At 34.5% G+C, this 72,089-nt stretch overlaps 1 long non-coding RNA gene and 3 pseudogenes across 1 annotated transcript; 2 read left to right on the forward strand and 2 right to left on the reverse strand.

Annotated features, from left to right (window-relative positions):
- The first annotated feature begins 12,565 nt into the window (after positions 1-12,565).
- LOC144369898 (52 kDa repressor of the inhibitor of the protein kinase pseudogene) lies at positions 12,566-14,765 on the forward strand (annotated as a pseudogene).
- A 5,892-nt stretch (positions 14,766-20,657) lies between these two features.
- Positions 20,658-21,167, forward strand: LOC144370157 (biogenesis of lysosome-related organelles complex 1 subunit 5-like; annotated as a pseudogene).
- Positions 21,168-32,596: 11,429 nt separating this feature from the next.
- On the reverse strand, positions 32,597-49,358 carry LOC144370158 (uncharacterized). The gene is made up of 2 exons (XR_013430086.1): positions 49,224-49,358; positions 32,597-34,505 (listed from the first exon to the last, which is right to left on the reverse strand). It is a non-coding gene; the product is annotated as an uncharacterized LOC144370158 (long non-coding RNA).
- Positions 49,359-55,186: 5,828 nt separating this feature from the next.
- LOC144370159 (glutathione S-transferase Mu 5 pseudogene) lies at positions 55,187-55,961 on the reverse strand (annotated as a pseudogene).
- Between the last annotated feature and the right edge of the window lie 16,128 nt (positions 55,962-72,089).

Raw genomic sequence — 72,089 nt, forward strand, 5'->3', positions numbered from 1 at the left:
CATAGATAAGACAAATATATATATATATATATATATATGTGTGTGTGTGTGTGTGTGTGTGTGTGTGTGTGTTACATGAGCCCATTAATTTTTGGCAATACCAGTCAATGTTAATTTTTGATATATTTTGTGTTTATTAAAATTATGATGTGCAATGCTGTATGAAAATTTATTTTCATGATTGTTTAGCATCACTCTCATCATAGGGCACCGGTCAATCTGAATTCCTACTGACATTTATCTATTCCAAGCACTCTCCTTCTTATCCACATTCAATTCAACCACAGGCAGGCCCCACAACTATCCTGTTTTATTCCTTAGTCACTTCACAATTATATACAAAATGGCAACCCTTAGTGGAATACTCTTAGACTCTATGCACATTTGTCAATAAATACATTCTTAAATTATCTTTATCTTTCAGGCAGTGACTTTGCCTGCAGCATGGACCTGAGTTTAGCAGTCTTCTTCAGCTAATCCAGAGACAAGGCCTTCCCAGGGTGCATTAGGAATCGAAATCCCATATGGCTTCCTTGGCAAGATGGTGTTCAAACCATACGGTACCACTCCACACACCCATGACAACCATAGTTGTTTTTCTTGATTGCTTTCTAGTATTATAGCTCTGCAGCAGCCAAGGGTACATCAAAACCATATATGCCTTCAAATGTTATATAGACTCATATTTTCTGGGTTCTTTGCCATTTATTGGGCTCTGTTTTCATCCCTTTTTAAACCCACATTAGAGTTCTTGGAAGTAGACACTGTGTTTTATGATAGAAGGCAAAATATTGATGGAGTGAGGGCTCAAATGAATTTTGTTATAAAGAGTAAGTTATTGGTATACAGAATTTAATTGCAAGTAAAAGACTATGTAAAGAGTTGCAACTTTTTCAAGATTATGTTTAAGATAACATTGAATATATATATGTACCATATATATCAACATAATATTGTATATTTAAGTTAAAAAAAACATGATTTTTAGAATCCTCTAAGTGGTTCATCTCAGGTTATTTATGGTATATTTGGATGAGACAGAAGTATAAGTAACTGCAATATGTTGCTTTTCTGGTATTTCTGTAATAAGTTATTCCCAGGGTGTAAGGAAATGGTAAATCATCTGATCATTTCAAGCTCAAATTGCAGTCAGTTTGCGCAGACCATTGAGCTTGTATGATTCTGATATTTGGGACATATTCCAACTCCTCTTGGTTTCAACTGACTTGGCATGTGATCAGGACTAATGTGCAGTGACAACAGGTGAAATAGGAAATATAAGTACTTAGAACACTCTTGCTCATGTCAAGGTATTCCATGTGGTTTTCAAAAAGACATTCCTTTTAACAGTGAATATTTCTAAACAGTCTATTCAATATCATTTTCAAGAGTGATAAGATTGTAGAGGACTTAAAATTTCATAAAGACAGGTTTTTATAAAACATTTATTCTGTTTTCATTCATTCACCAAAGGTCTCAGCTGTTTCCAAAATTCTTACCTTATACAACCTCTTTCTTAAATCTTTTATCCATCCTAATGTAGTTTGTAGATACACTATTACACTATAAGAATGAAACAAGTGTATATACATACACATGCATACATGTATGTCTATATATATGTATTATATATATATATATATATATATTTTATGACAAAGGATAGAATGGAATAAAATATATGAACCATATGCTGAATATATATGCATATATATATGTACATATATTATGACTTGTGTTTCTTTAGGAAAAACATGAGTGATAAATGTCCAGAAAAAATATATATATATAAACAATAAGCAGGACATATATTGACTAAATATTCATATGTGTATGAATATTTATATATTTACATATATATAAATGTCTATACATGTATATACATATAGATAGGTAGATAGATGTCGAAGCTATGTAGAGTATAGAAAACATTATATTCATGATATATTCTTTGTAGTTTCTAAATGATCTAAACACAGAGTATCTTTTTATGACTTAGAGACAAAGGAAAAAAATTAAGGGCAGAAATTGCCATGAAATGAGGATATTTTTTTAAAAAGGGTATGCATAAATAATAAAATGTTTCAGGTTTCTTGTTATAAAAACTAACAGACTATAACATACTCTCACTTCTATTTGTAGAGATTACTGTAGAAAAAAGAATGGTAACTGATAATGCATTTGAATGAAAAAATATTGTTTCAAGAGTTTTTCTTTATTACTTCATGTCTCTAAGAATAGAAATATGTGGTAGAAACCTACTTTTGGAGGATAAACACTTGAGTGTATATTTTGTTTTATATAGGAAGACACAAATTCTTGGATTATACTTGATGAGACACTTGACGAAATGGAGGTAGTTGTACATAAAGAATTGAAACAGGACAAAAACACATATCTCTCCTCTTTTTGAAAAATAAAAAACCGCAAATTGTATATGTGTGTATTTATATATGTATACAAACATATAAGTGTATATGTATATATAAGTATGTGTATATATGTGTGTGTGTATGTATTTTTTTCTGAAAGAACACATAAACTAAAGAAAACTGTCTCTGAAAAGGATCAAACGGAAGACCACAGCCACTTGGTGGCAGGCAGGCTTCACTAGTGATGTTGTGTCAATCTTGATTTCTGAATCAACAGAAAGTCCCATTCAGCACAAGGGGTTGCATTAGTGGTGTTGTGAGAAAGTATAGGCTGTGTCTGCACTTGGAATGAAGCTACAGGAGAGTAAATCAGCAATAAAGAGCTCAGTTTAAGATCAAAGTCCATAGGTAGGAAAGGGTGAGCCACATACAATACTTGAAAAATAGAGAAAAGACAAAAACCTTGAGAAGGTAAGAAGGTTCTCTACCATTATGAAGACATGGAAATCTGTTTGTTGTTGTTTACAGAGCTCTCTACAGCAGCATGGAATGGATTTTTAAATACAACCCTGTAAATTAGAAACATGAACTTTTGGGAACAATGGTCAGTGTTAGTGGTCTGATAAAAACGACCTTATTCCATGAGACACATTTCTTTTGATTGAGGTTTCAAAGGAAGATCAAAAGGATGTCTATTTTTTTCTTGGGGGATAAAAACAAAGAGAAAAACAGAGATCCATGTGCCTATAATATTATGATATTGTTAAATGGTTATTTCTTGAGACCGTGTCTGTTGTGGTGTTTGAGTCCCTATGGAGTTTCTATCGCAAGAAAACTTGTTCTAAGAGGTAGCTGGTGGTACCATTTAGGGCATTTTGTCAAGAACCAAACTTGTATACAATCTGTCTTTTCATTCACAAACTGTCAATCAAGATAGTCTAAGTAAACCTCCAAGCCCTGTCCCTTAAAAAAAAAAGTTACTTCCTTTGTTTCCTTAATACTTTTTATTATGGGTTGGACATAATCACCACATTAGTCATTCAGAGAGTTCCATGAAAAATATCCGAATTCTTATAAGCTGAAAAATTTAGAAACAGAATCCTCAGTTTCAAAAAGAAGAGAGGGTCCATGTGCATTTTCATGTGTGTGCATGCTGTGTGGGATTTTATTTATGCTATGGTTTCTTAATGGCACATTTAATTTCATCTCAGACAAAATTGGATGAAATGAGCCTCTTGGCCATGATTAACTGCAAACACAGGAGGAAAGTTGGTCAGCAACGAGAATGTTTATCGAGCAAATGTTTGTTGTTTTCAAGAAGCTTAATGCTGCAGAGCTGATGCTTTTCAAACACAAAGATGGTACTGGGTTCCTCTACTGTGAAAAAAAATATTCTCCTGATAAAAATATGCTTTGCTGCTTGAATCACAGGAATGGGAAAAAACACAAACATAGAGGTAATGAGAGAAATATTTGATTAGTAAGCAATATTTACATGATGAGCTATGCAACTAAGGCAGCAAGATAGAATGGACTTCAGATACTAGTGTGTGGCTAAACGTGATACATACCCAGAGAAGTTAAAAAACAGGTGGCATCCTACATCTGGCCACATGACTTTGTGCCCTTCTATTAGGATAGCAGATGGTATTTGAAAATAAATATTTTCAAAGACAGTCATGTTGTGATCCCCAATATCTCCAAGATGGAGTGGAATCTGGGGCCTGAATTTTAACTTTACCTCTCATCAGGGGAAAGATTACTATAACTTGGGGAATTGATTATGTGTTCATTTTAGTTGAGATTGAGTAAATAGCTACCTGAATTATGTCTATGAAATGCAGAGAGGGAGATTTATTTTCTTAATTGCTTTGCAGTTGAACAAAGTGGAACTAGATGTAGTAAATGGGGATATAACACTGTAGGGTCAAGTTCTATGTATATACCAGTGAAGGTAAGCAATGATATTTGGATGATGGGAGCGATAAACTATTGGTTTTTCTACAGTACCTTTCTCTTTTATTTCCATCATATAAGAATTTTCATCTAGGCAAATAGCCATCCAACCTAAATCACTTAGCCAGATAGTCATATGTAGTTAAATTCTGACCATTGGTATTAGTACAAGGAGGACTTCAATTTTACACCAGTAATGGCCCTCATCCAACTTTAGGTAACAATTACATTCAATAATTTAGTTGTGTGCAGAGAGAGCTATAACCATTTTAACTGTTGTATTCTGCACCTCACACTTTCCATGTCTCATCATGTTGCTGAATTCAGGAAAAGTGTGTTAACTGAGGAAGACCCTAATTGTGATATGGGCATCATAGAAACAGATGGGATCCAGAAACCTGAGAGAGATCCAGCAGTAATGCATTCCAGTATCTGAGAAGCAGCTGAAGTACTGTACATCACAGCTCATGCCCCTTAGTTACCAGATGCACCAGCTGTTCCAGTGCCTAGGTACCACCTGCAGTTACAGTAAGAAGGTAACAAAACATTTATTGACTAAGTGAATTTCCAAATGACTAAATGTATTTGGGAACCAAAGATCAAATGAGTTCTATAATATACAAACTTTGATTTTGTCTATAAATCTGATTTTTGGCCAGCGATTTTCATAACTTTCATTAATCAAATTAAAGTGCATGTGTAAGATGACCTTAGAAGGAACATCTCCTAAAATGGCAAATATCAAATACAAAAATACCATTGTTTGGATTATAGATGGAGTGTTGAATTAGCCAGGTAATACTCTACCTCAAATATCTTTGGGGGGTGATGTTTTATGAAGACCACAGAAGACAATTAATAAATCTTTCAATTTTTTTTTAAATTTAAATTTCATTATTTTTAATGTTTTAGATCTGTTACTTTATTGTTGGTTTTTCCTGAAAAATGACTTAATTAACAAATTTGTGTGTTAAATATACTAATCTTATTGCCATGTTTTGGTCTTAATATCTGTCATTTTGCTACTAAATTTAACTGTATGATTAGTTTTGAAAATCTTTTAAATTTTATTATCATTACAGTTTTTATTCCTGTGATTTAGATGTAGCTCGTACATTAATGGACTTTAATAGAAGACTTTCTATATTCCTATGCTAATATTTAATGTCATCTGTTATTGACATAACACTGATATGTTTTACATATGTGGTATGCATAGACTTTGAGTTTTGTGTTAATTTTGTATAATCAGAAATATTTAAAGTAACTTTTTAAAAAATAACACTTTTCATCTTAAGTATTCTATGTTCACTTCTAATATAAAGTGAAGAAATGTGAAGGGTTGAAGTGTGCATTAAACTATATGGTTTTAAAAAAGAACTGTAATTGCAGCTGACTAATAGATGATAGAAATAGACATGTACATCTGTATTCTATAAAAGTCATAACTCTACATACATTTTCAAAACAAAAATGTGTTATACAATGTCTTTTACTGTGATTTAAAAAGAGATATTTTAAAGGCCTTTAAAAAATGTTTTAGAATGTCACTTTTTTGGTAAGGGGAAGTGTGACATACATCTGAGTAAAGTGAATGAAAATTATTATGTTAGCTTCCCCATCCATTGTGTTGAAATTTTTTTTTGCTATTTTCCCTGTCATATCTATGAATATTTATTAAATACCTAGAATTTTGACTGCATTTTTTTTCATTGCAAGTACAATACCTTATCAGAGTGCAAAAACCATGAAATAGTTTCCACAATGATTATGACAAATCCAAACCCCAGCATAAAGCTTAAAAAACAATTTGATCACACAAGATTATTAGATAAATAACATTGGCAATACAATCTAATGATCCCAGGAATGGGATTGATCTCTTTGTTCATGTCACCCATATTTACTGAGCATTTAGGATCTCATTGAAAAAGAATATATAGTGTCAAGTACTTGGATCAGTGGATACATTAGAAGGTACAAAATGCATTCATCCTGTCTTCTCCCTGGTAGCTGGAGGTATGCTGCTCAAGAACTTTGGGTGCTCTGTGTGTGTATTCTTGGGTTTGTCAATAGCAATTATCTTCCCATCGTTTTGTAAAATAAGTTTTAAAGCTATGTCATAATGATTCTGAGGAATTTTCATACAGACATATTAGATGCATAGTAGGTAAGACTCCTCCCACCCTCCATCTGCATAGGTTAGTTAAAGGATGTGTGTTGTCCAGATAATGAATATGAACTTGGATGGAATCTAAGTTTGCAGCCAAGTGAAATGTAAATGGGGCTGAGAGCTGGGGGCTGCCTCAGCCATTGATTCACCATTTTCTTATTTATTTTAAAATATTTGAAAAATGCTGCCAATTCAATATCATTTTTCATTGTTAGAGTGATTCCTTCAGGATTTCTCTTCACTCTTTAGATATTCTTTTATTTTATGAACACCTACTGGAATGCTCTGTTCTATCCCCATGAAAACAAATGAAGTGCAAGTCTGTTTGTTCCTTTTTTTGTTTTGTTTTGTTTGTTGGTTTTTATATTTTAGATAAGAGGGAACCAAGGAACATTTAATTAAGCCACATTATTTTATCACCAGAAAGAGAAGGTGTATAATTTGGTACCGTGAAAATATGTGAAGTAGACTGTCTGAATTAGTGTTCAATGTTATTTATTTATAGTGCTTAAAAATAAAAAAGCATACTATAGGGATACAGCTACATCAATGTTCATAGCAGCACGATTCACAGTAGCTAGACTGTATAACCACCCTAGATGCCCTTCAATAGATGAATGGATAAAAAAAATGTGGCATTTATTCACAGTGGAATATTACTTGGCACTAAAAATAACAAAATCATGGCATTTGCAGGGAAATGGATGGCATTAGAGCAGATTATGCTAAGTGAAGTTAACCAATCCCTAAAAAACAAATGCCAAATGTATTCTATGATATTAGGAGGGCGACTCAAAAAACAGAAGAAAGGAAGAGCATGAGAAGAAGATTAACATTAAGCAGGCACAAGATGTGGGAGGGAATGGAAGAGAGAAGGGGAATTGCATGGAAATGGAAGGAGACCCTCATTGTTATACAAAATTACATTTAAGAGGATGTGAGGGGAAAGGGGAAAAAAAAGAGAGAGAAATGAATTACAGTACATGAGGCAGAGAGAGAAGATGAGAGGGGAGGGGAGGGGAGGCGGGATAGTAGGGGATAGAAAAAGCAGCAGAATACAACAGACACTAGTATGGCAGTATGTATAAATGTGAATGTGTAACCAAGGTGATCCTGCAATCTGTACACGTGGTAAAAATGGGAGTTCATAACCCACTTGATTAAAATGTATGAAATATGCTATGTAAAGAGCATTGTAATGTTTTGAGCAACCAATAAAAAATACATACATACATACATACATACATGATTCATCTTTTCATTAAGAACCTTCTTTTATGTCAAATTCTGCCTGCTGTGCAAACTATTGCTGTCTACCAAACTGTCTATCATTCAAAAAATTAGTGACTACATTTTTTTTTGTTAAATAATTTTAGCAATTGGATGGCCATATATATTAATGAATGCATCTTGAGGTATGGAATATGCATTTTTAATAGTTCTATAGACAATTATTCTTTATGGATTAAAGAACATTTGAAGTTATTGATAATGCATTTTCTAAAAGAAAAATAATTCTGAAGATTGACAAATATGTCCCACAAATCCTAGAAGTGGTATTTTATGTTTCCATAATTTTAGTAGTTACCCCTTAGTGATCTAATACTTAAATAACAATTTCCTGACTTGAGAGTGTTTCCAAGATGCATCGATATTTATTTATATAATTAAAAGTTATCAGTCAAGAAGAAGAATGCTGATGTTTACTTTTTTACTGATAGAGAATTTATATTCTCTGGTATGTTTCAAATCTCTTGTTCTCTCACATTATTACTTATCATCACAGAGAGTGCCTGTCTGCGTTTTCCAAAAGCTAACAGAGTGTGAGAAGTTTTTCCTAGGAGAAGAGCACATAATGAATTGATTTCACCTTCCTTGACTCACAACTGTGACTCAATATAATCTCCCGATGCAGATCATTATCTTTTGACCATCACACTTATGTTTGAAACTCTCTTAAACAAATTTTGCAAAGATTTTGAGAGAGGGGCAGCTTATTTATAAGATTCATGGCAATTGCTTGCTTGAAAGTACTCTGCAATCTAAAAATAAGTGTAAAAATAAAACTTAGAAGTTCTATATTTTTAAATGGGAATAATTTACATAGTTTTAAAAGATTATGTGTATTACAATAGATTTTTCATGTTCTAAATTTTTAAAACATATTCATGTTAAATCCCAAGAATCTTAAATATGAAAATAACTTATTTCTTAATGTTTTTTCATCTAAGAACTTCTATAAATTTATTTGCAATTTTTTTGCATTTGTTGTATAAAAAATTAACTGTTTTAATAATGTAAATTTTATACAGAAATCTCCCACAAGAAAACTTTATATAATTTTTAGTATAAAAATTTCATTTTTATATTTTTCCCAGCCATTGTTCCTAATTTTTAAAAGTTCTTATATATTTCATTTTCAAAAGATCCTGTAGCATTTAATTACATCTATTTGTTTATCTAATCACCTACCTACTTGTTGGGGTTTGAGTGTGCAGAGTTTAGCTCCCTCAGGCCTGACTTTTTGCAAGAGCTGTGGCTGTGATTTAGGTCAGCTGAGGCAAACCTCAGGTAGGAGGAGGAAAAGTTCTCTTCCCCTTATCGCAAGTCACAAGTTCTGCATGGTTTGGCCAAGAGGAAGAAGCTTCCTGCATACTGGACCTGGGAACAGTACATTCTAAAGAAGCAAATACATCCTCAGGGGATTAGATAATGTCTACAAAGAACTTTGGGAGGGTACTTATCAAAAAGAACAGGAACAATTTGAATTTATCTCTGTATACCTGCTGAGGCATGATATTTGGGCAATGTGGGTGAAGTGTTACTGAAGAATTGCTTGCTTTGTTAGAAGAAGAATATAAAAGGAACTTGCAAATAAACCTCAGCATGCAGTTGCAATTGCTGCCTTGGCTCTGCATCCCCTGTGTCCTGGTTATTTCGCGACCCTTACCCAGGGACCCAAATGCTCTAGGCGTTCACACCTACTTAGTGTATTTTCCCTTACACAAGTGGAATGAAACAGTATATATTGTCTCTAACATAGTTGTTCTAATCATTTTCTCTATTGTAAAACATAGACATACTTTATTCTTAATGGCTGAATAGTATTTTGCAGCTGAATGTGCAAAAAAATAACTACTCATCTATTGGTGAATATTTAGTTTTTTTATGTTTTAAATAATACTTCTGTTCATATTTGCACAAAACCATTTTGTTCATAAACTGGCATTTCCATAGAACACATTCACAAAAGAGAAAGGGAACATCAAATGGCATGACACTCCCCAAGCCTTAAAAGTGGCCAGCATTTTTTCAGATCAAAGGAGTTGAATTATATCCTCTTCCTCTGAAGTTTGATGACAATGTGTTTTCCTCATATTCTATATATTGAAGACATAACAGAATTTTTTAAAAAATTTAACTTACTCTTATGTTAGTTGATTTTAACCCCTGTAATATCATTGGCTATTTGTATTTTTCATGTGAATTCCCTGTTTATACAACTTGCCCTTTTAAAAAAAATGGGTGTTTGTCTTTCTCTCATTACTTGGAATATAGTTTTCATATACTCTTAACATTAATTTTATGCTATTCATATTACAAACATTTTCAAAATCCTGGTCCTTCTTATGGATTTTTTCTTCATGTATAAACAAATATATATTAAAACATGTAAAAAATTTTAAAAAAATGGTTCTTTATTAAATGTTTGACTTTTTTAATGTAGGTTTTTCTTTTGAAACTCAGTATTTGAATCTGTCAGGTTTTTGCTTCATGGTTTCTACTTTATGTTGTGTTTGTTGGAAAAAGCCTTTCCTTCAAATGCTTTTTTTTTCATTTTTACTTAAAAAGTGACTTTATTTTATGCTAAATTTATAAATGTATTATGCATAACTCCTTTTCTTGCCTTTGTTTGGTATTCTATTTGTTGATTATTGTCCCAATATAATCTAAATAATATTTGGTTATATATTTTTGCTCTATTTAAAGATAACATGTAAATATATAAATGTATGATATAAAATATTACCCTGGTTAATATACCAGAGAAAATGGCATGTGCCTGAGTCCTTGCTACTCTGGAGGCTGAAGCAGGAACACTATTTGAGAGTGGAGTTTGAGACAAATCTTGGCAACATAATGTAGTAAGACCTTATATGCAAAAACCAAAAAAATTAAGAGGGGGCTATATTTACATAAATCAAATGTGTTAATAATGGGTGGCTGATAGATTTATTAATAGTAAATATCTCATTTAACAGTAAATTTTGATAGAATGCAGATAAAACTTTTGTACTTTTGCTTCTAAATTCTACTTTAATGTGTTTAAAATGGCTACAAGAGAAAATTAGTGATAGGAGAAATGAAAAAATGATATGCTTTCTAGGTCTGTATTTATAAATATTATTTTATTAGTATAGCAATTTATTTTTCCAAATAATCAATTACCTGAGAATATTTGACCATATAATTGAAATTCTAGAACATTCTGATATTTGAAATGCGTCATTTGTTAAATATTTTTAGCAACAATTTGTATTTTATAAAATTTTATTCTATTTATTTGGTTTTACAATGAGTTTTAGTATTGTATATATATTTTTTAATTTTTACATACTTTAATATATATTTGTTTATACATGAAGAAAAAATCCATAACAAGATATACTAGAATTCTAACTAAAAGATAACAATAGAACAACTCTGAAGATTCTCTCCATGCACAATTTTGAACTTTTAATGAAACAAACTTTAAACATCTAAAGAGAAAAAAAATACACATTGAATAGTATCAGTGAAAGATAAGTGAGAAATTTTAATAAATGTCTGGATTTCTGCATTTTCTATCTTGTCTCCTCAAATAAGGAATGAGATTTAATGCTGTCAACAGGAACCAATTAAATGAAATTCAAGTGTCTTGTGTCCCTGGTGGTGTGGTGGATCCAGAGATGAGCTTGTCTCACACTGCTGGAGGGCAGAGGAGACATGCATGCAGCTGGCAATGAAAACCTCATCATGAAGTTAAAAGAAAGCTTCAGGTGAATACTGGAGGTCTGCTACCTCTCACCAAAATCAATCAGGAATAAGATGGCTGTTCAGTGAACTTGATGTTTGTTTAATTGTCATAGATAATAGAATGGTAATTCAGATAACTGAAATAAATCCATACCAATATTTTAATTAGTCTTGAGACTGAAGGATGGTAGTTTCGTATGTATAGACTACTTGTAAAAATTAGGGACTGAATCTCAATTATTCTATCTTGTAATTGTCATGTGAACTTGGGCACTTTACTTTAAAAAATGACAGCTCTTTATTTTACATATTTTTAAAATTAATGTCAGCCTCATTTTGATGATTGAAGAAAACAAATGCAATATCACGGACAACCTTCCTACCCACAGCCCCGCTTCTTGAGGGGTCTTTACATTTTCCTTCTCTTTTCTTTTCACCTTGTGTTTTGAGTTCCTGTCTGACATTCCAGATGTAGGAATCTGAGATTACATTTTGTTTTGTAGCTGGAAATTTTCTTAATGATTACTGACTTTATTTTAATGATTCCTGTTGTTGTCTCATAGTTTAGCTCATTTAAATCCTTTCAAGTTGTTGTTTTGCTTTTTTATCTGATGGATGACTATTATTGCTCTCTGTTGTCCAAGTGGGATTGTCCTAAAGAAACATTTTTCCTCCTCCTGTTTTGCAGTTTTCTGGTTGCTTTGACATGTTTGGGTGGGAATCTCACCTCTGTACAAATACAATCTAATTCTTTTGAAGAGATCCCTTGAAAAGCAATGCGACTGATAGAGGAAAAGCTAATAGAGGAAAAGCTGTGGATATTGTACTCCACATAGAAGAGAAAGGTTAGAGAGTTGTCTGATGAATTTAGTATGTCATGACCCTTCAGAGTAACAAACATGTTATGATGGGATGTGAAACAGATGTCTACCAAAAATCTCAGGTGTCAATGCAGAAATGTTCAGAGGTGAAATGATTACATTATGAGAGCTCTGACTTCATCTGTAGATTAATCCACTTGATGGATTGGTAAATTGATTGTTATCAACAATATTTGATCTTACTAGTCATTTGAACAATCCACATAGTAGACACAGAAAACGAATAAAAGAATTGAGTGAAGATGAAATCAGGACACTGAAACAGAAAAAAATTGATGAAACTTCCGAACAGGAACAAAAACATAAAGAAATAAACAATAGCAATGCTCAGACCCCCAGTGCAGAAGAAGGGGGTGATGAACAGGATGAAGATATTTTGCCTTTAACCCTTGAAGAGAAGGAAAACAAAGAGTACTTAAAATCTTTATTTGAAATTTTGATTCTTATGGGAAAACAAAATATACCTCTGGATGGGCATGAGGCTGATGAAATCCCAGAAGGTCTCTTCACTCCTGATAACTTTCAGGCCCTGTTGGAGTGCCGGATAAATTCTGGTGAAGAGGTCCTGAGAAAACGCTTTGAGACCACAGCAGTTAACACATTGTTCTGTTCAAAAACACAACAGAAACAGATGCTGGAGATCTGTGAGAGTTGCATCCAGGAAGAAACCCTCAGGGAAGTTAGAGACTCTCACTTCTTTTCCATTATCACTGAAGATGTGGTGGACATAGCAGGGGAAGAGCACCTTCCTGTTTTGGTGAGGTTTGTAGATGAGTCTCATAACTTGAGAGAGGAATTTGTGGGCTTCCTGCCTTATGAAATTTTGGCTGTGAAATTTCACACTACCATAACTGAGAAGTGGGGACTAAATATGGAGTATTGTCGTGGCCAGGCTTACATTGTGTCTAGCGGATTCTCTTCCAAAATGAAAGTTGTTGCTTCCAGACTTTTAGAGAAATACCCTCAAGCTGTCTACACACTCTGCTCTTCCTGTGCCTTATAGATGTGGTTGGCAAAATCAGTGCCTGTGATGGGGGTGTCTGTTGCATTAGGAACAATTGAAGAAGTTTGTTCTTTTTTCCATCGATCACCACAACTGCTATTGGAACTTGACAATGTAATTTCTGTTCTTTTTCAGAACAGTGAAGAAAGAGGTAAAGAACTGAAGGAAATTTGCCATTCTCAGTGGACAGGCAGGCATGATGCTTTTGAAATTTTGGTGGATCTCCTGCAAGCACTTGTTTTATGTTTAGATGGTATAAATAGTGACACAAATATTAGATGGAATAATTGTATAACTGGTAGAGCATTTGTACTCTGTAGTGCAGTAACAGATTTTGATTTCATTGTTACCATTGTTGTTCTTAAAAATGTCTTATCTTTTACAAGAGCCTTTGGGAAAAATCTCCAGGGACAAGCTTCTGATGTCTTCTTTGCTGCCAGTAGCTTAACTGCACTCAATGAAGTAATGGAAAATATTGAAGTTTATCATGAGTTTTGGTTTGAGGAAGCAACAAATTTGGCAACCAAACTTGATATTCAGATGAAACTTCCTGGGAAATTTCGTAGGGCTCAGCAGGGTAACCTGGAATCTCAGCTAACCTCTGAAAGTTACTATAAAGAAACCCTAAGTGTTCCAACAGTGGAACACATCATTCAGGAACTTAAAGATATATTTTCAGAACAGCACCTCAAAGCTCTTAAATGCTTATCTCTTGTACTGTCAGTCATAGGACATCTCAAATTTAATACATCAGAGGAGCACCATGCTGACATGTACAGAAGTGACTTGCCTAATCCCGACATACTTTTAGCTGAGCTACACTGTTGGAGAATCAAATGGAAACATCGAGGGAAAGATATAGAGTTTCCATCCACCATTTATGAAGCCCTTCATTTGCCTGATATCAAGTTTTTTCCTTATGTATATGCTTTGCTGAAGGTCCTGTGTATTCTTCCTGTAATGAAGGTTGAGAGTGAATGCTATGAAAATGGACGAAAGCTTCTTAAAGCATACTTGAGGAACACTTTGACAGACCAAAGGTCAAGTAACTTGGCTTTGCTTAACATAAATTTTGATATAAAACATGATCTGGATTTAATGGTAGACACATATATCAAACTATATACAACTAAGTCAGAGCTTCCTACAGATAATTCAGAAACTGTTGAAAATACCTAAAAGACTTTTTAAATGAGCTTTCTCTTATATTTGATATTTGGAAGAAAAGCCGTAAGGTATATGTAGGTCACTTATCACTGAATATCTTTGCCTACAGGCCTCATGAATACATTAGCCATTGGTAATCTGCCTATGTACATGGCACCTGTTTGAGCTCTCATGCTTTGAAAAATTGTCTGTTCTTCCAGAAGACTGCATTGGAAGTACCACATTTCACCTCTGTGTGACCTCTGCTAGTAACACTCTGAAATTGTTTTAGTTAACTCTTTTAGGTTATAAAATGTATTATTACCATGGATCCAGTTGTCAGGTATTATTAACAATTTTGAAGGAATAAATTTTGAGGAGGTATAAGAAAAGAATGCATCTTATGAAATGTTACAATGAAGCCTACTGTTGACCTTTGACTATTAGGAGTTTTAAGTGTGTTAAAATCTGTAATGGACAATTAAGGGAATTAACCAGAGTTGTGAGCTCACCAAACAGATTTCAGTATAGATTTTGTCTTTATCAAAAGAACTTAAAGAACAAGTTACAGTTAAAATTTGAGTGGAAGAGCTTGCCGTAGTTGTTCCACATCTGGTTGTTGCTGTTTACATTCCTTTGTTGAGCCTGTCTTCATAAGCCTACACCTTCATTTTAGCAGGTAAATGGTGAACACTTCTGCTTCACAGTCAAGACAGAATCAGAGGCTGTGGATATGGGCAACTTGTCTGTTTTCTTTTTCCATGACTATATCTACTGCCTCGTCTTGATTTATAAGCAAAACCTGGAAAACCTATAAAATAAATATTTCGCGGTTTATCTAGAAATAATACAGAAAATATTGCTGTTATTTTTGGTGAAGAAAATCAATTTTGTATAGTTTATTTCAATCTAAATAAAATGTGAATTTTGTTTAAAAAAATAAAATCATTAAGAAACAACATAAAGGGAAAATTGACAGAGAATACAATGAGGTAAGTGATAAATGCCAGCAATCAGTGACAAGAACTTCTCATTCGTAGGCTCAGCCTCACCAATAATGGGGAAATGGAGAATAAAGCAGGTTAGATAACATTATTTCATCCTTCAAAGTGGCAAAATTAATGAATTTGAAAATCAACTTATGGAAGATAAAGAGAACCATGTTTTCTTATGTTGTGGTGGGTTGTTGTCTGTATTAATTACAGTAGTTTCCCTTTATCTGTGAGAAATATATCCAGAGAATAGCTAAACTTATAAAGACTAACCACCACAAATATTGGCAAATATGTGCAGTGACCAGACCCATGATGTTATAGGTGGTATAGTACACAATGGTGCAAGGGCTTTAGGAAAAGTTCTAGGAATTTATTTTAAAATTATGCACATACATATACTGTGTACACATCCTCATTTGATACACCACTGATATCACCACAAACTATATATTCTGTTTTTTCCTTTATACACATACTGTGATAAAATTTATTTATAAATGGGCACAGTAAAAGATTAACAATAATAACTAATAATAAAAAAGAACATAACAACATACTATAATAAAATTTATGTGAATGTGTTTTCTTGCTTTGTCTATATTTAAAAACTCACTTAAAAAAGACACACTTCTCTTTGGCAAATATGAATCACCAATAACACTTCTCTTATGCCATGGGGCTCTTACTGAGTAAAATCAGGTTACTTGAACATAAGCACTGTGACACCATGACATTCAATGCAATAATCAAGACAGCTAACTAAAGTGACTAATGGGTGGGTAGCATATATAGTATGGATATGCTGGACAGAGAAATGATTCATCCTCCAGGTGATGGAGCAGGACGGCATGAGATTTCATCATGCTTCTCAGAATGGCACATAGCTTAAAACTTATGAATTATTTCTGGGATTTTCCATTTCATATTTTCAGACTGTAGCTGACTGAGGGTAATGAAACCTTAGAAAGCAAAGCTGTGGATAAGGACTACCATGTACAAAGGTGAACTGTGTGGGCTGGGGCTGGGGCTCAGCAGTAGAGTGCTTGCCTAGCACAGGCAAGGCCCTGGGTTCAATCCTCAGCACCACATAATAATAAATAAATAAATTAAAGATATTGTGTCCAACTATAACTAAAGAATAAATATAAAAAAGGTAAGCAGTGTGCCTTAGTATGTTTTACTCTTCAGAATCTGTCCTAGAGGAATTCATTCTTAGGTCCCAAGGCACATGGCTAGGGAAATCAGTATAGCACTGTCTGTGGGCACATTGGAAATGCCAATCACAACAGGAATGGTCACATGCTGTATGCACAAGTTCAGAAAGAGGGAAAGAGATTACCAGGGAAATTTAAAATATACTGTCATGAAAATATATCTAAATACATACTGCTAACTAAGTATATCATTTATTTACTATAGCAAAAAGAAATAAGAAGATCTATTTCTCCAGGTACATTTATATACGATATTCCCCCCAACACACACACAAAAAAACCCACCTTGGTCTGGTTCACTCTGACAAGTGAAGAAGCTTTTGCCATACCACAAATGCCCAAATTATTTACATGAATGTGCTGATTTAACTCAGAATTTAAAATGAGAAGGAAATTAACATAAAATGGTGTGAAGTATTTTATATAAATATTTAATTATATAAATGTGTAATGTATCATGTCTGTGAAAATATTTCACATTTATATAATAAATTATATATAAATTGTAAGAGTATATATTTATAATAATATTTGTTATTTTTATTTATTTTTGCAATGCTAGGGATTGAACCCACAGCCTCACATGTGCTAGGCAAATACTATATACTGAGCTACATCCCTAGTCCCTACTATATATTTATAATATAATAATAAATAAAATATATTCATTATAAAATATATAAGACATAAATTACAGAAAAAGCAATAACTTCTGAAGGATCTATGCTTTCCCCAAAGCCCATCAGTATGTGCTTGATGCAACTTCTCTGCCTAATCATCCTTTGTAGGAATGATCATTAAGGATTTGTTCCAGCATTATATTTCAGCAGAAACCTTCTCAAGTAGGCTGCCTGCACTCTCAACATTGCCCCACAGCACACCACCCTGTGGAAACAAAAACCCCAGGGAAACAGAAACCAGCACAGACTGAGCAGATTATCCACAACACAGTGTTCATGCCACTGCCCAGAATGGCTGAATGTGAAGCCACAGCTATTCAATGTGGCTGCATGGGAAATGAAGGAGACTGAGTCTTTCCTTTTTTCAAAAACTTGACAATGAAATAAGTAATTCTCCCTGTACACAATGACAGCATTTGCAGTTCAGAGGAGAACTCCTAATCCAGTGGCAGTCGGTCAGCCATTGTGCTAGAAGAAAGAGGCCCAAGTCCAAAACCAGATTAAGTCAGCAGCTGGCTAAGGGGATAGGACCCTGGCTGTGTGCCTTAGCCTCTTCATTTATAAGGTGGGCTTGAGACCCTGGCAGTAGAGAGTGGCCTACTCTTTATAAACCCCATCTGCAGGGGCTGGGCATGTAGCTCAGTAGTAGAGATGCTGCTATGTGCAATGCCCTGGGATGTATCACCACCACTGAAAAAATTTTTAAAAAAATAGAATTATAAATTGCAGACAGTTGGGGTGGGGATTTCACAGTGAGAACTGCCTCCCTGCTTGCAGACACCTTTGTATACCAGGCTCCTCCTGGAGGTCCCGGCAATCTGGGGTATATGTTTATATCTGATTTAGTTGTCCTGAAAGGTCAAGATCCCTGAAAGCAATTAACAATTTTTATTATTATGACAGTTTTTTTCTGTAAAAGTTTCCCAAACCTAAACAAGCACATTGCCATTCTTGTGTAATAACCAGCCAAATTCTAGCAATTTCAGGAAAGACAGGAGTCTGTTGAATTTAAAACCTAGATTCTTACATAATCTAAACTCTCAGAGCATCAGAAAATGGTTTGAAGAAAACAGATACTTACTGGAAATTATGATTTGGGCTATGATTTGCACCTAAATGGATAAAGCAAAAAGCTAGGTTATTAATACTTCATGATCCAGAGTACAACTGCAGGAATGGTCACATGCTGTATGCACAAGTTCAGAAAGAAGGAAAGAGATTACCAGGGAAATTTAAAATTCACTGACATGAAAAGATATCTAAATACATACTGCTTTCAAGTCATGCTGATGGTAAACAAGGTAGGCACCCATGGGTTGTTTTGTGGTCAGTTGTCCTCATGCCTTGGGCTCTGCTTGGCTCACGAGGACACCACATAATGTTAGAAATCATTAAAAGAACAACAACAAAAACAACATCAAAAGAAGGGGTGTTTCTATTTATATGAATACTTTGGGGGCTATTTCAGGAATTGCTGCTGTCCCATCTCTCTCCTCATCTAAACATCATACACAAAGCTTGTTTTACTAATTGTGTACAATGGTGTGGACTTGGAAGACAGGCCTGGGGCATTCATAGTGTGGCACCCTCCCACAACCGGGACTAAAGGAGTACATTCTTTCTTACCATTCAATTTCTTCACCCCATGTGACAAGCACTCTGTCTTCTTGCCCAAGCTGGGCCAGGTGTTCATGGGGAAGGGAGGTGCATGCAGTTTTACAAAACCTTGGCAGACTCTGGCAAGTGAGCTGAGACCCGTGTGACAGAATCCAACACTCACCTGGCCATCTGCAGTGTGGCCAGCCTCCCCATAGACACCTGAACTGCTGAAATGTGGCCTTTCCACTGAATGATCCAGTTCACCTTGTGTGTCTGGGATTCTTTTCTGGGCTCCTTGTTTACAGACCACTCCATCTGTGTCTATTTTCTGTTATTACTAGTAAATTGGTAATAGGTTAAGCCAGTTTGTCACTCTCTGACAAACTCACAAATCAATTCAGCAAAATAGCAAGATACAAAATTGGCACCCATAAATTAATTGTATCTATCTTATCATTTAATATTTAAAATAAATTGTTAGATATATAATAAGATTAGTTTGTTGATAGTATAATTATTTCATTTTCCATGTGAAGAAAGTGATTTGAAAAAAGCTAAGGGATTGTCTAGGTCAGCATCAGCTGAAGACATTGCACTTTTCTCTTCACTGAATTTCCTCCCCGGGCTACCCATGCTCCCTTGAATGGTTCTCATTGTTTTATGACAATATAGATTGTTTTCTACTTGGATTAAGCCCAAAGTTGATATGTCCAAAAACGATCTCCATAACTCACTTTAGATTTTTTACTCAAATTAGTGCCCTGCCCATATCTATCCCTGTATCTTGGTGAACAATTTTTAAGTTGGGTTAACTTTAGGATATCTCTTGCCCTAAACTCCCCTAGAATTTCAATTGCTATTCTGAGATTTCACTCTAAGTATGGTGTTTTATTTTTGCAATGTGTTGTGCTAACTGCCACTGCTTTGATTCTTTTCCATTTTTTAAATTATAAAAAGGCAAGGCTGTGAGACTAAAATATGAGGATGGAACTAAGAATAGAGGACATTGGTCATCAGCAAATGAGAAAGAAAGTTTAAAATTAAAATATAGGTAGCTGTCTTATAATAGTGCTTTAATCATCTCTTTGAAGTAGCCCTTCCTGTATAGAGAAGGCACTGTTGCTGAACCATGGTACATCACATGCTTTGCTACTCAGCCTCTTCACCTCTTCTGCATAATTATCTATCCAGAATCCCACATTATTGATTAATTTTTCAATGGGCCTGGATGTTTGGCTAATGAAAAGCAGATTAGGAAAAATAAAACTATTTCTTTTATTCTCTTTGTCTGTTTCTGCTAAGGAACACCTATTGTTACTCTTTACAAAAAAATCTTGCCTTGATAGTCAAGAAATAATTTAATTATTTGGGGATTGATACATAAATATTTGGTGTTTTTTCTTAGTCAGTTTGAGGTTTCCTTAGGATTCTTGACCAGGCCACAAACCCTTTTTCTCTGTGAATCCCCTAAACTTTTCTGATATTCATTGCTCTGGAAAGTTTTGGTCTCCTAACTAATATTCAGAAAACAAATTCTGTGCTCCAAGTAATTGATGTCACTCCACAGTCTGACCATGAAAGAGCATTTTGTTCTTAAGAATCTGAAATAGTGGCCAGTCGGGATGAGTGGAGGAGGGACAGAGACCCCTGTGGGTTGTGAGGTTGTTCCTGGTAGCGGCAGCAGCAAGAAAAGGGACTTGCTGGGGACCCCGGGCTCAACACTATCATTATCAAGGATCTTGGAGAAATTCATTCAAGGCTTTTGGATCACAGACCAGTTATAGAAGGTGAAACTCATTATTATTTTGTAAAATAATTTGAAGAAAAACGTGGTCTTTGCTAAGATCACATTTTTCTTCAAATTATTAACTTGGTCTTTGCTGAAGAATGTGTGTTCTTGAAAACTGGAAGACTATGATCCATGAAACAAATGAACATACTCTTCCCAAATGCAGACAAATGATGCAGGACAACTTGAAAGAAGTTCTCCAGAGATTGCAAGCATCTAATGACTCCATCTGTAGACTCTAGCAGAGGGAACAGGAATGAAGAAAGACGTATCATGACCACTTAATAGCTACTGAGAAACAGCATCAACTCCAGTGGGAGGATTTCATGAAAGAACAACCCCACTGTCACGCTGAGGTGGATGAAAAACACAGAAGAACCATGGAGAGGCTTAAAGAGCAATATGCTGAGATGGAGAAAGGACTAGCAAAATTCTAACCTTTTTAAGAACTTGAACCACAACATTGACAAATGAAAGAGAAGATATTGACTCCTCCACAAAATACTCCCACCAAAATTTAGCCTCTGCTTCAAGCTTAGAATACCTTCAGTGGCATTTTACAGAGGCACACAGAGAAACTGCAGCTGGAGCCTGACTGAATGGCCAATAGAAGAGTGCTATACCATTCCTGTTTTAAGTGCCTAAATATGATCATTTGAATGGGAAAGAAGAGGGGGAAAATGGGATGAATTTACCCTTTGTCAGAATTTGATTTGTTTTCTGATCAAATTCTGATTAGCTGAGAGAACTATAACTACAGACTTCTTAGAAAGATAATTCAACTCATTCTCATAGAGGGTTGATGTTAATTACTGTAGCTTAAAGGCAGGTAGTAAGAGACTTAAGGATCCATAAAGTGTCATTCCATGTGTAATGTAAACAAACAGCTGGCCTTGGAACAAAGATCACATTTAAAAGAAGGAATGATCAAAGTATTGTTTCCACTGTGACAAAGATAGCTGCAGTGTTGCTGGCACTGCCTATTGGGAAAGATCAGATTTTGCAGTGCAGCAGAGTGTCCTGCATTTTCCTGGAGGACAAGACGCATGTGTGTTAAGCTTTGTGGCCTTATAGCTCTTAGTATTTTTAGCTTTTGAAACATGCTTAGGAGGAAAAGCTTACCAAACATATATTTTGGCTTTTAGCCTTTTTCCAAGAATCACAATCTTGCCCATAGTATTTACCTCATTTTTGTGTCTGTTTTTCTGTGGATAAGCTTTATAAGATAAATAATGTCTATACATGTTCAACTGTTTAATGAGTAATCAGCAAATTCTGCCAAGGAGTTCCTCTGGAACCATATAAGCATTCTGGCTCTGAATGAACCAGAAGTGTCTGTCCATGTGGCAAATGATCTGTGTTAAATGTGAATTCTTTTTAATGTTCACGTCTGTTCTCATAAGCAGGTGCATTATGATGAAATGTACCAATTTTGTCATCACTGTGATTCTTAAAATTCTGCATTTAGAAATTGAATTGAAGAACTAAGTTGATTTTGTGTGCCATACACCAAGCAAAAGTAAATGCAATAATTTCAAGAGATTTATGGAAAATGAGTTTGAGGTATGGCCAAATCTTTGTAATAGTTTTCATTGCTTTTAAGTCAAGAAGGGTACAAGAAAGAAAATATCTAACTCTCTCATCTTATCTCAGTGTTGTGACTGCAGAAAACTGACAGTGCTTGACTGTGTAAACTTATGGCTTTCTGTCAAAGCTTCATTCTTGGCTGCATGTTGAAAATGTGATTAAAGTTAATAGAGGAGATGAAAAAGAAAAGAATCTGAAATAGAAAAATTGTTTTGGAAACTCTATATTGAGCAATTTTTTGAAAATTGAAAAAACTAGATTTTTCTAGGTGTTATAAACCACTGTACACCAAAATTTGATTAATTCTTTTAGTATAGACCACATGGAAACTTCAAATATCCAGCAATAAATGTGGATTGAATTTTTCTCTGTTAGTATTCAAACAATGATTTTTATCCTCTATATATCTTTAAAAAATGAAAGTTATATTTCTATTCCCCAATCTAGAAAATGTTATTTTCATAGTGAATGATTTTTATTAAAACATATTAAAAATCATAATAAATATTTCTCAACAATTCTAATGACTATTAGAATAACTTTGTTTTGCATTTGTCATGCTACATTAAAGCATATAAAAATAACTTTATCAGCTACATAGAAACTAAAGATGGTTTGAAATGTAATCAATTTTACCTTAGACTAAAAGGAAAGAAAACACTACTCTTAATCCATATTTAAGTAAATAATGGACTTTACAATATATGGAAAGTATGTTTAGCAAGATAGCTAATGCTAATATAAGTTTTCATAGGAACTATAAAGAGGGGAGGATATTGCAGTTGTTAGTTTTGTCTACATTGCTATTGACATTAGAAAGCATATTTTATATTATATAACATTTAGGGGAAATTTGGGTAAATTGGTTAGCAGTCTGTCCTTTAGGAGACATACTATTCTGTGTTTTTATTAATATCACTGGCTATACTATAAATTGGCTATACTATTCGGACACCACAGACTGTATTTTTTCTGAAAAATGAGATGTACATCCTACATATCCCCCTAAATAATAGATTTTAAAGCACTATTTTATATTTAGAAAAATCAGTATATTTAAGGATGTTTGTGATTATAGCTTAAAAATTAAGAAGAAAGACTCAAATAAGAAATGTTAAATAGAATCATAATTATACTCTTAGTGATTATTGTAATTAAATTCACTTTGTGTTTTACTTGTGAATTACTTGACATTGAAACAACACTGATGAAATTTCTACTGCTCTGAAAGATTGAGAACAAATTAATTTTTAAAAAATCTACTGGCAATTTAATATGCATATTAATTGATACTTAACTTTATGCACTGAAATTGTTTATTTGAAAATTAATTACCTTATCCTCCTTATGGGTTAATTATGAAGCAATACAATTTGAAATTGAAATTGTAAATGGTTTTGATGTAATTATATTGTAATAATTAATAATGTAGGTAAGTAAAGATAACCATGATCCAAGAATATTTTTTGCAAAGGTTATTGAAATATTTTTAGCACATTTTGTAGAGGGATATCTGGGTATGTAAGTAAAAGATGAAAGTGTTTTAATAAGAAAAGTTACCAGTGGGTTTCCTGTGTAGACTCTACAAAAAATTTAACAGCATTCTCAATATTTGCTTAATACAATGAGTACAATATTTAGTAGTGGACAGATTATCAGTTTAGTCCATGAGTATCAATTATTAGCAGAAAAAGTAAAACAATTATTTTATAAAATGCATCATGCACAAAAATTGAAACATGTAGAGGAACATCTATTATTTTTCTTTCAGTGATAGAGGTGTTTTAATATTTAAAATGCTTTCATTTAAAAAAAATATTTTCTTTTCTGTGTTAGTTGGAAAACTTCAGTTTTGACAAAATACAATGGTGAGCCTTCTTTCAAAAAGTCTATTTCATTCTATCTTTAATAGAAAATTTCTTGCAATTTAATTAACCTCAAGTAACTAGAGGGATAACTTCAAAAATTGTAAAAACACTATGAATCACAGTTGGCTAATTACAGTAATTTTCAATAATTTTTCTTCTTTAATATACTCTATGCAGAACAAAGATTTGACTTTCAGACATTGAGATGTGTTAATTTAAATTTATTTAATTCCCATTTTAGAAAATTTATTTCTGATGATCCATCAATAAATTTATAAATGATTTATAAATAATCATTTATAAATAAATTTAAAAATAATTTATAAATAATAATAATAATAAATTTGTAAATAATCATTTTTTATTCCTGTTTTGGTGTTTTGCACAATTATATTCTCAAGAACTTTTTATACTCTATGTTTTATTCTGTTGATCTCCTTACTGCTTTTATGAGATCCTCTTTTTATCCTCTTTTTTTAGCTTCCATATGAGAGAGAAAACATTTGATATTTGATTTCCTGAGTCCCTTAGTATAATGTTCTTCAGTTTCATCCATTTACCAGAAAATGACATAATTTCATTCTTCTTTCTGGCTGATTAAAACTCCTTTGTGAATAGACAACACATTTTCTTTATTCATGTCTATTGATGGGCACCTGAACTGCTTTCATAGCTCAACTATTGTGAATTGTCTTGCTATAAACATTGGTATGTATATATCACTGTAGTATGTTGCTTTTAGTTCTTTTGTATAAATATGTAAGGAGTGGGATAGCTAGGTTTTATGTTTGTATCATATGTGGTCTTTTGAGGAATCTTGATCCTGCTTTCCAAATTAGTCCTACTAATTTACAGTCTACCAAGAGTGTACCTTTTCCTACATATCCTAGACAGCATTTATTATTATTTCTATTCTGGATTGACATTCTAATTGGAGTGAGGTAAACTCTCAGTATAATTTTGATTTGCATTTCCCAGTTTGCTAGGAATGTTGAACATTTTTTTCATACATTTTCTAGCCACTTGTATTTCTTTCTCTCTTTTCCTTTTTCTTTCTTTCTTGATAAATATCCATATAGTTAATTTGACTGTTTATTTATTAGGTTATTTGTTTTTCTGGTGTTAAGATTTTGAGTCCTTTATATATTCTTCACATAAATATCCCATCAGAGGAGGAGTTGCCAAAGATTTTCTCCCATTTTTGTATATTCTCTGAACATTCTTGTTTCTTTTGCTGTGAAACAAATTTTTAATTAGATGCCATACCACTTATTGATTCTTGGCTTTATTTCTTGAACTTTAGAAGTCTTGTTAAGGAATTCAATACTTGTATGCACTAATATATTGTAGAATTGACTCTTAAGGTGTGAGCTTTTTGTTTTTGTTTTTGTTCCTAGCAATTAGAGTATTAACTCCTAGATCTTTGATTCACTTTGAATTGACTTTTGTGTAAGGTGAAAGATTGGGATCTAGTTTCCTTCTCCTATGGGTTTTCCTAGCACAATTTGTTAAAAAGGCTCTCTTTTCATCCACTTAATATTTTTGGCATCTTTGTCAAGAATCAGATGACTGTATCTACGTGGATTTATCTCTCTGTATTCTATTCTATTTCATGACTGTTTTCATGCCAATACCATGTTGTCTTTGTATAGTATAATATAGCATACTAAAGTATAATTTCAGATCAGTTATTGTGACGTCCTAAGCATTACTCTTACTGCTTAGAATTGCTTTGGCTATTCTAGTTCTTTTATTTTGCCATATGAAATTTAAGATTGTTTTTTATGCTTCTGTGAAGAATAGCTGTGGAATTTTGATGGGGATTATGATAAATCTGTATACAGCTTTTGGGAACATGCCATTTTGAAAATATTAATTCTGCCAATCCAGGAACATGGGAAGTATTGCCATATTCTAAAGTCTCCTTCAATTTGTTTTCTTCAGTGATAATATTCACTGCACAGTTCTTTCACCTTCTTTGTTAGATTTATTCCAAGGATTTTAGGTTTTTGAGTCTATTGTGAATGGAATTGTTTCCCTGAATTCTTTCTCAGCAGAATCCTTATTGGAGTATAGAAAAGCTATTGATTTTTCTATGTTAATCTTGTATACTGAAACTTTTCTTAGTTTATTTATAAGATGACAGATAAATCCACCTAGATACAGTATTCTGGTGGTGTTTGTTGAGTCTTTGAAGTATAGTATTATGTAATAAACAAACAGAAATAACTTGACTACCGCTTTTCCTATTGGTGTTCCTTTAATTTCCTTCTCTTGCCTGATTGCTCTGCTAGAGTTTCAAGAACAATATTGAATAAGAAAGGTGAGAGTGGACATACTTGTCTTGTTCTTGATTTTAGAGAAAATGTTTTCCGTTTTTCTCCACTCACTATGATGATAGATTTTCGTTTGTTATATATAGACTTTATGATATTGAGGGGAGTTTACATTGTATATATCAAAATATCAGTAGCAATAGTAGAATTTTAATCCATTATTCCACATATAAAATGAAGAAATGTAATGATTAATGAACAAATAAAGTTGATTATTGGAAATTTTATTATTAAATTGATACATTATGAAAGTTTGCCCAGGGCTTTTCTAGCACAATCTTATAGGAGAAGAGTCAGATCATAAACAATTATCTTTCACCTAAAACATTTTTTCTAATTAGGGTTTAACCTAGCAATCTCTAATAAAAGTGTAAAATTTAGAAATATTGAATGCTTTAGATCTCAGCCTAAATGTAAAATTGGCAAATATATAAAATTAATCATGGAAATTTTAATGTCAGGCAACAGCAGCAACAAAAAGGAGGCAAATCTAAAGAGGCTGCTGAATGAGGCTTTATTGAGATTCCACTCCCAGGTGGAACTCTATCAGAGCGGAAAGGAAGAGGGTTTGAGGAGAAACCGCATAGGGGCTCTACTGGACTGGAATTTTATGGGGCTTACAACAGGAAGGGAAGGGATCCGGACAGGAAAAGGGGTTTTTAGAGTTCCTTATCCCACTGAAGTTGGTTGGGGGAAGTGGCTGAGATCCAGGATTGGCCAGGAGACCCTGATGATTGACAGGCAGTTCCCTTGGTGCCTGATTGATGTTTCTTTTGCACGTGGGGGTTGCTTGGTACTTTGTACCTAAGTCACCACCACCCTTTCAGAAATAATTCTCCAAGTTTCCATATATTCCGAGGGAAATTATAATTTATCTAAGGTCTCATATTTCATTAACAGAAAATCACTTTAGATTCAATTACTATTAAAGGTTTGAATGTGATAACCAAAAATGGCAAAGGAATTTACCCTACCATAGTCAATGGTGACCATCCTGTATAAATATCATTCAGATGGCTTTCCAATTTTTAATGGTATTTTTAGAAATATTTTTTAGTGTATGTAAATGATCTCAGATATTTGCATAAGAACATTAATGTTACCTATTTTATATTACTTATTAATAATACTGTTTATTTTTTATAATTTATAATATATAATATAAAATGTTTTATAATTGTTTATATGTTTATGTTTAGTATAAGTGTGTTCTTATTCAATAACCACACCTCTGTTTATTTCAGAACCTCAGTAATTTGTGCCTCCACCAAAGAGAAAAACGTGAATATTTTTATTCACCTCTGCTACATGTATTCCTATTGGGAACAAGTTATTTGTTATATTATTTAAAACTTTATTGTTAGAAAAGTCTCAATCCTAAAATAATTTTAAATACTCAACAATAAAGTTTAGGTTTTCATTGGATTTTTACAAAATGTGATTCAACTCCCTGGCCTTGAAAATATGGCTAGGGTTGTTTTTCTGATGCCTAAACAAACTACTGTGATGCCTTCTGCTCCAGTGCATCCTTGAGTCACCCTGGATGCTTTGATTAACACACACTGCAACAATTTATTTCTGGCAGTGAGTTGAATAGAATACATTAAGTCCACATCTTGCATTCTGAACTGCTTTCTGTGTACTTTGAATTGTAATTGAAGGCATTGAGATCAGGCTCTAAATTGCTGGATATTTTAGCCCCTAGTTTTCCGTTAAATTTTTAGTCCCCTTTGTTCTGTCATGGTGGAAATTTCCCTGAGATAAGGTGACTCCATGTGTGTGATTTGGGTGTTAGAAAGATGGCAGTATGCATCTTTCTCCCTTTCTCATAGAAATCATGAAAATATGCCTTCCCATACATTAAGCAGGACTCAAGAGCATGCCAGTGCTGTTGCAAGCTTCAGTGAAACTCTCATTCCCAAGGGAAAATATAGGAAAAGGAACTAGATATAATTTTCTTCCAGTTTTTATATGTTTGCTTGTCTAATGAGTAGAGAGGTAAAACTAAGCACCCAAATATATTCACTCCATGCTCCAAATCCCTTAAGAGTGTTAATCTCCTTTCATAGTTAAACATTTAGTATTTACTTGTCTTCAAATAAACAGAGACTACAGAAAGCAGTGGGTAGTGAGTTTAGTAAAGAACGCTGGTACTTTGAAAAAGAAGAGAGATTAATACTGTTCTTGCTAAAATATGTATGTGATATACCCAGAAAAATCCACAAATGGATCATGAGGGACGCACAGCTGACATAGAATATGAAAATTTCTTTACTTAAATATCATACTGATGAAAACAACCCAAAATGCAGAATCCTGAATTACTCCAAATAGAAATCTAAAAATATGTAAATATATTTTCCTAAATAAAAGTAATTTAATTTTAGTTCAATTCAAAATTACTCTGAGCAGCATTAGATAAATTATAACTAAACATTATAATATTATGTTATTAAAAAGATGTTTATTATGAAAAAATCAAATATAATAAAATCAATATAATCAAGCATCTAGATTGAATGTCTAAGTTTGCAAATTATGCAATGCTCATAAAACTAATTAAGTGATACTCAAGTTGCAGTAAAAAAAAGTAAGATAAAAATTCAGAATATAGGCCATTTTACAAAACAAAAATTTCTACTTTCTTACATAAGAAATGAAAAGGAAGATATAGGTAGATTTAATGAAACTAATCTCAAAACTTGATTTTTCTATATGTGGCATAAAACAAATATTTTAAAATAATGTAAGACCATTAGGGACATGTGGATACTGACTTGAAATTTGTTTATAATTCTGCAGTTTTTATTGTTTTATGTATGGAATTGGAATTGCAGTTAAGTTTTGTTAAAGTGCCACAATTTTGTACTGAAATTATTATGGATGAAATGCTATGTTATTTGAAATGTACCTCAAAAATAATTTGAAAGGACTGGAAAATATGGTTAAATAATATTGGCTATAAGTTGATAATTGCCCAGGCGAGTCCATTATATTATTCTCTATATTTAGGAATACAATTGAATTTTGGGTGATTAAAAAGATAAGAGTGTCTTGAAGCTAATTCTTATGAAACCAGCATTTCCATGAGGCTTCATATTCAAATTTTACTCCACTCTCCTTCTTATACATAATGGTAGATAACTGACCTGGTGTGTCAATCAGCTTTCCACTGTTTTAGCATATGCTTGTGATAAATCAAAAAAAAAAAAAAAGAAGGTACACAGATATGGAGGTTTCAGCCTATGGTTTATCAGATCATTGGTTTGGAACCTGGGTCAAGATAGCATATCATGATGGGGAGTGAATGGCTGAGGAAGCTGCTCACCTCATAGTGGCTAGAAGCAGAAAAAGGAAGCAGATGGGTTCCCCTTCACAACATAAAGCACAGTGACCTAACTTTCTTCCACTAAGCACCACTTCTTAAAAGTTCCACTATCTCTCAATAGCAGCACAGTATTGCAAATAACCTTTAACACATAGACCTTCAGGTATACTTACCCAAACTGTGGCATGACATATGAGCCTGAATTAAGAGTATTGATAAAGATAACCCTAGCTAATAAGGAGTTTGAGGTGTATTTAAAATATAATTTAATTTTGTATAGTTGAATATACAGGGATGTTCAGGAATATATAATATATAATAGATATATAATAGATAAGAGCATAGATCAGGTTTTGTTATAATAAATATGGAGTAATTTAGGTGATTAAGAAACCAGGCTCTGAAGTCTTCTTTGCTAATTTTCTGCATTTATAAAATCTACTAAAGTTCCTGAACTTCAAATACTTCACCATAAAAAATGGTAGTAGGAGTACTTGTTTCAAAGGAATATTGTGAATATTTAACAATTTATGATAGCATTTAATAATAGGAAATATGTATCAACAAATAATACCTACATGTTCTAAATATGTTATTAACATGAAATAATTAATTTAATAATCACAAAACCACCCTTTGATATAAGAATTTTATTATCAGGTTTTAAAGATGAGGAAACAAAGGCACAATATTACATAAATTGTTCAATATAATCCATCCAATGAGTAGCTGAATTGGGATACTCTTTTCTGCTTGTCTCTAGAATCTGTGATCTTTAACCAAGTATATGGAATGCAGAAAATTGTCAAATACTAATTGGTTAATAAAAGTTTTAAGAACTGTGGTTGTAGCTCAGCAGTAAAGTGTTTGCCTAGCATGAGTGTGGCACTGTGTTCGATCTTCAGCATCACATAAAAATAAATAAATCTATAAAATTTAAAAATAAATAAATTAAGTAAAGCTATTTATTTCTACAATCAAAAAAATTAAGAATAGTAGCCCTTGTTGCCTTTAGTGGTAGAATCTGCATCAAAGAACAGAATTTTAATACTATATACATGAAATTTACCCTCTTCTAAAATTATTATATTTTGAATTTGAAAAACAAAGATTAAAGAAAGTTTTTCATAGTAATTTATAATTTAATTTTCTTTAGCAATGGAAAAATTGGTTTCTGAGAACTTATAATATCACAATCACTGAACTTAATATTTTCCTTAGAACAATATCTATAAGGCAACAGAATGTAGGAAATCTCAAATAAAGAAGAAAAGTGAACTTTCCTTAGTGTTTCTAAGAAGGGATGAGAAATTAGCAATCAATATGCATCTATTATACTGAAAACATTAACGAATAATATTATAACAAGCTCTCATAACAATCTTGAGAAAGGTATTATTATCTCATTTTCCTATATGAAAAGATGAAATCAGAGTTTACAGAAATTAATTAATTTTCTTAAAATCACAAACCAATAAATTACAGAGCATATTTCAAGTTCCCAACCTCAGAGGCAGTTTCTCAAGAAGTCATTAGGCCAGCAGAGCTCCATGTTTGTGGAGTGTTTACCCTGTCCCTTACATTTGGAAACTCCTCTACCACCTCCAAGGTTGTGAACTCCTGAGCAATACCCATTCCAGATATGTATTCACAGATTTTCTAACTCTTCTCCTCTAATTGTGTCTTACTTGGGGCTAAGGTAATGTCAAGGCATTGTTCTCAATGACAGTGGGAAGATTTTTGTGTAGCACATATTTGCATACACATTGGATTCATTTTCCTATTTTCCATTTGAAATACTGAATCCCTGACACTAACCCATACCCTACTAGAGTCTGACTATGAATCCTAATATGATGGAGAAAAAGAACCCAAACAGAATAGAAATACAAGCAGTTCAGAGGAGGCATGGTGTATAGTTGGACTTGCCTTTTGCATTATAAAGGGTAGGTGTTATAAATCTAGTCAATTTTTAATTGAAATGGTTCTCCATGTGTTTTGAAAGTTAACAAATATGTGAATTCCTGTCTCCCTTTCTCTGTAGCATATTCAGCACCTGTATTTTTATATGCACATATAGAATCCTACCTGGTATCCCAAGTACATTCTTGTGAGGTGGCTGACTTGGCAGATACAAATTGTGAGAAGAGATCACTCCTGCTATACGCTGTTGGAACTGAAAATTCAACCTATGGGTGAGCTTCCTAGTTGAACAACATGATACATAAATCCATGTTCAGTAAAATAAATATTTTTGGATCTGTGGATGATATATATTTCATGATGAATTTCGATTGGCATATACATTGGTAATTTTTAAAGTCTGTGTGTGTTTGTGTGTGTATATATATATATATATACGTGTATATATATATATATAAATCTGGAGAGTATATATACTCTCCAGATTTTTCAAAATATGAAATATATGTGTCTTATTATACACTCCCTAAATTCATTCATGTTCATGTATGTGGATTTATAATCAACTTTTCACAAGATTACTCTCAGAAATATTCCTCCATGTGAAATACATATTTGTTTTCTAGTACTGAAAACTAACTTCAGTGAATGGTGCATAGAAATCCTAATATTTCTACAGTAACTGACTCAGTTTAACATCAATGCAAGTAAATTCCTATGGGACATGATGTGTATTTTGATGTTCATTTTTATTCAACATTGGTACATTATTATTTCTTCAGTTTATGCACATCATAGGATATATATTTCATCCACAAGTTCACAAATTTATAGGCATTTGGTTCACTTTCAATCACTTCCTGCTTCAGAACACATGTATTCCTCCATGTTTCTTGACTGGTCTTTTCATGAGACTTCTTTCCAAACACATTATATTTGATTTCCATAATCATCTTTGAAGCAAAACTCACACACCCTTCATGATAAACCTTAACCCTAATATTACCATTAGATGTATAACTGGTTGAAATGAATGATTGTGTATCAATATAAGATTTCCTATATATTTTCAGATATCAATTCATTCCATTAATTAAAGTTGGAACCAGTTATATTATTAATTCACCGTGTGGTCTATTCATGCATCATCTTTATATTCATAGACACAGGGTACACCTATTTATACCCCCAATACTAATTTATAAGTCTTCAAAATATTGCTCCCAGAAATGGTGGAAGAAATACTCATGGTCACCTGATCTACATATACATTTTATCACAGTAATATTCTGGACACAAAATGCAAAGGTCACACTTATGATTGTACCAAAGCCTAAATGGAAAGTGAGCATGGATTACTAAAAACACCCATTTCCAGGTTGCCTAATTCTCTCAAATGTCAATCCTATTAGTGACTACATATTTGTTTCTTCCTAAGATTATATATTCAACCTCAACCCTGTTGAAAATTTCTAATCCTATCACTCACTTTATACTTTGTCTGATTTCCTAATGTCTCTATTGATATCTGCTTTCCTACATATTTTCCCCAGTTCAACATTGTGACTGACTCTTCACATGTGCTGACATTTACATTCACTCTCTAACAGAAAACCTATTGCTAAAGAACTTTTGGTCCAAATTTTATACTCACTCTTCTTCCTAAACCTACCAACTATCTTCCTAATCCTACCAACTATCCCTTTTTGCCTGGATCTTCTCTCCTACATTCAATCATCTGAGGTACAATGTCCTATGCCATTGTATATGGATTTATCTGAGACATTGTGCAGAATGTAATTCAAAGCTAAGTATCCCATTCAAGGGCCCAATGCCCTTCTGGACTTCAAATCTTACCTAGATTTCTGTTTTCATTCTTATATTTCACCTATATCTTCTTATAAATATCACAGGTTCAAGCTAAAACTCCAGACAACAACATATATATCAAGTTCCCAACCTTAAATTAAACCATTTAAATCACGTGAATAATAAAAAAAAAATATTTGGATCCATTTTTTTCATGAGTGCCCCTCATATATGATATATGGATATACGCATATACAGACATACAACACAAAACACAAGTGTGCACACATAACATACAACACATAGGACAATAGTAAAGGCCTTGTAGCTTTTTATAGGTGAAATCTCCATTGCAATATTTAAAAACTCCACAGTCAAAAAATAAAAAATGTTCAGAAAAACATTTTCCTTAGTCTGTATGAGGTCAAAAAATAAAATAGAAGTTCATGATGTGGGAAAAGGCAATAATAAAATAAATATTGCAAAAAGCATGCTGGTTACCACCTGGGTTTGAGTCTTCATTTGATATCCCATTCTTCTTCCTGTCACTTGCTTATGGTTCTGAAGGTATTCCCACAAGCAAGCCCCATGGTTTTGTTTGTTTGTTTGTTTTGTTTGTTTTGTTTTGTTTTACATTTGAAATAGGCTTTAATGGTGCTCATTATTTGTTAGCCCCCAGGTGTGGGAGAACCACTGTTGCAGATGTAAGGATAGCCAAACTGGAGTTCTGGATATCAGCTCTTATGGATTTGAGTCAAATCATCTTCTTTTTGGTCTGTAGAAATTGCTTTAGTTAATCTCTCTGGAATCCAAATTGGCTGCTGTTCTCCCTGTGGAAACACACAAACAGACCCCCTATTCAGACAATCACTGGGTCAGGCCCTTTCCATTGTCTTTTTAGAATATCCTCCCAAAGTACCTTGGGCTTATGTACATTTTTTGGACACACGTGCCATTACTTCTGGCAAAATGCCAGGGGCCATTCGAACTCAGCTGTGGCTCTCAACATATGCCTTTCATTGAATGTAAATCATCACTGAAATAAAGGGCCTGTAAGTGAATATTGAACTTTTGTTAAATATGGGCATTATGAAGGATTTAGGAAGAACTGTATCTATGGCTCTAATTTATTTTGAAATGCATTAAAAAAAGTTTCACAGATGGATAGAGGGATGGATAGATAGGAGAGAAAGAGAATATTCACAGATTATAAAATAAGTATAATACAATATATAATGACAGAATCTAGTTGGTAAGTCAACAAGGGTTCACTACAATATTTTCTCAGCTATGTTGTCTGAAAAGTTTTATAATAAATTTTAGAGAATAAATCTATTAAGATTTGGGACTGCTGAGTTTTTCAGTATCTCTTTCTTTCTCTCTCTCTCTCTCTCTGTCTCTCTCTCTGTCTCTCTCTCTCTCTCTCTCACACTCTCTCTCTCTCTCTCTCTCTCTCTCTCTGACACACACACACACACACACACACACACACACACACAATTTCTCTATTCTTTAGGAATTTCCAACCCCCAGTGTAAAGTTTATTAATTTGAATGCAAACATATCAGTAAGAATCATCTCCAAGAGACTTTTCAACATGTACAGGAAAAAATAGTGTGAGCCCAAAGCAAGTTTCTGTGGCCTAAATAGTTTGAGCTTGGATCCTAGAACTAGTGTTCAAGAAGCCTTTTTGTTTCCATACCAAAAATAATGAAGTATTCACATTTAATATAAGAACCATACATAGTACAATTTCATCACCCCAGTCCTCACATTGTACACTAGATCTATAAACTTGCTTATCCTGTACATTTCCTCTTGGTACCTTCTTGACTACATTTCCCAGTTTTCACCTCCCCTTCTATCACCATCCTTCCAAACAGTTCAAGCAGAGGACATACTTATAAACATATTTTATAAGGCCAAAATGGACTTTAAAGTATTGACCTTGTATACTGTGACCTTGCTATATGCACTTATTTCTCTTTTTTAATTTTTAATTTGTTTTAATTAGTTACACATTACAGTAGAATACACTTATATACTTTGATATACCATATATAGATGGGATATAATTTCTCATTTTTCTGAGTACACATATTATAGAATCATATTGCTCATACAGCCAAATACATACATAAAGTAATAATGTCTGTTTTATTCCACTGTCTTTCTTATCCCCAAATCTCCTGCCTTTGCTTCCTTTCACTTCCCTCTACCTAATTTAAGGTAATGCTATTCTTTGTTTTTTGCATTACAATTCTTAATACACATATATAGCACATTTTTTATCTCTTTATATAAAGTATGTTGACACCCAATTAAAGTCTTCATACATGTACTTTGTATAATGATGTCTATCACATTCCACCATCTTTGGTAATCCTTGGCCCGCTCCCTTTCCCTCCCACCCCTCTGCCCTATGCCCTAATCTTCATCATGTGGGATTAGGCCCCAACTTCCTTAATAAGACTCCTATAGTGCAAGAATTAAAACCAAGAATCAATAAATGGATGGATTCAAATTAAAAAATTTCTTCTCAGCAAAAGAAACAACCTGTGAGGTGAACAGAGAGCCTACAACCTGGGAGCAATTTTTACCCCTCAAACATCAAATAGAGCACTAATCTCTAGGGTATATAAAGAACTCAAAAACCTGAACACTGAAAAAAAAAACAAATAACCCAATCAACACATGGGATAAGGACCTGAACAAACAATTCTCAGAAGAGGATATACAATCAATCAATAAATATACAAAAAAAAATGATCATCATCTCTAGCAGAGAAATACAAATCAAAACCACTCTAAGATATCATCTCACTCCAGTCACAATGGCAGCTATTATGAAGACAAACAACAATAAATGTTTGTGAGGATGTATATATACTCTGTGTATACTTTAAATTTCTGGTTGCTTCTTTTCCATCTCTCCACATTCATTACTCATCTATTCTTGTGTTTGTCTACTTTTATCTATTAAATCACCTTGCATATTAATAATTAAATATTCTGTCTTATAATTATATAAAATATTGTCATTTTTGGTTCTGAAACTTGTTTTGTCATTTTAAACTGTGTTTTCATCTTGCTTTTTTGTGATGCCTTGTATTTGATAATTTGACCTGAAATAATGAAGTCTTTAATGAAAAAATTCATGTTAGTCAAACTAGAAGTTAAGAATGTATTCAATGCTTGCCCTAGGTTTAGGTACTAGCAACTTCACAATTCACTAATATCTTTTTGTCTTTTTGTTTATCTTATCTCTTAAGTTTTGATATCACTAAGTGCTATCTCTCTAGAAGAATAGTTGTCTTGTAGTTCTCTCTCAGCTTTTGTACTCTTTCATTACACTAGAACCTATTGGCATTCTAGTAAAGAGTAAGTGTAAAGGAACATTTCTGTAGTTTTCTTATTAAATCTCAGGCTTTAGTAAGCCTCTGTCTCAGTCCTGTGTCTTTCACAAGTGTTTCTCCAGGGGTCAAGCTGACCCCCAGACTCTTATTAAATCTGTGGCATTCTAAATCTGTGTCCTCAAGGCAATTAGAGCTATTGAATGCATGGTTTTTATTGTTGTTGATATTTTTTGTAGTTGAGGCAGGAAGACTAAATTTTACTAGAGTCTGGGAAGTATGGGATATAGCTTTGGCAGAGTCCTTTCCCTGCACAATCACAGCCTCTGTTTTGGAGAAGTCTATGATGTATTTCATGATGATTACTCTTCCTCTCTCCCTGCAGAGCTATAGGGGATCTTGGGCTTTTGCTATGAGATTCTACTTCTATACTAGAAAACTGTAAATTTTTTTTATGTATCAATTTTTTAGAGAAGAGAGTCAAGAAGCATTTATTTGGCCTTTATTGTCATAATGTCCCTCAATACATGAATCAGCAGTCCAAATAAGGCTTGGCTACATTGCTGAGTATATCTATTACAACTATGCATTCACATATTAGAAATATAAGTGTAGGGATTTTTTTGTGTGTCTCAAATTTTCCTACCAGTACTGATGTGGTTGGTTCTGTGTGTTGCCTAGTTTTTTCTTTCCCAGAAGAATTCTTCATTTATCAATTCTAATTTTAATATGTTAATTAAATTTTATCTAATTAATACACTTATGTTTCCTTGGCTTTGTATTGTTAATTTTCTAAATTCTTGATTGTCAAATTTTGTTTCCTTCCTTTTTTCTCATTTAAATATTAAGTGATATTTTTATTAAAATTAGCTTTTATATAAAATGTTCCAAAAACTATCATCTGTTTAACTGTGATGTTAATTGTTTATTTTATTCAAGAGTCATGTAGAACAGTATTACCAAATTACTAAGTGGTTTTCTGTCTAAGTCTGCCTTATATTTAAACCCTAAACATTCATTTCTGCTTATGTTAATTTTGGTCAGCATCTGTAAAGTAGACTATGAGTTTTGTAGTTACTTACACTCTTTTTGGCCCCAAATTTACCAGTGGATTTTGCAAATTATGCCTAAGAACTTTAAAAGAAAGCATGGTATTTGTTAATAGACAATAGATGTGAATCTGTAGACTACTATATTTGTGTTCCTTTGAAATTTTCCTTGTATTTTAATCAGATGTCGCCATAATTAAGTACATGTTTTGATATGTTAACTATGGACTGATTCAATCTTAGGTCAAAGGTGAAAGACCCACATAAAAAGAAAAGGAGGTATATGTAAAACAGAACAATTTTAGAAGAAAATATAGAAATATTTTTACTAACATTACTAATTTACTAATATTAAAAATATTTTTAATTCAAGATGAGTAATATTTTTAAATGAGCCATAAACATATCAACCATTAAAAATAATACTTCTATTACATTATGTTAAAATACTATACTTCTAAAGACACAATGAAGGAAATGAAGACATACCACATTCTGCATGGAAGACATTTTTTATACATAATGTGTAACCCTCAGAGAATCATTATTTAAATAATAACTAACAATGCATAATAATAACTATGTATTTATTAAAATTAAATTAGTTGATAGAAAACTTAGCCAGCAGAATAATAAACATTTTATAGAAGAGAAGAAAGGAATGGTCAATAAACAACAGAAATTATTTTCCCCTTGACTTGTTGTCATGACAGTGATAATCGAAGTCATAGCGGCATAGCTTTTTTGACACAAACTGGAATGGCAAAGATTAAAATCTCAAGATTTCCAGAGAATGTAAATCAAAGAAAACTCTTACACTGATGTTGGATTGCAATTGGTAGAGCTGCTTTGGGAAACAACTGAAAGTTATATTACAAAGCTATGTGTGATTATCTTTATGCTTGAACAGTATCACTCTGGGGATGGTAATAGAGATACATTCTTCCATAGGTGTATCAGGAGATATATGCAAAAATATTCATAGATCATAGTAACTGTCTCAGCACAAAAGAAATGATTCAAATTATTTCAATAGCAGAATGAATACAAAGGGATGTTCTTACACAACAGTGAAAATTCAATGAACAATCACCTGCAGTAATTTGGGTACACTTAAAAAAAAAGTCAAGTGAACTTTTTAAAAAAGATGTTATAATATTCCTTTTATACAAAGGTTGTCAAATTATCAAATATGTTCCTAGTGATTGGTATATATTTTAAAAACAAAAATCATTTTTAAGTCACAAATATAGTTGTGCTTGAGATATCTACAAACATGTGGTAGAGTGATTATTGGTAATCTAATACTTTGGGATTCAAGTTTTCTGATTTGTATTTAACAACTGACAAAATGATAGGTTGCATTTTATATTCTGTGACTCTTACATTAAATAGACAAAAGTAAAACAGTATTTTTTTAAAAAAAAAAACTCCATAACTTTCTCTAGAGCTGATTTGTTTTACTTTAAATTCATTAAAATATTTAGAAAGTTAAGAGCTATTTCTGAAAAAGATCATCTGTACTTTATCTTGATTATTTTCAGAGAAAAACTAAGTTTCTTTAATTATTAATCAAAACTTCTGGAGATTAATATATACCCTACACAAATTTTAAATGTTTCTAGGTAATTTTATAGATTAATTTTATTTATCCATTTGTGTTCAGTTCTTTACAGTGTATAACATTCTAAGAAAAGCAGCAGTTTTTATCCTCATGTTAACTTTCCACTGGTTATAAAGTAATGATGATGTCATCTCTGCTTCTTTTCTGAGGAAATAGAATCATTTGTCCTGTCCGGATACTAAATGTATGACTCCAATTCAGTAATACATGAAGATGCATTAATTTTTGATAAAATTGATAGGTAGTGGGTGGACATGAGCAGTGGAAACCTGAGGTTAAAGGGATAAATCTATAGACAGTGCTTTATTTTAAAAAGTAATTTACTTAGAGCCTCTCTGGCCCTGCTCTGGCTTATGCCAAAAGGATATGTTACATTCTTTAGCAAGCAACCTTCTTTCTGTAGGAAAAATGCAGGCCCAAAGGCACCTCCTTGCTAACACAAAGACAGCAAGTTACCCTCCAAGGGGTGACTCTTGTGATCTTTATGCAGGCCAAAGTTCCAGAACTCAGGACAGGATTATTAGAAGTAAAGACCACCAACCATAAAATCCACAAGAACAAGTTGTAATTGGAACATGTCAGCATAGGCCACTATAACACAGAATTGCCTTTGGAAATTTTGCATGTCATTATAGTAGTAAAATTTCACCTCCCTGGGTTTTGCTTGCATGCCTGTAGGTAATAGCATGTGAAGTGGAGATTAGAAAATCTGGTGCAATCCCATTTTCAGTCAAAAGTCCAGAGCTGGACTTTGGCAGGAACCTCTGGGTATTTCTCTGAGACACTCAGTAAAGCTGAAGGGCAGGAGCGAGTGTTGCACCATCCCTCTCCTCTCTGAGGACCCACTCTCTACAGTTTTCCCTTAACAATGTCCCTTTTAGCTTTTTCATTTCCCTTATAAACTGCTGTTACTATTACCATGTGTGGCTTGATTGAATTTTTTCCTGTTGGTTGCAAAGAGCAGGTGGTCACAGGTAGCCACTTTGGTTCTGTGGATGGACCTTGCTCTTTAACAAAATAAGTTAACTTTTACATTTTATTTATGTCTTTTTTGTACTTGTGATTTTGGATAATGTGCATGCCTACTGAGGCCCATATTTTTCCTGTTATCTAGTTGATATTACAAGAGTGGTGTTAAACAAGTGAAATAATGAAGCACTGTCTATATAAACAAAATATATTGATTTAATTATAGTTTAATATTTAAATTATTTTGTATAATAGTTCACTATTTAAAGAATCAGCATGAGGTCTCATTAACATGAAAACCACTGACCGAGAAGGATTTTTATGCCACTTTTTAAGTATTTAATACTGATACTTTTCAAAATGAATAAAGCAAGCCAGGTGCAATGGCACATGCGTAGAATTACAGTTTCTGGGAAGGCTGAGGCAGAAGGGTCATAATTTTGAGGTTAGGCTCAGCAATTTAATGAGATCCAACTCAGCAAGACCAATCTCAAAATAAAAAATAGAAAGGGACAGAGATGTAACTCAGTAGTAAAGCACTCCTGGGTTGAGTCCCCAGTGCCTGCCCCCCAACACAAGGAAAAAGGTATGGGATGTTTTAACATAGGGAACCACTAGGGAAAAATGCAATATGTGACTATTATGCATTAAAGTGATTATTTACATAAAACAAATTTCCTGTCTTAAAAGTTTACTTAGGCGATGGGGATGTGGCTCAAGCGGTAATATGCTCACCTGGCATGTGCAGGGCGATGGGTTCAATCCTCAGCACCACATAAAATAAAATAAAGATGTTGTGTCCACCAAAAACAGAAAAAATAAATATCAAAAATTCTCTCTCTCTCTCTTTTTCTCTCTCTAAAACGTTTATTTAGAACTAGATAGTAATGGTGAGATTGTTACATATATTTTATAGCATATTATTTAAGTAATTATACTTTTTAAAATAAAATAATTTAGACAAGATTTTTGAAGTATATATTTCTGTCTCATAATTAAAAATGTCATAATAGGTTTAAATAACTTGATATTTCTGCTTTGCACAAAACAGATTTAAACATCAGGCCATATCCAGGTGATAGACATCTTCCCTTCTTCATATTTATTTTTCATTTATGTTATCATTTGAATTCAAGCTAGTTAAATATTTTGAGAAGGATATTGCATACACTAAAATGGTTCTTGTAAGCCAAACTATCCAGATTAGTTATAGCTCAGGGAAGAGTTTGCAAAATAATAATGCTATTGTGGCTTTGTGCTTTCCTAGTTGCTGCTTTTAATTTTTATATCACTGAAAGTACACACAATAGCTTTATAAAAAATAAAAATCATGCCTCTAGAAAAAGTATACTTTGTATGCTTTAGCACTAAGCATAATATTCTACCAATAAAATCTGATGTTTGTGTTCAGCTGCTAAAAGGATTTGTAGTTCAGAGACCATCTTAGAAAATGAGTGAGTCAAATCAGGTTAACTCCAAACTTCATCTAAATTAAATTCTGCCATTTCAACTTCACATAATAATATTTACTGACTAGTATCTCAAACTTAAATGAATTTAATCCACAGGGATGGTATGCTATTCCAGCATCTGTTGTATATTAAATTATCACAAGTTTATTACCATATTGAGTATCTTATTGTAAAATGCAATAAAATAAATTTATTTAAAATGCATAACTACATAATCTGTTTTATATATTGAAAGTACCTTAAACTCAATAATCATATAAAAAAACTAATTCAAATATCTATTGATCAGGAAATTGTAATTTTATTTGATAGAATATTAGCATTGGAAAATTTATTCCTGAGGATATTATCTGCAACTTCCAGCTGTTTCCTATAGTTATCAGCCTGTCTATGTCATTAATATTGTTCTCATAATAGCTGTATAAGGCAGATATAATTATCTGGCATTTTACCACTGAGGATGTTAAGCCAAAGAGATTGAGAAAAACTTATCTATGGATTCAAAGAAAATAAATGGTAAAGTCATATTTAAAATCAAAGCAATAATAGTTATTATCATAACAAAGGAATATCCAAATAAAAATATTTGCCAATTGATTAGTTTTGTGGCCATTTAATCCAAGATATGCTTGATTCAAAATTTCACAAGCATTTGATAAAACATGGAATTAAATGTAATTTACTTTGAAGTTTAAAGCCTGTTACATTTTTCAGATTTAAATAATGTCTCATTCATGTGTCAAACAGTAGTGGAGATTGGATATGTTATTAGTTTTCTAGGGTTGCCATACAAAATACCATAGACTAGGCTGCTTAAACAACAGAAATTGATTTCCTCACAGATCAAGATCTAAGCTGGTTTGGTTTCCTTTTAAATGAAGGAAGCTTTAGAATCTCTTCTTGGCTTCAGGCAACCATTTTCTCCCTGGATCTTCATGTAGTTTTCCCTTTGAACATATTTGCATTCTAATCTCCTTTCCTTATAAGAAAAGTAGTCATATTGGATTAGAGATGACCATAATAACTGAATTTTTCCATAATAACATCATTGAAACTCTACACGTATAGCATGTTTTGAGATATTGGGTTCAAGGACTTCAATATATGACTTTGGACAATACAAAATTCAGCTCATAAAGCCATTAAACTTCCTGATCCCTAAATATACTACAAAAAGATAAAGTAGTCAAAATAGTTTTAGTACTGACATAAAAGAGACTGACCAATGGAACAGAAAGAAATCTCAGAAATATATTCACTCATTTATGATCAATTTATTTTTTAAAAAGATGCCAAAAACACATAATAGGGAAAGAACATTAACTTCAATAATTGTTGCAAATTGATATCCATGTGCAGAAAAATGAAATGAGACTCTAATCTCCTGCCATATATAAGAATCAACTCAAAATGCATTAAATATTTCAACATAAGACATCACAACCATCAGAAATAGGATACAACATGGAAAAACTCCATGACACTGGCCCAGAAAAAAAATTTTTGGGTAGGACTCCAAAAGCACAGGCAACAAAAACTAAAATAATTCTGCATAGAAATGGTAACAACAGGAACAAATGCAATAGATAGATTGAGAGTCTATATTTGTAAATGGTACACCAAATAAGGAGTTAATATTCAGAAAGGTAAGCAAGTGCTTTAACTCAATATTAAGAAAACAGCCTGATTAGAAAATGGGAAAAAGACCTGACTAGACATTTCTCAAAAGAGCACATAAAAAGGGACAAGAAGTACAGTGAATATAAAAGATGCTCAGTACTACTAAGCAATAAGGGAAATGCCAATTAAAATGATAATAAGATATCGTCTATACCTATTATAATAGTTACTATAATAAATTAACATTTAGTAAACTTTTTCACTGCTTTGACCAAAGACCTGACAAGAACAATTTTAGAGGAGAAAAAAATTTATTTTGAGGCTCATGTTTTCAAAGTTCTCAATCCATAGGTGGCTGACTCAATTGCTTTGAGCCACAAGTGAGGCAGAATATCCTGGTAGAAGAATATGGCAGAGAAAAACAGATTAGGACATTGAACCGGAAAGCAGAGAAAGAGCCCTCCCCTCTGCAAAAGAAAAAACATATTCCCCAAAGGCATGCCCCAATGACCCACCTCCTGCAGCCACACCCTACGTACCTACAGTTACTACCCAGTTTATCCCTATTAGGGGATTATTAGGAAATGAATACATTGATTAAGTTAAACCTTTCATAACACAACCATTTCACTTCTAAACTTTCTTGCATGAGCTTTTGTGGAACACATCACATATAAATCATAATAAACATAAACAAATGTTAGAAAATAGAGAAAAGAGGATTCTTGCACATTTCTGGTGAGATATTATTAGCACAGCTGTTATGGAAAATGATACGGAAGTTCCTCAAAATATTAAAAATAGAATTATCATTTGTTCCAGTTGTCACACTACTGGATATATATCCAAGAGTTAAGAAAGCAGCCCATCACAAAGACATCTGCACTCTCATATTTATTTCACTATTACTCTCAATAGTCAATATATGTAATCAACCTTGCATCCATCAACTAATGAATGGATAAAGAAAATATGGCATAGGATACAATGGAGTATACCTATCAATAAAGTAAAGTCTCTCATTTTTGACTTCAGGGAGGAGCTGGAGGACACTTTGTTAGGTTAAATAAATCTGGTACATAATGACAACTACTAGTACATGATATCACTTTACCTGTGGAATCTGACAATGTCAGACCCATAGAAACAGGGTGAAATGGTGATTATCAGAAGCTGAGGGTTGGAAAGTTTGAAGAGATTTTAGTCAAAGGATGAAAATTTTCATTTACACAGCAGGAATTAGTTCAAGAAGTCTATTGCACATTATGGTGACAATGATTATTATTTTTTTTTAAAGAGAAAGTGATAGAGGGAGAGAGAGAGAGAGAGAGAGAGAGAGAGAGAGAGAGAGAGAGAGTTTTTTTTAATATTTATTTTTTAGTTATTGGCGGACACAACATTGTTGTTGGTATGTGGTGCTGAGGATCGAACCTGGGCCGCATGCACGCCAGAGGAGCGCGCTACCGCTTGAGCCACATCCCCAGCCCAACAATGATTATTAAGAATATAAATCATACAATTGAAAATGGCTAAGAGTAGATTGTATATATTCTTACCACACACTGGAAAAAAATTAAACATGTGCCATGTTGTTTTGCCTCACCTCGGGCCCAGAGCAACAGATTCATCCCACCTATGGACTAAGACCTCTGAAACTGTGGGACTCAAATAAATGTTTCTCCTCTAAAACTGTTCTTGTCAGATATTTTAGTCACAGCAATGAAAAATCTGTTTAAAAGATAAATGATCCAAACATTCACTTTTAATTTTAATATTTTTATATTTTATTTTCCTGAGAAGAAAGGGAGCAATGTGGGAGTTCAGGTCAGATTAAAGTCTGGTTGGAGAAGAAAAAGTTGTAAATTCCTGTGCAGATGGGTGCTTTTATGAAAGAGAAACAAAAACATGAGTGCTGAAAAAATATTGCTACCTCTGAAACATGTCAAATAGTATCATGAGGATGGCAGAAGATAATATTTTTTTTCACCAGGAGGTGTGAAGATTGAGAAGCTGTCCCCATAAAAAGGCCAGAGTGGACAAGGCCTTTATATAGGAATGTAGAGCTTTAACATCTTTAGAGTTATCAGGAATGTAAACACAACATTTAACTTTTAATGTTTCAGATGTTCATTTCCATAAGATGTAGTTAAGCTACTCAATGTCATTTGATCTTGTAAGGTTTTGCTGGTATGACCTCCTTGTCTAGTAGAGATCCCTTTATTTCTGTTACTAGGGCTGGATAATCATACTAGCAAACATCAGGCCTACCTGTGTAAGTTAGGAATATCTGTAGGCCTTAAATTAACTAAAACTGAACTTCTGACTTTGGCAGTTTCCCTTAATAGTTTCTTTTAACATTTATCAAGCATTTTCTACCTGAGAGTCCCTCTTTGTAGCCTCCAGTCTTACTTATTTTAGGGGCTAACATAATTATATATCTTAAGTTATATTTAACTATTATTATTTGTCTTTAAATGCCCAGGATTGGCTATGTTTTGGTTTTAACTGGTTTGGCTAGGTATTTAAGATGAAGCAAGTCAAACTGACTTTCGTTTCTATCTATTATTAAGAGTCAGCTGAGTTTCCATGGGAGTCACTCTTGGGGGAACTTGAGAGCAATTTCTTAGTTCTGCAAGTGCCATTTGTTCTAGGAGGGGGTTCAGGTCTTGCTGACCATGTGGCTTCCCTGGGAACCACTAGGATGTCTCCCTTCTACAATAACCCTCCTTTTCATGGCAAGTGCATTGATTGGCTTTCTGTTCTCCAGGGGTCTCATTAACTCCCTGATCGGGAGGTTATGTGCCCCGGAGTTGTAAACCTCTTTAGAAAAGTTTCCTGTTCCCTGGGTTTACACTGACTCAGAGAGAAAGAGCCATATATTGGTTCTTGGTCCCTTTTAATTTAACTTAAATTTTTAAGACTTGATCTTAAACATCTATCAAGTCAGTTTCACCAATCTCATATATTAAGAATATTGAGCTTTAACTTTAATGTCTGTAACCTCATATCAATTGGGATATGTGCTATTCTATCAGTCCTTTAAGTGATGGCTTATTATCCTAAATTAACCCAGGTTGTGTGTTCTTGAGGCAATAACTCTGTAAAACATTAACTAGCAACATTTAGACAGTTTATAAGGAAAATTAAAATAAAATTAACCAGAGTAAAAACATATTAAGTTTGTGTAATACTTAGCTCAATTGTGACCAAGTTATATTATAATAACTACTTGAGATCCTAGTAATCTTAGCAACAAAAATCAATCTTTTCAATACAACTTTAAATGAACTGAAATATGGCCTGCTGTGCAGTCATTCTGACATACATTAATATGGGAGGCAGAGCCTCATCTCAGTTAAGGTAGGGCTCTTTATTAATCTTTATAAATCTTAAGAAAACTGTTCTAGTTTGAAGCTGATTTCTGTTTCTTAAATATCATTTCATAAAGTTTACATATATTGTTGTTTAAGGTCACATAAATATTAGCTAATACACTATGATATTACATTTAAAACATGAATTACAAAAAGGCTGAGAACTTTTAACCTTTGTGGAAAAGAACACAAAATGTTTGTGTTCTTCAATATTAACATTTACATACTTTAGGTTCTCATCAACTTAAAATACATTTAAATTGCATCCCAGTAACAGGTAACATAAAACTCTAGATCTTATTCATAAAAGGTCCAGTTATAGAACATTAAATGGTATAAATAAATCTCCAATATGAAGTTTATCATCATTACAAGTCCCAAATTACCATACAACTTTAGTTTGGAGAACACCAGCTTGATAAAATGTTCTTTTAAAGTTTATGCTTTAAAAACATGTATACCTGGAAGATATGAACATATTTAATATATAAAAAATAGCAATAGCATCATAATTACATTGATGTTTGTATATTAATTAAGTTTAGCTCTTAGGAAATACCATTATAATATTTTAAAATAAAAGTTGTTTAACCATAATTATATAATCCTTAATTTAAGATTACTTGCTCAAAAAATGAGATTTAATAATTATAATGTTATAGGTAAATAAATGTTTTAAGAGATCCTCATTTTTAACACACAGATTAAACTTTGGTTTATATCAGTATATTAACATTTGACCTTAAAGAAAAACTTCAAATAGCCTTGACTATTTTTTTACATATATCAAACCAATTCATATGGTACTTCTAGTTTTTTTTTATCTGTTATCCTCCTTTTGTTCACAATATAAAACAATCCTTGTAAAATTTTGAGATTAGACAAATTATTTCATTTTAATAAAAAGACATACTTTATGTTGTTTACATCACTCTTAATAGAAACAGTTGAAACTTTTGGGCCTTCACACAAAAAATCTTCAATTAACCTTTGTATATAGAATTACATCTGTTTACCATTTTATGAAAACATGTTTAAGTATATAGAATTATGCCCACTGGAACTTTACATTTTTAGTAAAACCTTATTAGTGTTGACATAGTAACTTTAAACCCTTTCTTTCATTTACCAATTTATGAAAACATCAATAATGTTACACAATGGAATTGAAGGAGTTAAGAGTACTTGATAGTATATTTAACCGTTAGCATTTTAACCTTGTAAATTAATCAGATGTCTAACAAACAAAATTACTAATAAATATGAGTAATCCCATGTCAAATCTATTTTACTTATTTTACCAAAATATCAGAGAAGTAAATTGAACAGTATTAGCCATTTTCCTTGTTGAAGAAAATTTCTAAAACCAAGGAATATTAGACATGTTATAGATATTTATATTTTATTAACTTTTTTTATCACCTAGAGAGACTTAATAGTTAAGTTTAAAGACATATTTATTTTTATCTGTTTACTCAATTTAAATTGATCCATTTTAAATCACATGAATTAAAGGAATTTGGATCCAATTTTTAATTTTATGAGCGCTCCTTATATATCTGCCAATTTTCATATCATGTACATGATATATGGACATATGGAGATACAGACATAGAACATATAACACAAGTGTGCACACATAACACAATTGTAAAGGCCTTGTAGATTTTTGCAGGTAAAATTTCCATTGCACTGTTTTAAAACTCTATAGTTAAATAAAAATAGGGCTGATTGGAAAAACGTTAACCTAGGTGTATAAGGTCAAAATCATGAGCTCAAAAAATACAGTCTCTAAGAAAAAGCAAGGGTCCTAAAAAAAATGAACAACCACTAATTAGTAAAGTATTCTACAATTTACTTTTTGGCTTAGTCTAATATAAGTTCAGGTAAAGAGAACTTTTAGTTTCCTTTTTAGGGTTTAAGACCAGTCTCCTACTGAGTTTTCATTTGCATTTCAATGCAAGTCCTGGCTTAGGTCTGGAAGGAGCTGGGGAAAATTACTGTTCTGAGCAGAAACCTCATGCCTAAGGCATTTTAACCATTTTTTTTTTTTTAGTCTTTAGTTGGACTAAAATTATGATACTTACTTTCTATTAACTTTGGGAACAAAGCTATGAGGTTAAGTTTCTTACTAAGATAAGCCATTAGTAAGTTTCTTACTAAGATAAGCCATTTGCTGTTGAGCAGGTTCACTTCTTTGTGTGGCCATTCCTAGGTTTGTCTTTCTCTTTCAGTGACAACCAGGATAAATCTTGCTCTAAAGCTTGCTCATAACTCAGGGGGAGTAAACCTTTTGGTAATAGGCTGTTTAAATATTTTTTAAAGGTTGAAGGTTAAGTGGTGAGAACAGAAAAGCTGGCATTTCTATTCAAGGGGAAATTGACTTTTTGTCCTTTATAGGGAAGCAGAAGAAGCATACTAGGAATATTTGAGGGTAAAGTTTGGCTAAAGGTTACCTCCACAAATCTAAGGCAGGTCAGAACTTGGGACACTGTGTACTCAGATCAATGGTTCTCTAGGCCTGGACAGAAAAGTAAGAAATGGCCTCGGCAGACAGAGCCCAACATGCCTTCTCTGTATTGAATGGTGATTGAGAGTTACCTAGGCTGGAAAAACTTTCACCTGAATTTTAAAGTGTTGTGGGTGCATTAGCTGCATTTAAGTAGCCATTTGGTGCTCATATCCTCCAGAAGAAAAGAAAGTAGCACAGCAGCACTGGTGGTGAAAGGATAAAGAGGAGCTGAAGGAAAGGAGGGGTCCTCCTGAGAGTCCTACTATGCTCACACATTCAAGGCAGCACCTTTGCATTTAACTCAGTTTTTGATTGTTAAGACTACTTATTTTATCTGTTAAAAACCAACTTTTATTTATAAGATTGTACAATGCTTTAAAAACCCATTCATATGCCAGTTTGTTAAAGTAAAACATCATATTTTAGACACATTTACATCTATAGGTAGCCCATTCATCCAAGATCATTCCCAAGAAACTATCTATAATATCAACACATTGTTACCCATGTCTTAAAGGGCCAGAAACAGATACAAACAAAGACACAATGACAGACAGACAGACAAAAAGGAGCTCCAAACTATGGCTGACAGACCAGAACCTTTAAAACAGACAGACTAGATAAGGAAGAAAAATCTCACCAAGTTTCCAACTCTCTTTTAATCATGATTCCTACACCAGTGGCACCATAGATGTCCCCAGGAATTGGCCTGATGTTCTCACAGGCAACCAGATGTGTAAAATCAAGGGTTTTGGTGTGATGACTTTACTTAAAAAGGGGGAAACTGAATGCAGTAGACAGAGATGGAGCAATTCTTACATTGTAGGGAAGGAAAACGGGAGTTCCCCAAAGCAAAAGGGGCTTCATCAGCTGCTGGGATTCCTTAAGTCCCTCCCTTTACTTACAGGATTCGCTCTTCTGGTTTGCTTCAACCCTAGGCACACTTCAATAATATCTCTTAACTTTCCAGTAGTCAGCTCTCAAACAGTTGTTCTTACATCCTCAGCATGCAGTTGCCTAGAGAGCTAGGCTGCCCCAAGAAAGTGCAACAGGAGCTCCTCTAGAGCCCCCTCCCCTGGGGTGTTGAAATTTGTAACTGAGAGTTTGGTCCCTGTCCTCAAAGCCAATTAATTCCAATAATGAGAACATGGTTTTGAGAAAAAAAAAAAAAAAAAGAGAAGTTGTGACTCTCTTGATCTGGAGGCACAAGGGGTTTCAAAGGGATTTTTGAAGAGTTAATTTTGGTAAGGGTTTCCAGGGTGCCCGATGACAAGTTAGGACTTACTTGCTAATTTGGGAGATATTCAGTTCTTAGATCCCCAGCAGGTATTTCTCTCTAGAGTGGGTGTACTCAAGGCAGCCAACTAGTGGAAAAAAATATTTCTTCCCTAATACCACTTTACAAAGGGGAGTAATGTGTATCAAAGTTCTTGAAAACACAGCTCAAAGGGGTGTCAGACTTACTTGCTTGCTTACCCATTTTGATGTTCAATTATATTAAGTTTTTACTAAAGAAAACACACAACAAAAGGCAGAAAAAAAAACATACAACACAGAACAAGACACAAGAAAACAAGAACCATGCACCAAAACCATGTGTTACTAAAGAAAACACACAACAAAAGGCAGAAAAAAACATACAACACAGAACAAGACACAAGAAAACAAGAACCATGCGCCAAAACCGATGAGCAGGGCAATGTCTTGATAATGCTCCAGGACAGGAGTGGATTGTACCCTGTCAACTACCTCACTGTCCTTCCAGAGGAATTCCTTACTGAACAAGTACCAGAGGACAGATCATTTGTGTGCCTCACCAGGAAACCTCTCTGTCTTCAGAGATCTCCCTTAAGTGAATACCAGATGTTATAAGAGTGCCACTTACCTATGGAGGCCTCCTCCAGCAAATGCTAGCTATTGTTTTAGTGCAGCAGTTACCTCCAGCAATCCGAGAAACTGAAGGCACACCCTGGGGCCTTGGGACATCCCAAGTCACGCACCCCGTAGTGTGGCTCTCCAGTCTGAAGTCCCGGAATGAAGGTCTGGCTTCAGAATTTTCTCAGTCAGGTCTCTCTAGGGACTCCAAATGTTAAATCACAATACAAAGAAAAGACTACTGACTCCAATTAAAATCAAATTAAAACAAGTTTGTATTTCCGACCAGCCGGGGCTGTCTCTCTTGAAACCTGTGGGAACAGAAGACAGCCCCACAGCTCTCTATGAGCGCAGCTTTGTAGCACAGAAAGTTGCAAAAAGGGGGGGGGGTGTCTTGAGAACTTACAGATAATGGGGATTTTGACAAGCATAACACAAAGGCTGGTTAATAGTCTAAATGGATCAGCACTTAAGGAGTAAACTTAGATCCCAACATCAGAATTTATGAGGTGTCATTAGAGCATCAGAGAGGGTCATTATCTGGCCAGGGAAAGCCAGGCATAGGTGAGTTCAAGGCATGGGCAGGCATTCCAGACAAGTTTAGAAATTGCAGTATTTTATAGTAAAGCCTTTCATGCCTTTGTGGTGAGATGGCTCCCAATATTAGCTGGGTTTATCAGTATCACTCTAAAATCAATGTTTATTCAATATTTTATTTTTTAAAAATATTTATACTAAGTTATAGACTCTGTATCTCATTATTGAAATCCATGTTTTTTTAAATTTGTTATTTGTCCTTTCTATTGATTTTTGACTCATGATTTTGCTCTTGTATTTATTAATCTTCTCATTGTAAACTTCTATTTTTAAAATTAGTTTAATGGATATTTGAAGGAACTGTGGCTTTCTCCAGACAAGATTTGTATGTAAGATTTCATCAGAAGCTAGGGGTCAACAATCTTAGAACCATTTTATAATTGTTTAACTACTTGTAGCTTATGTGGGATTCTCATATCAGCTTCTCAATGTTGGAAGTCTAAAGACTAAGAACCCGGATATTGGTCATGCTAATACTGTCAGTTACCTTTAGTGTTACACTTTTTTAGTGACCCTTGAGCCTTCATACCAACTCACAATGAATCCTAGGCTTCTGTTTTTTCTTGTTGCCTATGTGTAACTAATAAGTTGATAATCAGTACAAAATGAACCTGCTTCACAGCTATATTTCTAATGATTCTCTACTTAAATATTTAAAAGATTATGCAATCTGAATTAAATAACTCAGTTGTTCATTATTTAAGAAGATATTTTCTAATAAAAGTATTGTGGAAATGTCTCCTCCTTAGAATTTCTATGAACTATATTTTCATGGAGGAATGTAAGATCAATTATAATTTACCAAATATTTTGTCTCTATCATAGATGTAAATTAAATAACTATGGTAATTTAATAAATCATACTATTTTTTCTTAAGAATTTTAAAAATGCATGAATCATACAAAATTAAGTTTTAATTTCATTTAAAAATTATGTAAGTAAATAAGCAGTGTCTATCTTATTTTATTTATCAAAAATTTGCTCTGAGCAAAGATTTCCAGAGAAAAGTATAAATAAGAATATCATTAATGAATCAAAACAATTTTTTTGTGTTAAAAAAGAGATCCTATGGAGTTTCTATCATTTCTTTTATAAAATATAAATATATTTCATCAGATGAAGGGTAGCATGAGAAGCTTCCTGAGAAAGGGGCATTATTTGGAGTTTAAATCATATAAATAGAATTCAAATTTCTATATTACAGTTACTCCTTGACTTTATGTTTGAGAGAATTTCATCCCCTTAGGAGAAGAGATACAACACAATTTCTTGTGCTTTCCTAAGAAGGTAAATCCATTTTCTTCTTACAACCTCAAATTCTTTTTTATGTTTTAAAAAGAATGCTCATAAAATATTTTGAGTGAATGCTCAATAATGAAATAATGATGGGCTTTCTTCCTTGGATATCATCAGTAAATGCATGCATGCTGATGGTGGTGGGATAGCTAGCAGACAGAGGAAATGAGCAAAGGAATATCTTTTGCAAAGAAGTAGATCATCTCATGCCATAACCTTTGCAACATCACTTATACTTCATTTTATTTGTGACAGAAATACTCTATACAGTTCCCCTTTTCAGAATTCCAATAACTAGAGTTCATTAATCTAAATTGATACTTGTGCTGTGCTGAGTCAAATGGTAGGAACAAAAATGCATTAAAAAAAGCAAGAGGTCAGCAACAAATATACAAGAGAGGGAGAAAGCTTTTATAATGATTCATAATAGCAATAGAATATTTTATTTTTAAGCCACATTCTTGAGATATCATATATCATAAAATTTATCTATTTTAATTTTACACTTTCAGAGTTGTGAAAACAAAATAATAATCTAATTTTGAACATTTTTATCATCTCCAAAAGTAATGTCATGTCCATTGGCATGTTCCCTCCACTGGCCTTAAGTTAATCTCTACTCAGCTTTCATCTCTAAGATTTGCCTATGCTAGAATTTTATATAAATTTAATCATGTTATCCTTTATGAATGGCTTTTATTACTTAATATGTCTTGAGGAACACTTACGTTACAGAATTCATCACTACTTATTTCATTATACCATTGAACAGTATACTACATTTTATTTTCCATTTATCTGTTGTCATCTATTTCCATTTTATGCTGTTATTGATAATGCTGCTATGAACATTCATGAACAAAACTGTATATAGGAATATGTTTTAATTTCTCTTGGGTAAATAACCAGGAGTGAATTTCTGGATTTGTACCTCACATTTTAAGAAACTGCACTTATTTTTCAAAGTGGTTTTATCATTTCATGTTCATCCCAGCAATGATAGTAGAAAATTTGAAGTAGCTCCTCATTATTGTTAGTACTTGTTATTGTCTACTTTTTAAAAATATCCCACCTAGTGGGTATTATTTGAAGTTCCAAATTTTTAATTTTGGTGAAATCCAATTTTCAATTTTTTTAATGATTAGAATGTTAATGTCTTATTTAACAAACTTGCCTAACCCAAGTATATGAATACTTAGTTTTATATTTTTATAAGAGTTTTCTAGTTTTATCTCTTGCATTTTGGTTTATGATTCATTTGAGTTAAATTTTATGTATGGGGAGACACAGGGATTTAATTTAATTCTTTGGATTTGGTAATCAGTTGTTCTAATACATATGTTGCAAATAGTAATTCATGCACCTTCATTGTAACTTTAAATAGCATTTATAATTTTTTTGTGATTTTTACTGCAATTATAATAAAACAAAACATGCATCTTAGAAATATCTAGGGTTTTTTTGGGGGGGCATATGGACCATATGGGTTATTTACTTAATAAAATGGGTTTTATTCTTTCTGCTTAGAAATATAATACTTTACAGTTTTTTAGACTACCATTATATTTTGGAATTAATATAACTAGATTATTTTAGCACATAAACAATTCACAGAAAATTCAATCTTGATGCTCAATCTAGCTTTGGACTGCTACAAGGAGAGCGTATCATTTTTGACAATTCTCTTTCTGGTAGCCAAAACCAAATGAGGGAATACTATCTAAGTTATTTTAAACAGAAAATTTCAAGGTTTCAGCACATACTTTTTTTTTTTTTAACCCAAGAGCTATTTGTTGGAAAGAGCAGAGAAGAGTGTAGGCCTCTAGGTATAGGATGGAACAAAACAAGCTGTTTCTCTTGCTCAGCATATACACTTGTTGCCCCACTTGGCCAATTTGTTATTGACGGGCATCTTGAAAAAGCGGTCAGACTGCAAGTAGGCAGCTATTTTCTCCAAGGCCTCAAAGCGGCACATGAAAGCCTTCAGATTTGGGAACTCATCCAGGCACTTAGGCTCCAACATAGGGTTCTGGTCTACGACATCATAGGTGAGAAAATCCACAAAGGTAAGCTTTTCCCCTGCAAACCATGAGTATTTCCCCAGGAACAAGTAGAATAGTTTCAGTTGTCCAGGTAGCTGTTCCAAGTACTGAGGCTTCATTTTTTCATGATCAGAGTTGTAGCAGAGGCGACCCAGTTGCATGCGGAAATCCATTATTTGGTTCTCCATGATGTCTACTTGAATCTTTTCTTCTTCGGTGTCACCACACATGTTGTGCTTGCGAGCGATGTAGCGGAAGATGGCATTACTCTGGGTGATCTTGTTGTTCCCATCCATGATATAGGGAAGATTAGGAAAGCCCAGGTCTAGCTTGAACTTCACGTCCAGCCATTGGCTTCTATCATAGTCAGGAGCTTCCCAACGAATGTACCGTTTCTCCTCATAGGATGTATCCGTGAACTCCAGAAGCAGGCAGATCGCATGCGCCAGACCGCGAATATCCCAATAACCCAGCACCATAGACGACGAGGACGACATGGTGAAGCAACTTGCGGGCTTTCGAAGACTGGCCACAGCACATACTTTTAGAAAAATTTAGACTAAGAGTAGCTAATTATTTCATCCAAGAGTGTAGCTAGTTATTTCATCTAAGAGCAGCCTCTTACAACTTCTCCATATGAGTATGTACACTCCAGGGCCCTGTGTAAAAATATCAGAAAAGGCTGTTTAAACTGTCAGCCAAGGTATCTTTCCAGATAATGTTGTCTTTAGAAAAAAGTAAATTTTTCTAATTATGGATTTAGATTTCTTTTTGAGAGAGAGAGAGAGAGAGAGAGAGAGAGAGAGAGAGAGAGAGAGAGAAACACACTCACCTATGCATATATTTTGATATTAAGCTTTTTGAGTTCTTTGAATATTCTGAAAATTAATGCATTATCTGAAGTGTATTTAATACCATCCCACTTACTGATTTTTAAAATTTTACTTCTAGTGCTTTAGGAGTCTTGTTAAGGAAGAATGTTTCTACACTGACATGTTTGAATGTTGGGCCTATATTTTCTTCAAGTAGGTGGAGGGCTTCTGGTCTAATATGCATGTCTTTGATACACTTTGATTTGAATTTTGTAGAAGAAGAGAAATAGGAACTAAACTGTCTTCTACTAAAAGTGGATTTCCAGTTTACCCAGCAGCATTTGTTGAAAATACTTTTTTTCCAATATATGTTCTTGGTGCCTTTGTGTAGCATGAGATAACTGAATTCATATGGGTTTTTCTCTGTGTCTTCTATTCCATTGATCTTCATGTCTGTTTTGATGTTAATAATATGCTGTTTGTTATTGTAGCTTTGTGATATAATTTAAGGCCTGGCATTATGATGCCTTCTGCTTTACTTTTCTCACTAAGAATTGCTTTGACCATTCGGGGTAGCCTCTTATTTTTCCAAATTACTAATTATTTAGTGACTAATTATTGTATTTCTATGAAGAACATCAGAATTAATAAGAATTGCATTAAATCTGTATAATACTCTTGATATTATGGCCTTTTTGGCAATATTAAGTCTGCCTATCCAAGAACAAGGGAGATATTTCAATTTTCTAGAGTCTTCCAAAATTTCTTTCATTAGTGTTCTATAGTTTTCATTGTAGTGACCTTTCACCTAATTTGTTAGATGGATTCCCAAGTAGCTTATTTATTTTATTTTTTTGAGGCTATTGTAAATAGGACAGTTTACCTAATTTCTTTTTAAGCTATTTTGTCATTGATGTTTGGAAACACAATTTATTTATGGGCATAAATTTTATATCCCATCACTTTGCTTAATTCATTTATGAGTTCTAAGAAGCTTTCTAGTGAAGTTTTTTTTTTCTTTTTTGGATTTTGAAATACAGGATCATGTCATTAACATTTTTTCCTACTATCCCTAGGTTTTCTAGTGTTTTAAACATGAATGGATGCTACATTTTATCCAATCCTTTTTTGCACATATTGAGATAATCAAATGATTCTTGTTTTTAAGTCTATTTTTGTGATGAATTATATTTATTGATTTCTGTAGTTTGAATCAGACATACATTCTTGGAATAAAATCCAGTCGGTCATTGAGAACTCTTTTAAATGTATTTTCATATGTAATATCCATTATTTTATTAAGAATTTTTGCATCTCTGTTCATCCAATATATTAGTCTGAAGTTTTTAGGCCTTGATGTGCCTTTGATAATCAGGGTGATACTAGCTTCATAGAATGAACTTGGTAGGATTCCCTCCTTATCTATTTTCTGGAATACTTTGAGGATGATGATGTTAGTTCTCTTTGAAGGTCTTGTAGAACTTTGCTGCAAATTTTTCCAATCATTTGTTGGTAGGCTTTTGATGGCATCTTCAATTTCATGACTTGAAGTTGATCTGTTTAAATTTTCTACATCCTCCTGGTTCAATTTGGGTGAATCATATCTCTCTAGAAATTTGTCAGTGTATTCAAGATTTTCAAGTTTAATACAGTATTAAATTTCAAAATAGTTTCTCTGATTTTCTTCTACATTTCAGTAATGTCCTTGGTTACATTTCCTTTTCCTCATAGATTTTAATAATTTAAGTGTTTTCCATCTTTCTTTTGGTTAGTGTGGCTAAGAGTTTTATATATTTTATTTATTTGTTTTCAAAGAACAAACTTTGTTACATTAATTTTTTTGAAAAATTTTGTTATTGTTTCAAATTCATTAATTTCAGCTTTGATTTTAAATATTTCCTATGTTCTATTGTTTTGTTGTTGATTTGTTCTTCTCTAAGTCCTTAAGATTTAATGTTAGATTATTTATTTGCTGACTTTCTATTCTTTTAGTGAATGAGTTGAATGTTATGAACTTTCTGTAGAACCACCTTCATAGTGTCCCAGAGACTTTGATATGTTGTATTATTATTCTCATTTACCTCTATGTATCATTATTTCTTCTACCATCCAGTCATCATTCAATAGTATATTATTTAGTCTTCAGGTGTTAGAGTAGCTTCATTTTTATTTTGATCATTGATTTCTAACCTCATTCCATTATGTTTTGATAGAATGCATATAATGCATTCTAAAAGTTGCTTTGTGGCCTAAGATATGGTCTATTTTAGAAAACTTATGCTGCTGAGAAGAATGCATATTTAGTCATTGATAGAGAAAATATTCTATATATGTGTGCTGTCTAAATTATTAATTGTATTGTAGATATACACCTTGTTTATTTAATTTTTGTTTGGAAGATCTATTCAGTGATGCAAGTGGTGTGTTAAAATCATCCAGTATTATTTTGTTGTGGTCTGTTTTTTACTTGATATAAGTTTTATGTAAGTAGATGTTCCTTTGGTTAGAGTTTAAATATTAATGTTGTTATTTTGGATTTTTATATAGTTCCCTTAAGCAGTATAAAATGATCATCTTTGCATCTTTTAATTAACTTTGTCTTCAAGTCCATTTTTTCTGATATGACCATAGAAACCCTTGCTTGTTTATGAGAGCTGTGTAATATGTTTTTTTCCCATGCTTTCTCCTTCAGTCTGTGGATGCCTTTGCCTTTGAGGTATGTCTCCTGAAGATAGCAGTTTGGGGGTCTTCTTTTAATACAATTTGCCATCCTAAGTCTTTTGATTGTTGAATTTAGGCCTTTTAAAATCAATGTTATTTTTGAATAATGATTTTTATTCCCTATCATTTTGATTTATCTCTAGCTTTTAATTTGTATTAGTTTCCCCTTTTTATTGACTATTTTCCTAATGTAGTTCCACTTTTTTTGCTTTGAATTTTATTTTTCATTTCTTCTTTATGAAATATTTTATTGTGCATGTACAGGCTTTCTAGTTGGGAATTCTTTTAACTTTTGTTTATCATGGAAGGTTTTCATTCATCATCAATTCTGAAGCTTAAATGTGCTGTGTATAGTATTTTTAGTTGTCATCTATTTTCTTTGAGAGCTTGGTATATATTATTGCAAGACCTCCTAGCTTTGAGGGTGGGTTGAGAGATTAGCAGATTCAGATTAGTTTCCTTTTAAATATTACCTTTTGTTTTTCTCTGATGGCCTTTAAAATTATTTCCTTATTCTATATGTTAAGACATTTTCATAATAATTTGCCTGGGTGTGTGTATGTTGTAATTTTACATATTTGGAGTTCCCTATACTGCCTATATTTGATTTTTACATTTTATTGTTAAGGTTTGGAAAATTTCTTATATTCCACTGAAAAGTTTGTGCATTCCTTTATTTTGTATCTACAAGGCTTCATCTAGCCTGATAAATCTTAAATTTGGCCTTTTTCCTTTAGCCCATATTTCTTGAAAGTTCTGTTCATAGTCTCTTAACATCTCTTCTCCATAATCAACTTTATTTACAAGATTATATATTTTTTGTCTCTGCTTTCATTCCTTACATCATTTACCTCTTATATCAGTTTAACTATGAACTTTCTAAATTCCTTCTCTTACATTTCATCCACTGTAGTGTCAATGGATTCTGTTATTCATTATTTTGGTATGTTTGGGATGGTTTGTTTTCTTGCTTTTTCATATTGTTTGTGTGTCTACCCAATTATCAGTATGCCTCAAGGTGTCAGAGCTTCTACACTATGAACTTATAGTGTTCATGAAGTTTTGTAGCAACTCATGGGTTGAGGGAGACAAATAATAACAATTGTCAATGTAAACAATATACAATATTGTGGAAAAGAACCAGCCCGTGGTGTGGATGACAGCCATGGAATGGAATTGCTGAGAAACCTCCCCGTGTGATCGAATAGGAACACCTGTTTGCTCTAGAACAGGCCATTGGAAACATCTTGTGGTGACCCTTCCTGACATCCCTGACTGCTTGGCAGGATCCCTTACTTTCCCATACTAAGGTTAGTTTTGATCTTTGTGATGATTAGCTTCAAGACATTGTACTGCTGGCTTATACAATTATGATTGGTAGACATGCCCTATATAAACTGTAGCTCTTTCTCAATAAACAATCTCAGTGCCACCAAGCCTGACTCCTGGAGTCTGTTCATGTGTGATGACTTTGTTGCTTCACCTCCCCATGGGACCCAACCCAACACCTTACCCCAATATCTTGTGCCCAAAGTGGGGCACCCCTGGAACAACTTCTTTTGTGGCAACAAAGGCTAGGTGAGTTCCCCTGATCAGCTTATGTCTGAGCCCAGTGAGTGCTTAGACCTCTTTGCCCACTTTTGCTTTCAGGGGTGGGGGTGGGACAAAAGTTGGTGGTTTTGGTTTGTTGCCTTCTTGTTAGGATTTGTTAGGGAGGAACATAACCTCCCCCCAACCCCTGCTCCCTGGTTAGCCACAAAGTGGGAGCTCCTTGGTTCATCCAGAAGGCACAAATAAGGGTTTGGTCTCCCAGTGCCTGAACCAAGAAGAAGATCCTGGCTTACAGCCACCCTTCACTTCTGAGACACAGTGATGGATATATGGCCCTGGGGTGACAGCCAGGGAAGTCTCCCTCCCTAATAGCACATTTCAACCTGATGCATTTTTTGCATATCCCCTGTTCCTTCCACCTACTCCCTCAACATCAGTGGCCCCGATTCTAGGACTTTTCCTCCTTTTGAGTGCCATAGTGGCCATTCTTCTTTGGTTCTTTGAGCTCAGGATCCTTCCACTTTAAGGACCATTTCCATTATGGGCAACATTCCTCCTTCTCAGAGAGAGCCACAAATTAAAGCTCTTCAGGTGCTTGTTTGTAGCTGCAATCTCAAAATTAAAGACCCTGATATCTTTGACTTCTGGGACAATGTAGTTTGCTTGGCACCCTTGATGTCCACTGATACACTCTGAGACAAAGAGCTCTGGCATGGTGTCCTTGTGTTGGCTTGGAAGAGGAAAATTCAAGAAGGCCAGACCTACACCCATCTCTTCTTTCTGGTACATAACAACATCATAGAATATTTGGGAGGAACCACGGAGGACAATGATATCAGCCAGCACAATGTCCTTGTAGCTGAAAGGCCTTACCTCAGACATGAGGATTCCTATGCCACTGCCAGCCCCCTCCTCATGAAAGAAAATGCACCCTTAGGAGCCTTCACCAACAATTCTTCTGAGGCACAAGCACCTGCCCACCCAAATAAGGGGGCCTCTCCCCATACCCAGCCCACAACTGCAGGATCAGCCTCTTGCAAGCAGCCACCCACAGAACACTCCCTTTATCCTTGTCATCTATTGCCGTCTACTGGCCAATCTCTTCCAGATCCACAGGTCACACCACCCCCCTACCCTAATAACCCTTTTTTGAATCAGTACTCAGACCTACTTAAGATTAGATCCCACACCCTCTAGGTTTTCCCTGTAGGGCCCAATGCAGCAAATCAGCCTTGGATTGCTCCAACCCAAAAGGATCTAACCACCAAACATAAGACCACCCTATAAGATGGTCTGGATTCTCCCTATATGGAGCAGTTTATGGACCAGTGGGCAGATAATCTCCAGACTCTTTATGATTGGATCATGCTCATGCAGGCCTTCCTAACAAGACCACAGTTCCTACAGTGGAAAGCTTCCTTTAATGATGAATGTGACAAACAGGCCATCTGCAATGCTGCTGCCCTAGTTGCCATTACCGTGGATATGCTTAAGGGTGAAGGAAACCATAGTACTCAGGCGGTTGTTGGAGTGTCCCAATTCTTTGATCAGGTTCACCTGTGCACACAGAGCACCTTTAAGGGTGTCCCCTCTATGCAGGCCAAAGTCCAGCTCAGTTCCTTAATTAAAAAACCCAATGAGTGATTCCCAGAACTTTCTCCAGAGTTACTCAGGCTGTAGTGTGCAAGGTCTCTCATGAGGGTGCCACAGAAGAGTTCATTAAGGTATTGGTCTAGGAGGGCACAACTTCTGAGACTAGAACCACCATTGCCCCTCTTAGAAACAAGCCTTTAAGTGGTTAGAGTGGGCAACAAAGAACTTAGGTACTCAAACTAACCTAGTCAACCAGGTTCTTGCTTCCCTTATTACCATGACCACCAACTCTACATCTCCCCAAACCAACCATCCAGGGACAAACAAGGGGTCTACTTGCAGGAGCTGCAGTGGCACTCATCACTTCAAAAAACAGTGCCCCTACTCTAATCAGTCTACCTCACTAAAGCCCTCATCGGTCTGTTCCAAATGCTGAAGGGGGTAGCATTGGGCCGATGACTGCAGAGATAAGCTTTAAATGGGAAGAAGGGCAACCCTCAGCCCCACTAACAAGAGGGACTCTCCATCCCAAAGTTATCTGAACTATGCTTATAAGAATGGACAAGGCTAGGATGTTAATCAAACTGGACAGTCAACCCTTCGGGGGAGTGGTGGACACACAGGAGTGGACATGACACTGCTCCGATGGGAAGAAACCCAAGCCATGCCCTAGGGGACTAGGCAGGGATCCAACATAAGGGGCACTGGGGGACTCCAACTTTCTAGGGAGACAACCCAGCCAGTAATCTGAGAGGACCTGGATGGTAATTTTGAAGCCATTACCCCACATTGAAGGAAAGAATCCCCTGCAATCTGTGGGATGAAACATCCTCACCGAAATAGATGCCATGCTGACCACTGATTACAAGGCTTTTTATAATGAGATTTTAGTACATAATAAAATAGGACAATCAATGGCCCCAATTCTAAGGCCACTGTTCTTCCAACCTCACCCCCCAAACCTATCCCCCTTACAATGGGACAAAATGGATCCCATTTGAATTGAGCAGTGGCCTATTCCCCAGAAGAAACTAAGACATCTGAAAGCAGTAGTTACTGAACAATTGGACAAGGATATCGAGCCCTCAGTTAGTCCCCACAATATACCAATATTTGTAATTCAGAAGAAAGATACCCAGAAATGGAGGCTCCTTCATGATTTGTGAGAAATCAATGAACATACGGTAAAATTGGGAACCCTTCAGCCTGGGTTGTCTCATCCCTCTGGCATCCCAAAGACTTACCACATTCATGTGGTAGACAAAAAGGATTGATTCTTTTCCATTCCATTACATCCTCAAGACTATTTATATTTTGTCTTTTCAGTTTATAAACCAAATTTCCAGATGCCTGCCAGGAGGTATCAATGGAATGTTCTACCTCAAGAAATGAAAAATATCCCCACTTTATGTCAGCTCTATGTCAGCCATGCTACAAGGTCCTTACATCAACAGTGCCTCAATATGCATTATATGGATGATATCCTCATAGCCCATGAGGATACTGCCACACTAGACCTAATCTTGCAGCAATTGGAAGCTAACCTATAGAAGATAGGGCTCACTAGAGCACCTGAGAAAGTCCAAAAGATAGCCCCTTTTACCTTCCTGGGATATAACATTGGTGATATTATCTGCTCTGCCCACCCACAGTTATTAATCAAAGATACCTACACACTTACTGAATTGCAACAATTGTGCACACAAATTAACTGGATAAGGGCTTTTCTTGGAATTGTGTCCCAGGAATTACAGCCTCTTTTTTCCCTATTATGGGGGGATGCCCATCCCAGTTCCCCTAGACCCCTTACCATGGAGGCAAGTGTAACCCTACAAAAAATTAATGACAATGTGGCATCCCTATAGTTAGAAAGGCATGATCCATCCTTGCCTTTGCTGGCCCTAGTATTTCCTACTATTACCACACCAATTGGAGTACTTACCAAAAGGGGCCTATTTATTGGTCACACATAGCTTTCAGCAAGTTTCAAAAGGTTACCTCACTTTTCAATGATATTGGCTTCCTAGCACTAAAACAGTGGTCTTTAGCCAAATATTTATATAACAAAGCCTGACATTATAATCACCCCTCTCAGCAAGAAGTTATTCAATTATATAGTACAAAACAATATGTTATTCCAGGCTATACTGGAAGGCTTCATGAAAGAAATCAATTATCACTACCCCTCTATTAGATTCCTCCAGGGCCTTAAGAGCTTGCTCATTCAAACTTTGGAACATGCTGTCCCAAAAGGGGTACATATTCCCAATGCAGTCTCAACTTTCACTGATGCTAACAACAAAACCGGGGTGCCACCATACATACCAAGCCTTAAATCATCCTCAAGGGGAAACATAATGGGTCTCTACAAGTGGGAGAGATATAAGCAACTACAGAAACTTTAAAGGCCCACCTGAGTATCATTAATATTTTCTCTGACAGTCATTATGATGTACAAATATGCCATAATCTTGGGTTTTCCACTTTCCGACCCAAAGGTTCATTGATTGACATGATTTTTACTATGAAGAAACTCATTGAACAGAAACATCAACCCTGGTATATCCAGCATCTTAGATTCCCATACTGGCCTTCCAGGCCCCCTAGCTGAAGGCAATCATGAAGTAGACAGATTAAGTTTTGCTAGCTCTCTATCTAGTATTGAACAAGCCAGACATTTACATGCACAACTTCAACTTTCCCCTGCAGCAATTAAATGACTGTTTCCAGATGTTACAATTCAACAATTTAAACATCTTGTACATACTTGCAAAGCCTGTGCCCCTTTAGTCCCACTAGGACCTATACAACCACAAGGAGTCAATCCCAGAGGGCTTGCACCCAATAAACTCTGGCAAGTAGACATAACCCACATTCCCTCTTTTGGAAAACTGAAGTTTATCAATGTTATCATTAACACTTTCTCCCACTTCATATATGCTGCTACCTTGACAGGAGAAACAACTAACCATGTACTCAAAGTATTAAAGCAAGCAGTACTCTGCATGGGTGTACCTTGGGCAATCAAAACAGATAATGGTGTGGCATATGCAAACATTTAAAGAATTCTTACATAACTGGAACTTCACTCATACAACTGGTATCCTCTATAACCCCAAGGATAAGGTATAGTGGAAAGAGCCCACCAAACCCTAAAAACTCAATTACAAAAATAAAAGGGGGAAAATAAAGGGAACCCAATACTCTCTTGACACAATCATTAATAACTTTAAATTTTTTAACATTTGATGCATCAGGCATTTCCCCAGCTGATAAGCATTGGGGAATCTTTCCCCCACACTACCCAGCTCCCCCTAGTCCACTGGAAGAACTCAATGGCTAATCAATGAAATGGCCCACTGCTGAGAGCCATAGCCAAGTAGAAATGATGCATGGCATTTTTGGTTGAAAGGTGATGCCAGCAAGCCATTGAGATGATAATGATTATGTTAAGTTGCATTCAATTGGAGATTAGACCCCTGCTGTCTGCCTTGGCCTGCTACTTTGGAACTCTCTGGGACACCTGGAGAGTTCCCATTGGTTGAGGAACTGCGGTAGGAGGGAATTCGGGAGGAGGGATTTCCTGTTGGTGTAGCCTGTCCTGGGAGAACGCCGCGTGTGTGGAGGGTGCTGGTGGAGTTCAGAAATAAAGTTTGTTCCTGCTTCAGTCGCTCATGATTTGTGCCCAGCCAGACTGCAGCAGCCCACATTCACTGCTAATACAAGGGTGAAGTTTTGCTTGTGTCTTTCCAGAAAAGGACTCTCAGCCCATCAGGATCCTGGCAAAGAACATGCACCCAGTCCAACAACATGAATCCCCTATCCAGAATGGTGGAACCACCAACAAACCACCTGAAGAAGCTTTCTCTTAATGACACTCCAGATAATCCTTTGCCTGCTGACACCCCCACCCCCACCGCCAATGAGAAGGAGCAATGCACACCATCATAGATGATCTCATGGTAGAAGAGCACAAAAAATAACTTGGGGAGACATAAAAAGCTTGGCTCAAAAAGCCCAGGATATGGCCCAGGCCCTGAGCCAGGAGCAGGCACTCTTTTTCTGTTAATGTGTTCCATTATTACCACTAACTCACAAGCTCATACATAGTGGGTGGGAGCACCAACTCCTGGGATTTTGTTATCCGTTGGCCTAGATGATACAGTCTTGCCTTTCTTGTTTGCTACTAATGTTCCCTCTCAATGTCTTGTAACCTCAGATCCTATAGTACAGTATCCTCGGAACCTATCACTTAAAGTCAATCATACATGGACCTTTTCAATTCTTGCTAAAGTTTCCAAGATGGAATATGCCAGCGTGTATTATGCTTGTATAAAGACACCCTCTGGGAACTAGAGAGAGTGGGTATTGTAGGGTATAGGCCCCTCTCTCTAGAAGGGGAATGAAGAACAATTACCAGTAGTGACCTGCCTAAAGGGGTTACCATGTCTCCTCAAGCTAGGGAGCTCCACTCATGGCCCCAACCATTCTTGCAGCCCTGCACATGGCACAAATATACAGAGAGCTCTAGATGCCTCTACAGGCCATAACATGGAGAAACTCCCTTTCCATCATCTGACCATTATTCCTCTTGGATGAGCTTATTAGTTGGTCTTGGCCCTACATCATGGAAAGAATCTACATTAGAGATAATACCTTTGAGAAAGAAATGAACTGGGTGACTAATGTCTAGAATCTAAAAAAAAAAAAAAAAAAAAAAAAAGACAATCCCCTGGTCTTGAACAACTGAGTAAACAATTAATATGTGGATCTTATAAATGCATGGATTTTAGTTCTACTGTCACCATGGGTGCAATCTAGTTTGATGGCTCCTTTGATTCCCCTGTTGATATCCATGCTACTGAGGGGGCACATGTGTGTTAAACCACATTTTATCTTTGTACATTCTTCAATCCACCCCACCAGTTGTCACCTTGATTTTACTAATTCCTCCTGAGTGTTGACCAATTGCTGGAATTACTCCATTAAGACAGTGGTGCTCATGAGGACACCCCCCCATACTATGGTTCCCCCAAAATGGATATCCTCTGTCCAACAGGTACACGTCACCAAAGAAATCTTTTTCTCATGTCCAAAACGGGACTTTTATATTACTGCTGCCATTATTGCTGCCACCCTAGCTGCAGCAGCAGCTGCCATGGCTTTAGCCCAGTCTACAGCTAATGCTGCCACTATCAACCAGGTAGTTCAATGCTCCACTAAAGCCCTAACTGTACTAGAGCAACTTAACCTGCAATTACATGGAAGTATCCTAATGCTACAACAGAATATGATCTCATGGATGAAAAGATTGATATACCTCAATTGAATGTTAGGATACCCTTTAGCCTTCAATATCTGTATGTCTGTCAAACAGTGATCCCTGTGGAAAATGTTACAAAGGCCCAGCTTGAATTAGCTGAATGGTTAAAAGGGCCCTAGAATCTAGCCTTTAGTAATTTCACTATGGCTCTGCATTCCCATATTCTTAATTTAAATGAAACTAAATCAAACCTAATCCTCAAGCCTTCCTTCCTTCAGAGGCTGTGGGATAAGGTTCCTGCACTAATTGACCCCACCAACCAGGTTATTGCTGGCATGGATGTTATCTGTATTGTTATACTGAATGTCTTTATAAAGTACCTACACAATCAAGTTAATAAGATAGAAACTACGCAAGCTATGTTAGTATATGCATACAAAAAAGAAAAGGGGAAAATGTGGGAAAGAACAAACCTGCAGTGTAGATGTCAGACATGGAATGGGTGTAGCTGAGAAACATCTCAGTGTGAGCAAATAGGAACACCTGTTTGCTCTAGGACAGGACACTGGAAGCATCCAGTGGTGACCCTTTCTGCTGTCCCTGTCCACTTGGAAAGCTCCCTTTCTTCCCCATAGTATGTTTAATTTTGATCTTTATGATGATTGGCTTCAAGATATTGTACTGCTGGCTTATACAATTATTATTGGTAGACATGCCCTATATAAACTGTAGCTCTTCTATAATAAAATGAGCTCACCGCCACCAAGCCTGAATCCTGGAGGCTGTTCATGTTTGATGACTTCGTCACCTCACCTCCCCGGGGGTTGAAACTCCTCACCTTACCCCAAACACCTTACCCCTTACCCCTTACTCCTCACACTATTAAACTAAATACTTAATTCTTATAATGACATTTATAATGTAACTTGGCACAGCAAATAGAAATGATATGGAAAACAATTGCAAAGATTAAAAATAGCAAGATTGCAAAAGGATTATTTATTTCAAAAGGTGAAAAGAAAATGCTTGAGAGATGTAGGATATAATGAATTTGAGGAAAGAAGAGAGAAAACAGAAGTAAAATATTAATGGAAGAGTGCTAGAACAACAGAATTTAGCTGTTAGAAAAATAAAAGAGAGAAAGAAAACCAAGAGAAGTAGACAAGACAAAAAATACAAATTATTCTAATAAGTATAGGCCTCAAAAAAACCAGAATCACGAAAAATAACTACCTTCAATAATGCTAGAAATTAGTAAAGTGAGACAAATATGTATGTGTAACAATGTCCATGAACCATTAAGCACACAATATAAAGAGAGATTGAGAGAGAGAAAAAGAGAGGGAAGAAGGTTCTTAATGAAAAAATTAAGGAATCATTTCTGTTGTAGTGGTCAAAAATTGCCAATGAGAATATATGTTGGTTATCTGTCCCCAAGTGTCTTTCTTTCCATTTTTCTTGAGGTCTGCATTTCAAACATGAGTAGTAGCCAGAGGCTGTCCAATCCTTCTTTCTCTTTTTGTGTTGCTCATTAAGTTGCTATTTGGTCTTCTGGGCAGTATGAGGTGGGGTGCATTGGAGAGTGTTTTCTGCTCTATTCTCATGGTGGTTGCTCTATAGTTTTGTGAGCAGAGTTCCCAGAGGTCGATCTCCTGATGGTAGAGTTTAAGTCTAGTTAGACCCCTTATGCTTTGTTGAGTGATGATTGGTCTGAGATTTTAAAGCAGCATACTTCCAGAGCCTGGCAGCTGCAGATCTGTGCTGAGAGTCTGCATCCCTGGAGTCTCCCCTAGGTTCCACTTATGAGGAAGAGCCAATTCTTCACCCCCTCTGACACCTATGGATCCAATACTTCCCAGCCTCCTGGGCTCAGTTCCCAAGAGTACACTCACTTCCACCTGCCTGGTCAAATTACCAGTCTGCCCCAGTTTGTCCTGTGAACTGCCAGACTCATTGGGTGAGAGGGACCTGGGATCTCTAGGGTCTGAATGTCCCATATTCCCCTGGATATAACACCATCTATACCTGAATTTCTCTTGGTTTCCTAGGCACACTCTGACTCATGTGGCAGGTCTCTGCCTGGTTTTTGAACCTAGCTTTGATTAAACAGGTCATACTTGGGCCTGATCACAAAGCTGCCAGCCATCTTAGAGTGGTAGGGAAAATGGTACCTGTCTTGGCTATCTGTGGACAACTGGGAGATCCTCAGAATCTTTTCCACATGAGTATACAATGTAGCCTCACCCACTAGATCATTCTGACAGTGTACTTGATCTCTGATTTCTGCATATCAACATATGCCACAGTGCCACCTAAGTTTCCTTAGTACCTCTCCCCTTTTGCCTTCATTGTATCCACTATAGACACTGCTTAAACTGTCTTTGCATTTTCTACTTTAATTTTATTATATCCAAACTTCTGAGTACCTAAGCTATTCTGAGAGTCCAGTATTAAATCCAGAAAAATCCCTCTTTTCACATACCACATTGAGAACCTGTTTATTTGCTTTCCTGAATTTAGGCCAGGAAAGTAGCATGGAAAGCAACTTCCTGTAGCCCTCCCCCCATCTTATAGGCCTTCCTCCTTTAGTTTTAAATGTCATACCTTCAATATTGTTCTTCCCAAAGAGGTCACCGAATGATATCTCCCAAAAGCATATTTTATAATCTATTTACACTTTAAAATTCTTCAATAATGGATAATGACCTTCAAGATAAAAGACGAATGATTTTGTAGGACACCAATGGCTCTATAGCCACTTAACCTTCCCCTTTCTTCATTTCCTTATCTTCTCCATCAGGACATGTTTCCTGTGGTATATCTCCAATCTGCCATCTTAGGATATTGTAGTTAACTATGATAATGTAGTTAACTATGTATTTTATTGCTTTTAATTGTTTATCTCTTCTGCTAAGCTGTGATTTCCATAAGAGAAGAATTTTTTCCTACAACTCTGTATTCTCTATGTGTGGCTCTTACGTCACATAAAATAATTAATAGGCAATATTTAGTGAATAATGTGGCCATGCCTCTGGTATGTATGCCCTTCTTCTGTTACAGTGATAAGTCAAGCCAAAGCAACTTCATTTTATTTAGTAACTCCATTTTGTAAAAAAAAGCCATGCCAAATAGAAAGGCTATTTGATTGGGGTAAGTTGTCTTCCCTTTTGTTGTAGAAACCCTCAAGAAGACGGAACTATCTAATGGGGCTCTGTTTCTGTAACTGGGGTGAATGGCTAATTGTGATTGGTTAAGCTTCCCACCACCTGACAGCAATCTCCCACTTCTGTAACTTGGCTTGCTTGCATTGGCTAAACCCCCATGTGCCTTTTGTGGTTTTCAAGCTTAAAATAAATGCCCTTACAATTGTTTTGGGCTGATCTGGAAAAGACTTTATGTTTCTGGTCAGTCACCACTGGTGTGCTTCAATAAAGGCTTGATTCGATTATACCTGAGTGGTCTGGAAGTCAATTTATGAAACCCTGGGATGTTGCTTTAACTATAACATTACTAATAAAGCAGCTTCACTTGTGTTACAGCTTTTAACTGGATTTTTCAGTTTTCCATTAATTTTGCTTATACAAATATACTCTAATCCCTGGGAGGTACTGGCAGTGTTGGGTGCAATTAAAGAGTGAAATGAAATATTTAAAAATGAAAATATTTCACTTCTTACTTCCACTTGGTGCATGGAAAAGCAAAACAGATAGAAGTGCCCAGATTCTTGGAAAACTTTATAGAGTAATTATCCTCACTCTTCTTATACTACTTATATACTCTGGACATGAGGGAGAAGTATCTCTTATAGCAGCTTAGACTTTCCTCTAATGCATATATCAGGGAGTGTTCTATTGAAAATGTCTATGTTGCTTCTTTTGTGGGATTTCACAGAATTTTATTCTATTGGCTGATTTTTATTATCCTGCAAGAACTACTGGGCATCAAGCCAACTCTCTCAGAATTTATCTTTCAGTCAAAATACTTAATTTTGAAGACAATTAGAAAAATATTTACTCCCATGGGAATATATTCCATAGTTCTTGGTTGTTTTAACATCAAACCTAGTAACTAGGACTGCATTGTTCTGTAACACTCTTTAGAGTTAGTTACACTATCAATAACACTTTCTGGACTCTGTTCTTTACTCAAATACTCTTTAGCACAATATCCTCACAACAGTCTTGTCATAGTGACATACACCTCTAATCTAAGTTACTCAGGAGGCTGAGGTAGGAGGATCATCTGAGTCCAGGCATTTGAGGCAGGCCAGCCTGAGCAACAGAGTGAGACCCTGTCTAAACAAAACAAAACAAAAAAGTAACTGCAATAAATATCTAGTATAATTAAAGGCCATGTAACTGGAAAACCACAGGCAGCAAAATAAAAATAAACCCCTATCTCTCACCTTGATCAAAACTCAACTAAAAGTAGATCAATAACCTTGGAAACAGACCAGAGAACCTACACCTAACTGAAAAAAAAATGTAGGTCTAAATCTTCATCACATCCGATTAGACCCTGACTTCCTTAACAAGACACCTAAAGTGCAATAAATAAAATCAAGAATTATCAAATGTGATGGACTCAAACTAAAAACTAAAAACCTTCCTCTCAGCAAAAGAAACAATCAATGAGGTGAAAAGTGTAGAGAATCAGATGTGACTGCGTTACTATTACTGTTCTTGACGGA

Source organism: Ictidomys tridecemlineatus, chromosome 13 (genome assembly GCF_052094955.1).
Source record: "Ictidomys tridecemlineatus isolate mIctTri1 chromosome 13, mIctTri1.hap1, whole genome shotgun sequence".
NCBI lineage: Eukaryota > Metazoa > Chordata > Mammalia > Rodentia > Sciuridae > Ictidomys > Ictidomys tridecemlineatus.